Source organism: Panthera leo, chromosome B2 (genome assembly GCF_018350215.1).
Source record: "Panthera leo isolate Ple1 chromosome B2, P.leo_Ple1_pat1.1, whole genome shotgun sequence".
Taxonomy (NCBI): domain Eukaryota; kingdom Metazoa; phylum Chordata; class Mammalia; order Carnivora; family Felidae; genus Panthera; species Panthera leo.
Window position 1 is genome coordinate 71,444,734 of NC_056683.1, and position 53,598 is coordinate 71,498,331.

Here is a 53,598-nt window from a genome sequence, read left to right on the forward strand (position 1 = left end):
CTGGAAAATGCCACCCTGATGGAGATTGGGCATGAGAATTTGAGTTGAGAAAAGGGGGTTGGAAAGCCTATATATGGAATAGTTAAAACTCTCATTCCCTTCTAGCACTCTCATCCACAAAATGTATAGCATTACACTATCAATCTTCACTTCTTTCTCCCTCACAGGAAAAAAACACACCAAAGTTCTTGTCTTAAAAAATTATGGGGAGAACTAAGGCAGGTAGTACAGGCGTTGGTGATTTAAATTACAGTCCTCCTCATTTTGGCATTGAGAGGCCCCCAGTGTAAGGTTAGGTCCTTGCCAGCTCACAGTGAAGTATAGCCTGACAGACAACACACCCTGCCATGAGCACACAACTCTGAATCAGCCTTTGGGTCAGGCTCAAATACGAATGGCAAGCGTGGATTACATAGCTCTGAGATAGAAGACACACTGAAAATTTGCCCCTAGAAGAAACAGAGGTGATTCAAGGAACAAGGATAATTTTGAAAAATTCTTTATGAATGTTAGAAATCTTCAAGAATGTGCTGTGCCCAGGACTACTGGGGTGGCTCAGTTGGTTAAGCGTCCGACTCTTGATTTCAGCTTCAGTCATGTTCTCATGATTCATGGGTTCGAGACCCACCTTGGGCTCTGAGCTGACAGTGCAGAGCCTGCTTAAAATTCTCTGTCTCCCTCTCTCTCTGCCCCTCCATGACTCACTCTCTCTTGCTATCTCTCAAAAATAAATAAATAAATATCTTTTTTTAAAAAGAATATGGCTGTACCCATAAAACAAAAATAAATGCTATGGGGAAAATAAATAATGAGAGACTATGAATGTTTTTAGAAATTTTAAATGTGATTTATCAAACAATAGTGCAATAGAAGGATTGAAATATACAGTTAAGGAAGTCTCTCAGAATGGAGAAGAAATAAAAGACAAAAAATATTGGTGAAAACATAAGGCATTCAGAGGATCAGTTCAGGTGCTATAATACCCAAATAATAGTATTTTCAGAAGGACCAGAAAAAAGATGAAAGAGGAAGGAATTGTAGAAATAATGGAAGAAAATTTTCCTTTATTGGAAGAATATATATTTGCCAAATTAAAAGAGACATCCAAGTATGTAGCAGAATACATGAAAAAAAAAATGCACCTAGACAAATCACTGTGAAATTTCAGAAAATTAAGGGTAAAGAAATGCTGTGAGGCAAGGGAAAACATGTCACTAACAAAGGAATAAAATTCAGACTGGCATTCGATTTTTCCCAAACAATATTAGTCACATGAAGACAATGGATATATTCCCCCCAAATTTATGAGGAAAAGCTATTGGTATTCAACCTGAGAATTCTGCACCCAGATGAATTAGTAAGTATATAAATAGACAATTTGACAGATGTAAGCACTCAGAAAATATATCACCCACATAGCTTGTCTTAGGAAAGGATATAATCCAGAAAAATGAGAGAATAAACCAAGGTAGAGGAAGATAGTGGCCCAAGAAGCAGCAGTTTCAACACGTGTAAATAATGAAGGGAATTACTGGAATGATGGCTGTACAAAAGACCTACAGAAGACACATTCTGCATACCTCACAGTGTGAGATAGTCCGCTAGGAACAAAAGGAGATTCTATGAGACATTGGGAAATGAAGAGAAAATTCAAGAAAACAGAAAGGTAATGCAAAAGTCGAAGAAAAACATAAAGCTATATAAGAAAGGAAATGTGATCAGGACACAGTACTCGGTTCTGAAGATCACAGAATTTACATGGTCTAAATAATGTAAATGGATTTTATTGATTTTTCAACTTTTAGAATAATCTTGAAGACAAAACACATAATGAAGAGACTTAATTTTGATAATAGAACAGAATGTAAATATTATCACTATTGACAATATAAGCTAAAAAATACAGATGCAGAGTACAAATTGGGGAAGAGTGGAGAGAAAGGACCTAGGGGCATTTATACTTACATCTTACAAAATGTGAGATCAAGGACACTTTCTATAGCTCATGGGAAGAGAAGTAGAGGTGCAAGTGTATCATTTAGACTTAAACAAGGTGGGTAGGGGCTGTAACAGAGCTGAACCCTTGTCTATGATAGCAGAGCTCGGTATATAATCTCCTCAAGTTGGCAAGTCTAAGAATAGCAAGAAACACATGTTTATTATTTAGAAATATGAATATGAGACCACCAGAAGATAGGAGATGTTTAGAAACACAAATAAAACACCACCAGAAGAAATCAAACTGAAAAGTTAAAAAGCGTTGCTTCTGGGGAACAGAACTGAGGATGGAGAGGAATGAAGTGAGAAACTGTTGATTTAAAATTACATGACTGTGTATACTTTTTACTTTTTATATGTGTACACTTATATCTTAAAATTTTTTAAGCAGAGTTATACAAATTCTTTAAGTGATTAGCTAACCATCACACCACCTGTATGACTCTTAAAAAGCACTATGTGCTACGCAATGAATTTTGTGCCTAGACAAGATTGTAATAGACAATTTTGTAAACAACCATAGACAATATTGTAAACAACTGTACATATTAGAAATTATACTATAAACAGAGTGAGAGTAACCTTTAAAAAAAAGAAAAACTTATTAAGAGTCAAGTCAGATAGATGTAGAAGGAACATTTGTTTCTAGAACCACATTTCCTCAAATCTCTCTCTCATTTCAGTGCTATAATAGACAGTTCCATGAAAACGGGCAGTGTCCCATTTCAACCTCATTTTTGCTGCTATTCTTTGTTTTCTGCCTCAGGGCTGCTTAGGCTAACGGGTATATTCCAGAATTAAGGGGGAAGGTGCAGATACAGAGCATACTCCCCAGTGTAACCAATGAGAGACAGAAATGCAGAGTTAGATGCCTCAGTCTCCCATCCTCCAGATACAGAATTCTAAGATTTCTTTATGGTTTGTCAGAGAGTTACCAGCAGAGCTGTATCCCAGCTACCCACAGTGCTAACTAAGCTAACACATACCCTTTATTGGCTTTTCCTCTGTGCCGATCTTACTTTCTTTACACACTCACTCTAGCTTCCCAGAATCAACTCTCAAATTATCTGTATCAAAGACCTTGCCTTAGGCTCTTCAGGAAACCTTCTCAAAAAGACACAAGAGGTCTAGGAATCAAGGCTATGCTGAGACATGTGGGTGCCCAAGTTAGGCCAATTATTTGGTACCTCTTCAAATGTAGAAAAACATTTCAATGCTTATTTACCAGAAAGCCTGAGCACAGCAAGAGAAAAAGACATGCCAAAGATAAGAATGACCATTTTGGAATGCTAAAGCCATATGTAATTGTATTGCCATTGCATTCTTAAAATATTTCATTATCATATCATACTTAAAAATTTAAGTGCTGTGAGATTTCTTAACAATCATCTGTGCTATTTAGGGTTCTGTGCAGGAAGCAGAAACTCGTGTTTTCAAGCAAAAAGTATTTGTTTCTGTTTCTGTTTGTTTGTTTGTATGTTTGTTTGTTTTATAGAGAGAGAGAACATGAGCAGGGGAGGGGGGCAGAAGGAAAGAGAGAATCTTAAGCCGTGTGCATGCTCCATGATGTAGGCTCAATTCCACGACCCTGGGATCATGGCCTGAGCCAAAATCAAGAGTCAGACACTCAACTGACTGAGCCACCCAGGTGCCCCGAAGCAGAAAGGGTTTTAACAGAGGAAATTATGTGCTTACATAATGATGTGAATCCAGAGAAGAGAAATCAAGAGACCACCATTATATTTTGTAACCCAAGGAACCATTCCTTTGACTGGGATTCAGGGTCAGGAAACTGCTTCTGCCATTGCTACCACCACTGATGACTTCACAGCTCTTCCACACTAATGAAGCTGATGATAATGTTGGAACATGGGATCCAGCTGCTATCAATGTTAAGTCCATCTGAGCTGTTTGGACCGTCTTCTCTCTCCAAAAAATTCAGTCACTCAAGTGCATTTCATCAGCATATTATAAACTAGCTCCAGAGCTCTAACATCAGGGATGTTTGCAAATGTGGATTTTAGTGCTCCAGCCCTTGCAATGTATGATATGGGGGAAGGGAATGAATGCCATGTACCAACAGGCAGTATTGGGCACGATCCATTGTGTAGCTACCCAGCATCCACAATCTTTTACCCACGTTTAACTTCCAAACAAGCATAAGAGCAAAACCAACATCTTCCCAATCTTGCAAAGTACAATTGGCCTGCATATAAAACAAAAATTTGCTCACTGTCTCCTAAAAGAAAAGATCCAAAGGCTAGTCACTGTACCCAACAATGTAATCTTGTTCATTTCTCTTCTTGGTCAGTTATAAACCACGTTGATATTCTCTATTTTTTTTAAGTTTATTTACTTATTTTGAGAGAGAGAGAGAGAGAGAGAGAGAGAGAGAGATAGCAAAGGAGGGGCAGGAAGGGAGTGAGAGAGAGAAAATCCCAAGCAGGCTCTGCACTGCCAGCACGGACCCGGTCGTGGGGATCAAACCCATGAACCATGAGATCATGACCTGAACTGAAATCAAGAGTTGGACGCCTTAGCCACCAAGGTGCCCCTTGATATCCTTTATATTAAAGAGTAAATTGTAAACTTTATCACCATTAATATGCCTTATATCAAGTATGAAGAGAAAGAGAGAGAGGGGGAAATTTTTGGCTAAGATATACAAACATATACATAAAGCAAGAAAAATATGCAAAACTATCCGAGGTCGTGTTTCTGCAAGAACTGGTCATAAAACCATAAACAGTACAGTTAACTTAATTTTTCCATGGTTCATTCCAGTTATGTTTTGCCTCAGTCATAACTTGATTTGTACAGGGTTCTTCACATGGTAGAGTAACCTGTGCCTTTACAGCTGAAAAGTTGGAGCGCTTGATATTCCTGTCTCTTGGGATCACTAAAGGCATTCAGTCAATTTTGTCACTGGTCACATGAATACTTGGAAGCACCAAAGAAGGTCTGGGTTGCAAAAATATTCCTCCTTTCCTCCATTTTGCAGCAGCAATTACCCCAGCTGGTACTGTCTTCCCTTCTTTGCCTATTTGCCGAATGGCATAAGAATCCCTAAATTCCAGGTGGTGGTTTCAACTTCAGGTTAAGTGAAATCACAACTTAGTATCCCTTAGTAAAGACTTTCCTTCTTTAGAAACTCAGCTCTTTAAACTAACACAGCACGAAGTTGAAAAAGCAAAAAAAAACATTTAATGTTGCATGTAAGTGTAATAGTGAAAAGATCCATTTTCAAATGTATCCCTTGTTTCCCAAACCCAAGTATTCTGGCTAAGGGGGAAATAGTACCATACATTTGTGACCGGTTCAGAGCATATACTGGTAGGAAAGCACTCCAGCTTCTCAAACTCTTATCTTCACGCTATAGTCATAATAGTCTTCAATAGAACACTTTACTGTTTTAAAGGTCACATGCTCTGGGGAAATCGAGTCTGAGTATATGGTATGTTGGAGATAATGGGTAGAATCTCACAAACACAGTTCCTCCTGGAAACACATTTCGATGACATTTCTCGGTATCCCTTGCTCTTAAGTGCTGTAATTGAGTAAGCTGTTGCCAATGGAGTCTAAGTTGTATTTGATGACTGTCACCGCCAAACTTGGCCACTCCTTTCATAAAATCCTCTGAGCGATCTCGCTCTAACCCCATCTCTGTGACTGAATGAAGAAGGCCAGTTGAGAGAAGGAGGCTCGGGATCCCTGAATGACTGCACGGAGCAGAGCCTTCCACCTCTACTGCCCCGCTCTGATGAGTTCTACAGGCTTGTGAAATAGAATTTGTTTAATTATCAATTTATTGTATTTCTTTAATACCCCTTCATCGGAGTTTGCTTATTTCAGTAGTTAGCCTATCTTGAATAATAAATGGAAATATAATTGGAATCCCATGGGTTAAGCCCATTGTCATATTTCTTTTATTATAAAATGATTTTCCAGATAAGAAGCAATGTTATGTGGTATACCATTGTGTTGAATAAAGCATTCAATAAATCCACAGATGGATGGTGTTCCTGGAAAGTACATTTCAGAATGAGTGTTACTCTAGTAGGAATTAACTGATGCCATTTGCATAATGGGAAGCCACCAAGTGGCTGGCTATTCTAAGTACGGTTCCATATCCCAAGGGTTGCATTGGTCTCTGCTGTTGGCAGGTTGGGCACTCAGCAGTGGTCCTAGTCACATCAGCCTTGCTAAGAAGTCCATGCTGTTCAAGCTCTGATACAACCTCCTTCCCTGTATGCATTAGCTTCCTGTGGCTTCTGCAACAAATTACTGCATTACAATTGGTTAAGCAACAGAATTTTATTTTCTCACAGTTCTAGAGGACATAAGTCTGAAATCAAGGTGTCAGCAGGGCCATATCTCTTCTGGAGGCTCTAGAGGAGCAACTGTTCCTTGTCTCTTCCAGTTCCTAGTAGCTGCCAACATTCCTGACCTGTATCACTCCGATCTCTGCCTCCATCTTCACATCACTTCTCCGTTTTGTGTATCGTATCTATTATAAGAACACCGACAATGGCATTTAGGGACCACCTAGATAATCTAGGGTTATTGCCTCACCTCAAGATCTTCAACTTAATCACACCTAAAAAGACTTTTTTGCCCCAAACCTTTATAGATTTTAGGGATAGGCCTTGATATTTTGGGGGCCACCGTTCAGCCCATTACATTGCACCTTGCTCATTTTGTTTATGAACCCATTGAGCAAACGTGAGGTTGTTAGGAAAAGAGGCTAACAAATAACCATAGAACCAGTCACTCTGTCCCTCTGTTGAGAAACTCTTCTATGGTGGGTGCCTTTGGTAAGCATTTACATGAAACACAAATAATGTCATACCCAGAGCTTCTCAGAACTTCTTGTCACCAATCCTCAATTTTATCCCTTCCAAGCTTTTGAATGTCTGGCCAAACCATTATCAATTATCCAAAAGCCAATTTATGTTTATAACACTGGTTATTTTTCCTTCTAGGAAAAGTGGGCGACCAGATGTACTGCCCAAAGTCCTTTCATTAGTAATATTTTCCCTCAATATATCCCTCAGGGCCACTCCTAAGTAAAGCTGTAATGCTGCCATGGTCCATTTCCAGCTTGTGTTTGCATATTATATGGAATAGTTTGTAAACCAGGATCAATTACTTTCTTTTCCAGTGTCTCAATCAGGGTTTCAGCATAAATTAAAATTTATCCCATGTGGTTTAAATAAATATCCTTTAATAAAGAATTGCTTGCAGACGTATAGGCAAGGTTAAAGGAACAAAGGATAGTGAGGTACTTAGATGCTAGCAAGAGTGTGATGTTATTATCATCCTCAGAACTGAAGAAACAAGAGGAGAAACAATGATCCTGGAGCTCAACGAGAACTAAAACTATGGTAGGGGCTATGATTATGGAAGGAAGTAGCTAGAGCTAGAGATACAACACCTAAGTAGGGAGAGAGCACAGAATGGATGTCCTAGCCACTCTATACATCTACCTGTTGATCTTCTACTCATTGCACCCAACTGGAAGTCAGCTGGCAAGGAAGACAAGGTGATTCAGTGCCTATATGGATCAGTATCCTAGGACACAAAACAAGGCAAAATGAATCAGAGGTGTGAAAATACAATCAGCCAACATTTCATAGCAACTTTCAAGAGGTCAAACATGTGGGTTGAGGGAGAAGTGACAATGCTTCAGGAGTGATGCAATGGTAGTCTTAGGCACTGATCTTGCCATTTACCTGTGTCTTCATAACCTTCTACTTGATGAAAGAGTGCTGCTGTTCATGCCCTAGTTTATTACATGGTGGATCAGATAACACCCAATCCATGTAAGCAGCTTAGCTTACATGATAATTTGATATTCCATGGTCAGATACACAAACTTCTACTGTGGTCCAGAAGCAACCCAGGATATGTTTCTTAAAAGAATAGTTATATGGAGAATAGGCCATGGCTTTGCTCTAAACTGTAATTCTAAATCAAGTCTTGGCAGAGGCCCCTAGAGGATTGCTTTCTGCCAGGCACTTCAAGCACCATTTGATCTATTGGATCTTAAGGCTCAAATAGCAAAATAACTTGCACTGTAGTCCACAGTAGTAACAAAGCCTTCTCTTACTCTGGCCTTATTCAGATCTAGCAGCCTTATGGGTTACTTGATAAGAGAGTCAAAGCAGTACCCTGAAATGTGTATATGTTGTTTCCAAAGCCCAGTGAGATTTACGAGCCTAAGAAATTCACTTCTTTAACAGTGATGGATGTAGCAATTGTCTTTCCCTGAGGAGGAAACGTCTCAATCTGTTATAGACCACAGGACCACTGAAGACTTTACTGATGTCATGGCCCTTGAGTTTATGGTTATTTTCCCCTCCCACCCTCTGGCGTACATGTTCCTTACCAAAGAATCTATGCCACTTGCTACCTCCTACTCACCAAATGCGGTCACATGATGGGCCAAAGCAGTGTCTTATCACATGATGAGACAAACAAGGTTCCTAGATTATTAAAGAATACTGAATAGTTAATATTGCCCTGAGGCAGGACCATGAGGGAATACAGGTGAAAGAAGCTTCTTCTGTAATATCTTTATTGGAAAGGAGAAGAAAACATTTAATAGCTTGGTTGCAGAATATCAAATGCCAAAATTACATTGATTTGCTTCAGTTATTTGAGTATATCTAGAACAGCTATTGAACTTGGAATTACATGATTAAGTTGATGATAATCCACTGTTATTCTCCAAGACTCTCCGATTTCTACTCAAGTCAAACAGGAAAGTTAAATGGGTGTCTGATAAGTAATCATCACCCTTGAATCTTCCATGACTTTGATGTTGGCATGAACCTCTGACTTTCACCCAGAAATGTGACACTACTTTTGGTCCACTGTTTTAAGAAGGTGGTTACATTTTTTGAGCTTTGACTTGGGTCTTCATATCATACTAGCCCTATCTATGAGACAGGGAAATAATGTGGATATTTAGCTAGAAGCTAAGTATGTCTAATCTAAAAATACATTCAGGAACTGGAGAGAGTAAGTTTAGGGACCCACTGGGTCTATTGTGACAAGGACTCTGGCCCAAACTGCACTTATCACCTGGCCTCCATAAGCCTCCATTTTGATTGGTGACCACAGCAAAAATTTGGACACCTAATAATCAGCATCAGCTCAATGTACCAGTAATGCTCCCAAAGTCTGATTATTTCCCTTCCCTTTTGGTGAAAGCTAGGATGAGGATTTATAGTACATCCTTGTGACATCATCACAGAAAATTTCCTCAAAGGAACCCAACATTTCCTTCACTTAAGGACCTTTGGGTCTATGAAGTGACTAAGGAGGGGCTATGCTATTGTGTTGACTCAAACTGTGTTCAGTAACTTTAGAGTCAGGTATACAGATCAAGTAGGACTTTAGTAGGTTGCCTATTTCAGTCCTAAAGGCATCATAATAGATTAGCCACCATCATAGATACTCATGCTACTAAGCCATTCTAATAACCACTCTGACTTTTCTGCCCAGTACTGTAACCAAGTCCACTTCATCTCTGGCATTTAAGTACTGCCATTTGGCCTCTAGCAATGAATAATGCCTTCATTCCTACTGAAGTCAGGGAGCCCATTTCAGAGACAGCATCCCCCTTCCTTGTTATTCTGAAGGAGATCAGAATATGTCACTTGAAAATATACAACCGTGACATAAAGATTCTTTTGAACTGAAGGCAATTGAGAAAAAGCAAGCACCAGAACAGCTCTTTGTCCTCCCTCTACCTGCCTAACAGCAGGGCATAAATGTGTGAAACTGTATCAAGAGATAGAGAACAACCCTTATCACTGGAAACAGTGATGGCACTGAGATGAGTCTGCATAAACAATGTTTTTGGAATAACCCTTATCTACCATTAGTTTCCCCCATATGTTCCCTACTCACTTTCCCACAATTTATCAGACTCCCTTTCCTTGTCTAGTCACTTTTCCACAATTTACTGCCTTTTGTTAAAATGGTATACAAGTCTATAAGGCTAACTAACCACCTCTTTGCGTTTTTCACTTCTTTTCCATTAAGCTCCATTCACATAAAATTAAAAACACTAGTATCGGGGCACCTGGATGGCTCCATCGGTTAAGCTTCTGACTTCAGCTCAGGTCAAGATCTCATGGTTCGTGAGGTTCGAGCCCCGCATTGCACTCTGTGCTGACAGCTCAGAGCCTGGAGCCTGCTTCGGATTCTGTGTCTCCCCTTCTCTCTCTCTGTCCTTCCCCCACTCGTGCTCTGTCTCTATCTCTCTCAAGAATAAATAAATATTAAAAAAAATACTAGTATCAATAGAAGTTACAAACGTTCCCCCTATTAATTTGTCTTTTGTCAATAATTCACAAGCCTCAGTCACTAACCTAAGAAGGTGGGGGAAAAGTTTTCCTCTCTATAGTCCTCAGCTTATGGAAAACAGCCACTACAGGATTTTTTCAAAGACCTATTACCAATGTACATTTACCTACATATTTCTCAAACATAGTGGGGGGGGGGTGGTCAAGTGGGTTGCACATGATAAATCATCTGCAACATTCCTTATGCCTTAAGCCTTTGGATTCATTCCTTCACATTATTCCAGTGAATTTCTAACATATATCTCATTTTAGTGTAGGCCACCAGTGATTTCAGGCTTTAGTTAAAAGCTGCTTCTCACTGTTGAGCTATATCCTTAAATTAACAATGTCTGGTAAATGCACCTGTATGAATAATTTCAGTCCAATCTAAAGGTATGTTTCTTTCTACTTTACTTGGCACTCTTTCTATTCCTACACATTTCTGCAGGTGGAAATTAGCCAAATCCTATCATTCTAAACTACCTCCTCCCAGGGTAGATTTTGAACTTTCCCCCTGAGGCATCCTGTGTTAAAATTATCTTTACAGATCTGATGGCACTGAGAGAATAAGAGGCAGCCCTAAGGAAGATCAGCATCCTCTTGGAAGGTAACTACCTTGGTTCAAGTCATTACAGGATCTCAAGCAATGAAAAACTAAGGTCATCTGACAATGGAGGAGGGACTGCTTTTCTTGGCCAGGGATATTTAATAGGATTGAGAGATTCAGGTTTGCAGTTTCATCCAAATCTATCTATGTGTCCCCATTTCAATTCTTTGGGTCCCTCCCCCTCCTGGCCCTGTTTTCAATTAATGCCACAATTTTCACTTAGAAAACTATTGGGGCTGTGAACTGAAGTTGTAATTTTGCAACCCACTTTGGATCAACCTTTGGATCTTATTTTAAGATGTTTCAGATCTGTACCTATAAGATATAACAGGTCCTTAAAGGGCAGCCAAGAATTTAAGACACAAGCTAATTTTTTTTTTCCTATAAACTCTGCAGGGCAATCAGAGGCAACTATCTCACTTAAATCTTTATTTATATTTCTCGTTTCCATCACAATACTACAATGTAGCTACCATTTATTCGGCCAATATCTTGTCTTGCAATAACTATTTCATTGTAGGTGGCCATAGGTGAAAATTCAGCTATTCACTACATGGAAAACTGTATTGCATTTCCCAGTGGTCATTAAGTTATCACTGCCTGTAAACTCAAACAGGTCAGATAACCAATTTCATATTATTATCTTTGGCAGTCTATTTCCTGATCAAATTTTGGTGCTGAATACTAAATTAGGCAAGGTTCACTGCATGAAATAGATACCACTAGGTATTTCAAGCAGAGTGCTTTAATTCAAAGGATCAGATGCTTATAAGATTATTGGTAACTTGGAGGAATGAGTCAAGAGGCCACCCCTAGTCTTTAACTTCAAATTTGTAAGACCACATCTGCCATGATCATTATCACTATTACCACTGCCTGCATTTACAAAAATGGTGTCAAGATAGTGGAACATGTAATTCAGCTGTTGCCAACACTTGTATCTGTAAGGAGCCCATTTATATAATTATGTTCTCCAGAAGGATGACATCCACCTCCCTTCTACCTTCCAAAAATTTCACGAGTGCTGCATGTTGATAAAACCTAAATTTGTGAGGGAATCTGAGAAGTGTAATTTTTAGTTCTTTAGACCGGGGGAGGGAAGGAGGGAGATGTATTGAGGGGATAGAAATGGATTCATAGAACCAATAAATATCTAGCACACTAATCTAAAGATGGTTGCTGGATTTCTCAAGTAGTATTTAGGGTAGATTCTAAGATATAAACTCAAAATCTCAAATACAATTAGAAATTAGAAATGTGTTCCCATACTCCTTTTCTTTCTGAAAAAAAGACCAGACCCCACTTTCATAAGGGCTGACAGTAATAATTCAAACATAACGAAAACACTTAAATGTTGGTGAATAAATACAGCTTTGAAGCACAGCTATTTGTTCTTTTGTGACCATATGACATCTTTATTACATTTTCACTGTGAGGACTGACCTCAAAAAATATTTAAAATCTAACCGTATATGTACAACTGATATACCCTAACTATATAATATGCTTATAAAAATGTAAATGTTGTATTTGATTCCCAGATTTATTAAAAAATTAGAACACAAGCCACTTTCAAAGGTGAGGTATGAGTGTCACTAACATAATGCTACCTCCTGTGCAAGACTCGTAACCTACCACCCTCTCATTACCAAATAGCTAACTAATCATTATTCTTGAAAGACTGGTTCTTAGGATAGCTTCCTCACAGGGAGGAGAAACTCAGTTAAATATGATGCATCAGGGATGACAAAGAAGGAATTTCAATTGGATGCTTTTTCCCAAAGGCAAATTCAAAGAAAAATTTTAAAACTGAGGAAAGGAGTAACCTAACTGGCTTCTCAAAAATTGCAGGAAAGGGATCCAGGGGTTCCTGGAGACTGATAGAGTATACAGAATATGCATGAGGACTGACAAATTCTCTTTACAACTCATAGTCTTGTATTTAAATTGGGAAATACCCAATAATATCCAGACCCTATCTTTTTAGAAATGGCTAGATTATTTAAACCTTCCAAGATTTTTTAGTTTTAGAATGGCTTTTAATTTGGACATATTCTCTGTGTATGTCCTGTGTAGATGTTTGATTACAATGTGACCTTCTGATAGCTGCATGAGATTATTATAATTAGGTAGATAGTTATCAAGTGATGTGTTTCAGCATGTATTTATTCTCAAAGGAGATACTACTTTAAGGACACAATCCTTTGGAGAACCTCACCTATGAGAAGGAGAAAAAGAGAAAAAGGTTCTGTTGGATTTCTATTTAAGACCAGATGGATCTTGAAGGAATAAAAGTATGAAGGAAATTTGTTCACATGTGGACATGTAAACATGCTTTCATGTGGTAAAATGAAAAAGACAAAGAGAAAAGACCTAAGTTCTAGGCCTTTTTTTTTTTTTAAACAGGTAGAAAAAAAGCTTATTTTCTCAAAGGAAAACCTAGAGTTGTAAGTGCAAAAGAATACCAAGTTGTATCTCATATCATCCTTTACAAACCTAAAACTCCTATTAACGAATCGCCATCTAAAGACAGCTGTTGACCACCTTCTTCATAACTCACATACTCTTTTAGTGATATATTCCAGAATCTTAGAATCTTAGTCTTCATCTGGTAATAGTTCTATACGTCAATTATAATTTTTAACATATCCCTTTGAATCCCCTTCAGGAACATAGTTGTGTTATAGCCTCCTATTTTTAAACTTAACAGGTGTGCCTTCCCTCTATAATTTAGGAGGGAAATTAGGAAATTCCAGAGAGAATTAGGAAAACTAACTTCTTTTTTTTTTTAATTTTTTTTTAACGTTTATTTATTTTTGAGACAGAGAGAGACAGAGCATGAATGGGGGAGGGTCAGAGAGAGGGAGACACAGAACCTGAAACAGGCTCCAGGCTCTGAGCGGTCAGCACAGAGCCCGACGCGGGGCTCGAACTCACGGGCCGTGAGATCATGACCTGAGCCGAAGTCGGCCGCTTAACCGACTGAGCCACCCAGGTGCCCCAGGAAAACTAACTTCTAATACTTACATGATCTGTAGTGTTTTAAAACAATGAATTTGTTTACACTTCTCTGCCTTTTCATAACTATTTTTCTGGTTCAGATAGCATCAGCCTAAAATACCAAAGCTTAAGCATGGGTTCTAAAATACACTATTAAGAACTTGCTTTCCAAGGTGATTTGCCAAAACTGCTTGCATGCTGAGGGGCAGGTGAACCATCTATTAGGCGGGTGTTATGTTCCTGGGGGAGTAGCTCAGAACCTCAGCTCTGCAGCCTTAGCCACCATCCAGCAGGATCCCAGTCTATGTCACGCAGGTCTGTAGTAAGCACTTGCCCTCCTACACAGTCTGTAGCCGTCTTTTTCTCGATAAGGACAGTGCCAGGAATTCAGCTGGCTGAACTTCAGGCTACAACAAGGCAAGAGCTGAGACAGCGGGACAGTTCGGCATGCTGTCACATTCTCATCAAGGTGAGATTCAAAAGTCGGGTCCCAACTGTCAATATGTAATGCCTGGATTGTTGTATTATCAGATGGACCGGGCAGCAAAAATCACTTCCACCTCTATGTTCTCTTTCATTTCACATATGAATTGCATACATGGAATAAATCTGTAAGTTAAAATGTTCCTAATAAACTACAAACACTACATTCCATGTTCTAAAATGTGAATGTAAAAATCCATATGAAAATATTTTTGAATACCTAGGAAGCGTGTGGGGAGAAACAGAGAATGACTAAATTAATGGTGCTACAACTGAAACTAGTCATCAGTCAGTGTCCATCAGAAAAACAGAGTCAAGAGTATCACAGAAAAGAGAAAAAAGAAGAGATGCAGTCACTGATTATACTAGGAAAATGCACTGTCGCATGCCTAAGGTATTGCTAGCCACTGCAAACATTAAAAACTTCTGTTTTCTGCGTAAGAAAACATTTCTTTCGTTAGTGACAAAGTTTTACCCAGAAGAGGATGCAATCCTCCTCCCCTGATTTTAGGTATGAGGCATGCAACTCAGTGTGATGACTGAGAAATTAGGAAAGCTACCAGAACGGCTGCACATCACATCTTAAAGTCATCCTAGATAAGGAATCTTATAAAGTGTAGAAAGAGCTGAATGATCTAATGTAAGAACACAAGAGCTCCTCCACTTTATTTTTGGAACCAAAAAACCCCGCAGCATGAAAAAGTGTTAAGCTAACATTTGAAGCAACAAATGGAAGGATAATTTAGAAGAAAATGGTATGTTTTATGTCTGGATCCAAAAGCTCTTCCAAAGGCAACTAATTTTTACAGTAAAAAATGCCACAATAAAAAAAGAAGCTTTTCACCAGAAGTTTTAGGCACCCAAGTTCTAATTTCACTTCTTTTCTACATTAGTAATTGGCAGTGGAAGAGAATTCAGAATACTAACAACTGAATCAAATAAATATTTAGCAGATAATTTACGTAATAAACTGATTAACAGAAAAAAAATCATTTTTTCCCACAGCAGTAGTATATTTATTGTGCTGAAATCAGGTAGCGGGGAATGAATAGGTCTGGGGAAGCAGTACAGAATGTTCACAAAGATTTACAAGTCTCCAGTCATTCCACACCAAGCAGCAAAGACAAAGGTGTTGAATCCTCTCAGGCCAAACTATTAAAAGTTTTGCAAATATTCTGTATTTCTCATGACTGCATGCCTTTGGGGGAAAAAGTGGGTAACTTTAATGCACAATAAATATGTTATAGTTTACAAAATATTCTGAAATAGTTTGTCTGCACAAACAGCATACATCCTGCACCATGCAGTTTTGACATGTTGAGATAGTTAAAATATTCATGCTTTTTTTTTTTTTTTTGTCACATTTTCTCTTTCAATAATGATCCCTGGTCAACATCCCCTACCAATTCAACCTATGCAATAAGACAACGTACAAGTCTCTTTCCTAATCTATTTCCAGTTGCTCATTTATATTACATAAAACACTTTATTTGTCAACAGCAAATTTAATTTTCTGGTTCTGACTACTCTTACTTTTATTCATTTTGTGTCTTAACAATTAACACCTTATAACAATCACACACTAAATTTAATGATCTTTAGCACCAAGGAGTCAAGAATATTGCCCCAAGATGGGTATACACTTCATATCTAGTTAATAAATAAGATCTTGCAACTTTGTCACAAGGAAAATATCACTCCAAAATTAAACACATTGAAAGAGAAGGATCGTTTCACGAAAAATTGGGTGTATGCTATTTGTAAAAAACGCAAAAAAAATACTAGCGGATTCGAAAGTTATTAAAATTTACATTAGAGGACTCCTTGATTTTTTAATTAAAATTTATTTAATTTTAAATGTTCTTTCCAACATAAGAGGTAGGTATATTTCCACATATGAAAAATCGGTAACAGCCACAAATCAAAACAAGGAAAGCCTGATAAAAATCAACATACTCTCTTCTAACAGCACATAAGTGTAACTCTTTTGTGATGTTACTAATAAAGACATGAGTTGTTTCATGTTCCAATCAGACAATAATCTTAATTTTCATAATATATTTCTGATAGTAACAAGAGTATTAAAAGGCTGCCTTTTCATCACAAAAATTGTTTCCCACAGTGATTTGTGCCGCAAGTCGTGGTGACCTTTGGGTCGCTAGACAGGCTTTTACTGTAATTCTTTCTTATTTTCACCAACACCATCATCATCAAGCCTCTAAGAGTCTACAGAGATCATCAGATTTTTTTAATTTAATTACAACCAAAAGGGTATATTCAGACTAGAGGTGGAGAGATTCGACCATTCCAGTCAGCAAATGAATCCAAATGTGCAAATTTTAAAGTATCTACAGTTCCAGCTTTGGACCAGAAAATGTTAGATAACTGATTTTCATCAGTAGGCAATAATAATTTAGCCAAAAAATTCATACTGTGTTTCTGTGATCATCAGACTGAAGAATGACTGTATATAAGATACATGAAAAATCTCATGCATTAGACAACAGATGTGAACAGAGGGAGAACCTCCCAAGTCACATAATGATTGCTTTGGTCTGGACAACATCAAGGCTAATAAAAAAAATGTTTAAAATAAAACTTCATAAATAAAACATCCGGATATTGTATTTAACACTTTACTCTATCTAAAGGTTACTAATACATAGAGCACATTTGTCTTTTTCTCCCCACCCCAAACCCTCATTTGCTTCTTTTTCCCTGAAATTTTATATGAAATGGGAGCTTCCTCACTGTCAACAACAGTTAAGGCCCAGTTCAATTTACTCTCCTTTTGCTTTTCCATTTTTCTGCTTTTTTCCATTTTCTATTACTAGTTGTTTCCCTGATTTGCTCACACCATTTGCTGAAATACCATTCACAGCTGTTTTTCCAGCTTTTGCTTTCTTAGGCTCTTTGTATGTCCGAACATAGAAGTTAAGAAAGAGAAATATGAAGCTGATTGCGTAGGCGATGAGAGCCCAGTGCATCCATTTGGGGAAGGGGCAATCAGTGTACAGAGACAGTGCTGTGTGCCCGATGGTCACGTGGAACTGAACCTGAAAAACAAAACAAAACCACGATGCAGGATACATTTACTGCAAATAGTAAATAACTTTTAACAACACCAGGATCTTCTGCCTGGCTAAGATAGGGCCTAATCTTGCCACACTGTTCAAAGTTTAATAGCTCTCGGGCTCCCACACCCAACTCCAGCTCCCTCTCCTTCCCTCAGGAAGGGCTTCCTGCCTTTTTGTTTTTTTTCTTTTTCTTTTCCTGACTTTTTTTGTTGTTTTTCCTGCTGCTACAAAGTACCTCCATCCAGCTGGCCCTCTCTATCCCATTCATCAGGGTTTTTGTTTTGTGTGCACTTTCTTCTTTAAAACAATTAAACCTATCTGGAATTCTTAACTTCTTTGTTGTCCATCTTTTCCATAACTCCAGAGGGTAAGGCTATGTGTTGCTCCCTGAGGATTCCTGAGTCCTTGGCACAGGGTCTGGATTCAATGAGTATTTGTTGGATAATGCTGAATAATGTTGTTAATGAGAGGGAATATCAATGGCCTAAAAGAATAAAGTAAGTAGTACCGTATGCCCTTTTTGATATTTGTTTTCTTCTCACATTTTAACTAATTTCTTTCCACAAAACTGTAAGCTGGTACAAATCCTTTTAAAATTGAAACTACCAAAAGGGTTTTTTATTTCTTACAAAATAGCACACAGGTAAAACTGCATTTGAATTAACACTATCCTTTACAAACTAAGATTTTTAGTAAAATTTAGTAGATATTTGAGAATAAGTGCAAAAAGAGAGAATCACTTTCAACTTTAAAAGTTTTTAAATTTTTTTTTAATGTTTATTTATTTTTGAGAGACAGTGAGAGAGAGAAAGAGAGATAGAGTGTGAGTGGAGGAGGGGCAGATAGAGAGGGAAACACAGAATCCAAAGCAGGCTCCAGGTTCTGAGCTATTAGCACAGAGCCCGATGTGAGGCTCGAACATCACAAACCACGAAATCATGACCTGAGCTGATGTCAGACGCTCAACCGACTGAGCCACCCAGGCACCCCTAACTTTGAAAGTTTTTAAAAGAAGAAAAGCCAGGGGCGCCTGGGTGGCTCAGGTGGTTAAGCGTCCAACTTCGGCTCAGATCGTGGTCTTGCAGCTCGTGAGTTTGAGCCCCGTGTTGGGCTCTGTGCTGACAAACTGCTCAGAGCCTGGAGGCTGCTTTGGATTCTGTGTCACCCTCTCCCTCTGTCCCCCTCCCTTGCTCATGTTCTGTCTCTGTCTCTCAAAAATAAATGTTAAAAAAAAAAAAAAGAAATTTTTAAAATAAAATAAATGAATAAAAATAAAAGAAGAAAAGCCAAAAATTAAGAAGCTTTTTAATTCAGATAAGGCAAATCAGTTTAAATTCCAATATATCAATAAATGAATGACTCTCAGTAGAAGAATTATGAATTCCATAGTGTTAACAAGGGTTAGCTTTTTATAAGATTAACTGATATGATTGACTGTTATGAGAACTTCTGGTTTGAAAATACTGTGCTTTTCACAAAATTAACATCCTATCTGGAATGGGCAATTGTGGTTTCTCTTTTAAGCACAGCACTATCTAAGTTAATTATTATATAAATATTACTAAAATAATTTATTCCATGTAAGCCCTAAATTTATATCAGACTAAAGAACTTTAAATTCTCTAGGACAAAATCCAGATTTTAAGAAGTTTTGATTTCACACTGGTTCTTAGAACCTAAGTCACCAAAAGAGTATGTATGTGTATAGGTGTGATCAAGTGTGGCATTACTCAAGGAGACTGTGGTGAAGACTCCAACAAAATAGATACAAAGTTCAGATGACTTCTGTCATCTCTTCATTTTCTTGTGACCATTTACTGATGACTGAGAAAAATGAATTACACAAACTATATAAACAGCTTAAACATAAACTGGAGGAAGCCTCCTGCAGCATTTTAGTTACAAATGAATCTTTCACACCCAGCATTCCCCAAAAGTTGTGTTTCCTGTTCGGCCAGCCAACTGTTTAGCAACTTAAAGCAGAGATGAATAATATTTCCAAATGTGATTCCACTGATAAATTGTGTACATGCTATGATTACAGCAAATTATAATAAATTCCAAGGCTTGAAGAATAGCTATCAGGTTGGTGTTGGATTTCCAGTTTGATTACTGGGCTAGCGCCTCTCTCTGAATGTTTCACTGATATATCCAGATGCTGCAAGAAGTCCCACTAGGCATATGTGCTGAAAATTGTCGCCTCTAAAGGCTAGCATTTGAAAAAACCTAGCTTTGCTCTCTAAGGACTATGTGTTAGGGAATTAAGAGGAGTTCTCTTGTCCTTATTCCCTTCCTTTACCCCACCCCTTCCTTGGTTCTGTACCTTCTCCTCAACTTTCATTCTCTAAACGTATGGGCTCTGTTAAAAGGACTGAAAAATGGAACAGAAAACAAAATTCAAGCAAGGGCAGGATGAAGAGAGGTAATAGTAACATTTTAAATTAGAAAAAAATCACCTGAGAAAGAAGTTACACTATTTTTCTGGTCATATATGAGTTTATGTACTTTATGATGTACTTCGAACATTTCTCTTAGAGAGACCAGAGTTGTGTTTAGCCTTTTAAGAGTATCTTAAAAGTTAGTGGCAGTGACAACTAGGTCTATGAACAAGAAGCTCAGAGCTAAGCAGCCTCAACTCTCACATCTAGAGCACAGAGAAAGTCGACTTTGTAACAGAAAGTTGTCGAGGATAACTTAGCCCTTTAAAATTAGTAAATTCAGGGGTGCCTGGTGGCTCAGTCATTTAAGGTTCAACTTCAGCTCAGGTCATGATCTCGCAGTTCATGAGTTCAAGCCCTGTGTTGGACTCTGTGCTGACAGCTCAGAGCTTGGAGCCTGCTTCGGATTCTGTGTCTAACCTCTCTCTGCCCCTCCTCCACTCACACTCTCTAAAAATAAATAAACATTAAAAAAAACTGCATTTAAAATTAGTAAATTCAAACATTTTCAGTGTTTCACCACAAGAAACTTTAGAAGCATTTTACTCACCAGCTGCAACATGGTCAAGTATCTTTTCCACCAAAGATATTTCTGAATCCATGGGCCAAATGCAGTTAACCCATAGTATGAGTACATAATCACATGGATGAAGGAATTCAGCTGTGCTCCAAAAAATGCTTCAGAAAAACAGAATCACAAGATACAGAAAACTTTAGTAGGCAATAAACCATCTGAACATAAAATAAATGAATCCACATTATTTTTTAACATTTAATCTTGGGTATAGATTAGGAATAAAAAATTGTAAAGTAGTACTAACAGAAAACATTTCTCTTCAGATCATGCTAGGTATTTTTAAAGTTTAGACTCAGGCTTTTAGCATATTAAAAAAATGAGTGTTCTTCAAATGCAAAGGATTTTCAAAGTGGCAAGGTTCCAAATGGAGCACCCCAGTGGCTTCAGTATGCCCTAATATAGAACTACTACCTATATTATTTTTCATGCTTGGAGAAAAAAGTCATGGTACATGTAATTGTATAAGCAGATTTTTAAAGCCTCATTATTGCCTTTAGATGTGCCCATAAATATATCTATGAAAAAATCGTACTTATTTCTTACTTTCCTAACAGTTTTAAATGAAAATAGAAGGTGAACTGTACTACTGTAATGACCCGTACCCTGGGTCTCCAATACAGCAATAGTCTGTTTCCAGCTCAGTGATGTAAATCATTTTCAATCTGCATCTGAAAAGCTGAAGACAGATCTTGGACAAACTGTGAATTCAGATCCTCTTTAACAAGGCTACATATGATTTCCTTTGAGTAAAATCCAACAGGTTAATTTAAGGCCTGTTTTAGAGCAGGAATGGGCTCTGGGCTTGGACTGGAGACGGAACCTTCAAACTCAGGAGTTACAGCTTAGTACCCTTTGAATCAGAACAACTACAATTGCTTATCAAAATATCATTTGCCACATTTAAGATTAGTTTATGCTTATCTCTGAGACAAATCTTTAGGAATTTAAGTAGCCACAGATAAAAAGCTAAAGCTTCACTTTGTTCAAATTTCTTTAAAATGAAATTAACACAGAAATAATTAACCATGAAAGTAAGTTAAAGACCAAGTCAAATTTCCAGCTTATAATTACTTTTCCACACAACACATTTATATAACTTAATATATGCAGATATGTTCCTGAAAATGCTCACCTTGTCCCCCGGCGACCCACTTAATTCCAATCCACCACAGTGTAAACATTGTACAGTGATGATATACATGAAGGAAAGAGACTTGGTTGTTTTTCTTCCTCAGGATAAAAAATACGGTGTCCAAATACTCAACCCCTTTAGATACAAAGTACCACCACAGAGCAGCAGCTATCTGTAAAAAAAAAAAAAAAAAAAAAAAAGGGGGGGGGGGGGAGCATGTTATAAACACCAGAGTGACACTGTATTATATGGCTTTCTATTCATTCTTAGTCCTAAACAATCTTCATTGCACAAAATATATGAGGCATAGAATCATTTTTGCCTAAGTAGGTGTGAAACCTAGGCATCTCTCCGTTGGGGGGTGGGGGGGTAGGGGGGCGGGCGGGGGAGATGAGAAAGAAAGGGTCCAGGGCTGTATTTACACAGTGGCAACAGTTTAGAGAAAATTTCTAGTCTGCTACATAGTGAGATGACCTGAAGTACCAAACTGCTGAACACAGAGCCGTAAACACCTTCACACTACTGTTTTTCAATATGGTAGAGAAACAGAGATAGTTACTTTGTAAAGGTTATTTCAGATGTTCATGCTTAGCCTATACTAAACTTCAGATATTCTTGCAAGTATGTTTGGGTAGCTCCTGTCTCTGTTAGTGTCTGTCTGGCACTTTAACATGTGCAACAAAGTAAATACCTAATCATAGCATTTAGTATTAGGCAGTAAAATCTTTAAAGTAGTGAGTTGAAACAAACAAACGAACTAAAGTAACAAAAATATTTCCTAGGTCATAAATATAATCCTACTTACATGAATAAGTCTTTTCTTTTCCTGGGCTCTAATTAAGACACCAGATGGTGCAGAAAGATTATGTTACATGCTGAGATTAAGGATCCAAGGATCCAGTGAGAGGTGACCTCTGTAAATGTTTTAAAATATTTTGCAAGAACCCTACTATAATAGTAACCTAGACTCAACTTTTTTTATATTAGGTATTTTCTCTGATATGTATCCTATGTACCAACAACAAAGAAGACAGTACATAACTGAACTGTTTATAAATCTTTTGTGTGTCAGAGGTGACTGGAAAGTAAAATATGGTAACATTATATTATCAATGCTTTATTTTTCTGCAAATATAATAAAAACTGAGTTTATGCCTATACAGATTGTGCTATGCTTAATTTACTAAACATTACATAGTTTATAAAACATTTGTTTTCCCTCAGGCTCTTAACAAATGAATTAGACTCTCTTTATAAGTTTCTATTCTTGACTGGAACCAACAAAACTCCAAAATGTCATCTTTACACTAAACATGGAATTTTCTAAGTACTGCATTCTGGTAATCCAGAACAAATGCACTCTCCCACAGCCAAATGGGACATGAAAATATTTTCAGTTATATGCTTTTAAAGAAACACACAGCTTTACTGACATACCACAATCCTATCCACTTTTGCCACTCTACAAAAGTACATTTTCAGAGTGGAGATTATAAAATTAAACCCACTTCTACTGACGAATGGTATTTTTAATGTACTTACCCTAACTTCATGAACATTATCAGAATAATCCACACTCTGGCAAATATAGCTATATCCTGCATTATATGATCCCATGAATAACTGGAAAAAAAGGGGAATAATATTTAAAGTAAAGTTTTAGTAGATACAGAATTTTAAAAACTCTAAATACAATATGCAACCTTTCAAATTATTTTAAAAAGCCATATTGTCTAAAAAATTCAAATGCATTAAACATTTAATGTATTAGAATTTCTAAAATTTGCTGTGTGTCAAGTTACTCTCAAATTGAAATCTAAATTAAAAATCACCAGTAACTCATTGACTGAGGCTTCAAATCTATCTACTTTATAATATTAAGAGAATTTTTGATTAACTATGACTCAGATCTAAGCGTGACACTGATTTCTTGCTCCAGAGTGGTTTTTATCTAACAAATGAGGTCAAAGTATCTAACTAAGTTAAATAAAAATTGTTATGAAGTTGAGATTCTATAGGCTAAGTTTTCAAAGATTTCTTTAAAAGAGAGTACTGTTTATTTTCCTAACCTCACCACTCCCATTCTCTGGGTTCATACAGACTTTTAATAAGGAGTCTCTTTGGAAACAAAATCCTTCCACTCTTACAACTTAAAAAATGCCTGTGTCGATCTAGCCTTTAGGATTTCTTTCCAGAATGTCAGGGAGCATTTGCTGGTGACCAGAAAAGTATATGATGATTAACAGTGTGTAACAGTTAACTCATTTTAGTTGCAACCCAAAATATAATGACATAATGTAATAGGATTTCACTTGAAATCAGTATTTTACACCTGCATATTTTAATCTGTTACCAAATCTGAAACTGCTGAATAAGAATTATAAATAAACAACAGCAACTATTTACTGACTATTTAATATGTGGCAACACTATCAAAAATTATTTCACTTATTTCTGACCTAGAAGGCAGGTATTATTCCCATTTTACAGATGGAGAAAATGAGTCTCAGAAAAGTTAAATAACTTTTAGTGTCAGAACAGTTAATAAGGGTTATCTTGGAATCCAGTGTGTCTGCTTCAAAATTCCATTTTAAAACAACTGTTCTATACTTTCTGTATATTTCATATTTTTGTTATCCAAACATGAAAAATGTCAATAATACAAAATTTACCTTTTAGAGTAGCTAACGGTTATCTTGGGGTACAATATTACATGAGGGCTTTACACATTCTAATTTCTTAATTTCCAATAACCCTGGGGAATTACAAGCTGACTTTAGTAAACCTACCTCTCTGAAGATAAAAAGGTTAAGCAAAACCATCCCAAAATTATAGATAATGAGTACTAAGCGCATCTGGAAAGGTTCTCGGTCCTTCATCCATTTTGGACCCAGCCACACGAACAAGAGATAAAAAGTACTTATACAAAGTGTAGGCCATGGAGACTGCATCAGAGGCCAGTTCTCCACACGTTTATCTACAGAAAGAACAAAGTGATATTAAATTCATTAAACAATAAATTCTTTTGAAATGAATTTATCAGGAATTATAATATTTCAACTTAGCTTTTTTCCTAATTTGACCAAATGCAAGTCATTTTTCTCTGAGTCACAACAAAAATACATGGCATTAAAACCAAAGAAATGAGACCAATTCCTGTGAGTAGCTTTTGAAAATTATGTTTCATTCCTATGGCACACATTAAGTTTTACAGAGAACCTAGAGAACAAAGACAAGAAATCAACCTTGCTAAAAACACAGAACAAGCTGGGGGTGAAAAGTTAATGAAAGACTTCATAGACAGAAAATACATTTTTTTAAACGTTTATTTATTATTTTTGAGAGACAGAGTGCGAGTGGAGGAAGAACAGAGAAAGAGGGAGACACAGAATCTGAAGCAGGCTCCAGGCTCCGAGCTGTCAGCACAAAGCAACGATGCGGGGCTCGAACTCAAGAATCGTGGAATCATGACCTGAGCTAAATAAAGTCAGACGCCTAACAGACTGAGCCACCCAGGCGTCCCAGAAAATAAATATTTTAAGGAGAAACTTGTCATTCATATCAAACGTATGAGATTTATCAGAGCAGTTTGGAAGCTGCTCCCTCCCTACCTAAAGCAAAGCAGGAAAAAACAGCAAACTGAAGAGGTGGAGCAATGCAAGCAATTGCCGGCATATTTTTGGACACTAAGACAAGAGGATAGTTATGTTTGTGTGATTAAATTGGGGGGACTACAGTTCTCTAATTTATTTAAGTGGAAATCACCATACCCAAGACATTTCCATTATATTCAAGACATTGAATATAACCAACTTATGAGCTCTTCTCTAAAGCTATAAGCATTTACTTCCCATATGTGCAAGTATTTCACTTAAAATGAGTCAATTGTCCTTAATATTCAGATATGCAACCTTGAATCAATTTTACAATAGAGCTCTGCCACAAGTAACATTTCTAAGAGAAGCATGATAATGAAATACAGGGCTAACAAAGATTAATATTCTAATAAATTATAAAAAGATAGTGAAATTTATATTTCTAAAGGCTAACCAGTATTTTACAGGTTGTGAATCTAATGTCTAGTTTACGCTTGGTAATGCAAAACATTTCTTTGTTCCATGCTGAAGAATAGGATGTACTTTTAAAATAGCAACAATAAAAAAATCCTGTCTTTCAATCCATTCCTAAAATCTAGCCTGAATAAATTTAACTTAATTACTCATTACAATATCCCACCATTTAAAATGTCAGTTTTACTGAGACTATATATGCAGAAGAGTTCTGGATTAGATAATTAGGTTTCAAAATAACTTACTTAAAATTAGTCTGTTTCTATACACTATTGATAGAAAATAAGATAAAAGGAAGGAAATGGAAGTATAACAATGTTTAATAACATAGTCTCCCAAGTCAGGAAGTGACATAATAACTATGGTTTCTACGAAATAGGAGTTGTTAGAAAGATGGGCTAGTGACTTGAAAGAAAAACACATATGAAAACAAGAAAAAACAAAAACTGACTTTATTTCAGAGTTTACAGGAGAGGCTTACTATCTACTAATGGAAATTATGGTTCTGCCACTCAAATCAAAACATATTCCAGAGTTAAAAATAAACTAAAACACAAGACAGGAGAAAACAGTCCTCTTATAAAGAGGGTGTGGCTTAAAAGATGAGTGGCTGACTTTTGTTGAAGGCATCGTGCCACAATGGTCTTATCACTGATTGTCTGCTTTTCTTTAATATTGTCATATTACCCTGCTATGACCATATCTTTCTATGCCAAAGTCCCCCCTTAAAACATGGCACATTTATCCACTTAGATATTTATTTCCTATAGGAAAAAAACTTAATACAAATCCCTAAACCTTAGTAGCTTGTGGTGTCCTATTCCTTTCTAGAAACTAGAGGGCAGACATTGTTTTTCCAAGTGTTTGAAACAAAGAGCAAAAGGTGTCTGTTATGAGATAATCCACATAGCAAAGAAAGGAAGATAAATTCATCTGAAAGGAGATTCTAATTTCTAACATCACAGATTATATCACACTCTTATCACACACCGAATTCCTGCTGATTGCAAAGTTAAGTTCTGAACAAGTAGAAAGCAATTAGAGAAAAAGGTCCAAAAATTTTCCCCAAATCAAGAATGAATAAAAATGTTCATTCTTTTTGATATACAGTGTGGGTAGCCTGTACCATTCTCTTATTCAACAGAGAAGTTTAAAGAGAGAACTAAGAAAGACACCGAGAGGAAGGGACACAAGTAAGAAGCTGGAGATCTGACAATATGAAACAATAGAGGCCAACATAAGAGTAAAAAGGTGGAGGGGAGTAGGTAAGAAATAACAGAGATATTAGAAAAGGCATTTGAGACTCTATCAGTAAACAGATGGGCTGAGTTTTAATATCAGCTCTGCTACCATTTAAGGGCACCACCGGTCTTCATTCTGTTCATCTATAAAACCTATTGGAGAGAAAGGGAACTAGATTAGTATTTCCCCCAACTTTAATGAGAAAAACAATCACGGGGAGGGAAAGCATAGCTTAAATGCAGGTTCTGACTCAGTAGGTCTTGGATATAGTCCACTTATTAGGAAGATTCTGCATTTTCTAGGAAGCTCCAATGGATGCTATGTCAATATTCCATGGCCCATCCTCTGAGTAGCAAGAAGCTACATAATCTCTTAGGGTTTTTTTATTTTAATTTCTGAAAGTTGTTACTTTTAAAAAATGATAATTAGGAAGAAGAATGAAACTTAAGGTGAGGAAAACTGGGTCCAAAAAATGGGCAATTTTCACTGGTCAGGGAACACATTTTGCATGCCAAAGTACCCGACATTTCTATTCCACTGCGGCACTCATCACACTGTCCTGTACCTTCTTTTAAAATGCAATGTCCCTGAGGGCAGGGGCTGTGTTTTTCATTCGTGTACTGCAATGCTCACGAGGGTGCCTAAACAACATTTATTTGATACATAAATTATGAGTGGTTGATTTGTTTTTCCATTTTAGTCCTTTATTCTTGATACCTTCAAATGAAATCCAACAGTGCATTTACTGATATTCCAGGTTTCTTCAGTGCCCAGCAACCCTTTCTACAGTTCCTCCCAGATCCTCCTCTATGGGACATATAACTTGAACCCAAGTCAGCACTTCAATCCGGTATTTAGGGGTAAATGTGTGCTCTCTCTCTCTGCCTCAGTGTCTTTACTTCATTGCTTTCTCCAGGGAAAAAAGGCAATGCCTCCCATTTCTATATCCAACATTGCAAGTCATGTGTTCATTTAGCAACCACTTAACAAAACCATCTTCAGACTATAAAAGTCCATAGTTCACACCATATCTTTCTCAAAATAGCCCACCAGTTCACCAGGGTCAGAAAGCCCTCAAGAATTCCATCTGCAATAAGCATTATGGAAGTTGTGGTAACTGTCAGCAATCTGAACACAGCATCACAACCCCCATCCTATGGTGATATTTGCATATCTCTCCATGTCTCTGCAATTACTTGTGTCTTTCTAAATTTATTTGCATAAATATTTCCTTTAGTACTTCTGACAAGATGCATATATCCAATACTTCTTTTACTTGTTCCCTTTTCCACTAAAAAGGATGAAGTGAGTCACAATAGTGTCATACAATAATATGAAAATTCACTATTACTAACAGGTCCCCCACACAAGTCTTGAGCCAAAAAAAAAAAAAGAAAGAAAGAAAGAAAGAAAGAAAGAAAGAAAGAAAGAAAGAAACAAAAAGAAAAGAAAGAAAAAAGATGTGGAGTTAGAACAATAAAAGAAGATCGTGAATACTAAAGCTTTTATTTTATATAATCTTAAAATAATGAATTATCCAGCCTGTCATTAACTCAAATGTTTCAATAACATTTTTACATGTTGCCTTTCTTCTAAGAAAGATGTGCACATCTGCTTAGATTCTTTGTTTTTTCTAGTTCTATTGAGACATAATTGACATACTTCACTATGTAAGTATAAGGCATACAGCATGATGGTCTGATTTACATATATTGTTAAATGATTACCACAATAGGTTCAGCTAACATCTATCTTTTCATAGATAAAACAGAAAGAAAACAATAAAGGGAAAAAATGGTTTCCTTGTGATGAAAACTCCTAGGATTTACTCTCATAACAACTTCCATGTGTATCATACAGCAGTGTTTGCTACAGTCATCATGTTGTACATTACACCCCTAGTGCTTATTTATTTTATAACTGGAAGTTTGTGCCTTTTGACCACCTTCTTCTAACACCCCCTTCCCCCTTCCCTTGGTAAGGACAAATCTGATCCTTTTTTCTGAGTTTTATTTGTTTATTTGTTGTAAACAGCATATTTTAAGGATAAATTAAATCTTCTATTCATTTGAGTTACACTGAATCTAAATGTAGATTACACACATTAGAGTAAATGATGACATATCTCCAATATGCTGTCAATATCCTAATTCTATACAGTTGTGGACAGGAATTCACACCATGAATTTATTAGGAAAAAAACAAGAGAGAAAACAATTCAACTGAAATCCTATTCCTCCTGCCACCACTGAAGTCAAACTGTCATCAAGGAATACCCAAGATTCAAATGGGTTTTATATAACATTCTTAGAAATTCTCTATTTGTACAGTTTGGGGGGAGGGGATCAATATGGCACAAATATAAACTGACTCTAGTTGACTTATTTTTATAAATTGTCTTATTTTTATATTTTATATCTATATTGTCTTATTTTTATATTTTATATCTGTTTATTAACATGTTTATGCCTCCATGTCTTAGTGATTTTGCTCTTATTTTGAGCTTATCAACAATTTTAAGCCATTTGTGTTACATGTAAACCTTTACCTAAAGAAGGGCTGTACAATTTTAGATTTAGATATGATCTCTTTATATTAAAATGAAATTCAGAGAAGTCAAGAGCCTCATGTAGCCTAGCAGGTATTCCAATACCACTCAGTTTTCATGTCCATTAATTTTAAGAGAGATGATTTCCATCAATTTCTTCCATCAATTTGATACCAATACCAAATTTTGGGTACAAATGGTATGTTAAGATAGAATTGTGACTATCAATCATGTTTCTTTAAGGGAAAGAAAATAAGAGAGACCTACAAAAGTTCCCTTAGTAGAAAGAAGGACAAGAGATATTCACACTAAGTTTCATACTTTTTTAGGTGCTACATCTAACACACCTGGTCTAGGATCATGAATGCTTTGGAAGCCATAACACAAAGAAAGGTGGGAAAAAACTAAGGATGTCCAGCCTGGAGAAAAGAAAGAGGACTCATCAAATACTAAAAGACCTAAAGAGAGCTCAGATTTATTCTCTAATTCCATAGAAGTAGAACCAATGAAAAGAAGTTTTAGGAAGCTGAATTACACCTATATTCAGAAAATTTCTAAGAACTTGGTCTTTCTTTTTGTAAGAAGAAAGAGCTGTCTTCTTTGGCAATGAGTTCCTTATCCTAGTTTTAAATTAAATTTAAGCAAACCTAGAGCTAAACATTGTAGCACATCAAGTTCAGGAGCAAGAGACTATTTTAACAATAAGAATTACTAAGATACATTATCTTAACTCTTTCAGACCCTTAAGAGTTAATTTTTTTCCTCAAGAAATAGTTTCCATTTAGAACATTTTGATTGTTTCATAAAGCTCATACCAAGTGAGAATGATTTATTTACAAACATTCGTTCAGTCAGTAATCATAAAATTTTATTTGTATTAAAAGGTCATGTAATAGTTACACAACTGTATGTGTCAAAACTCACTGCTAAATAAAAAGAGTTAGTTTTATTATGTGTAGATTATGCCTTTACAAATGGGAGGTAAAATGGTCTATCTGAAGTGGAGCTTCCTTCAAACATGCTACACCAACAGGTTTTTATTCTTAACCTGATCTGTATCTTAAAATCACACAGCATGATGGATACATAGAATAGATTTTGAAGTGAGACTCTCCACCCCTTCTGAGCTAAGTGATTTGGGGCAGGTAGTCTAGTTCCTGACCTGTAAAAACTCATTTACTAGAAAAGGAGACAGACATAAAAAATCTATTGCTTTGCAGGACAATGAGCACAATATAAGAGAAGACAGTTAAGAACAGTGGTAGGACAGGGGACAAGATGGACTGCAGGGATAGACATCTGAATTGTTTCTTGAAGGAAAGAAGAGGAATTTGCCAAACAGAGAGAACGAAGGCCTTCTTACAGACAGAAACATATGTATAAAAAGCCCCAAATCAAGAAAATAACACATTTATTCTGAAAACTAAGCAGGCCTGAGGTAGAGGGTATTTACAAAGGAAGATGGCAGGAAATGACTGGAGACTTATGGGTCAGATCAGACCTAGGAGAGTCTTACAAGATATGCTAAAGAGGCTAGAATCTGTCTGGTAGATAATGGAGAGATGCTTAATTGGTTAAAAATAGGGGATCACATTTAGCTTATAAAAAATAATGGCAGAAGCAGTGGGAGATGGACTGAAGGGGAAGAAGATACATCAAGAGGCAAGGAAACCAGTTGGATCGGTGGTTCTCAAACATCTCTGTTGCCAGGCCACCCACATAAGAACCATCTGCTTGTTAAAAGTATAGATTGTTGGGCCCCACCCTAGATCTACTGAATCAAAATCTCCATGGATAGGGCCAGGACTGTGATCTCAAAGTTCCTCTGGTGATTCTGGTGGGCAGTAAGACTTGGACACCACTATAATGCAAGAAATGACGGAAACCTGAATTAAGAGGGCTGCACTGGTGATGAACATAGGCAGACATGAAAGTAATCTCTACAGACGTGGTGACTGATGCAGATGTAAGAGCTAAGGGTGAAAGAAAATTCAAAAGTACTCCCAGATTTCTGGCATGGCTGGTGGCAGAAGTGGTGAAACCATGATCCTGGCCAGAGCATAAAAGGAGAGGAACAGATCTGGAAGGAGATCCAGGACAGAACATAAAGGAAGAGAAATGAATCTGGAAGGAAATGACCAGGTGACTTTTTAAACATCCTGTGTCTGAAGTACTTGTGTGTGTCTGAAGTACCTGGGTGGACGTATTCAGTAGGCCTTGTGGCTGCAGAGAACTACCAGGGTTGCAGACACATGGAAGAGTCACTGGCAATGTGACTCACTCACATGGAGTTTGAGGTCACAAGGGAAAGAGCATGTGGAATGAGAGAATAAAATGAACAAGGAATGAAGCCTGGGGAACACTTAAGGGAAGAGCGGGAGAAATGGAAGTGAAGCAACCAGAGAAAAAGGAAAGGAGAGTAAGATGTTTCCAAAAGGATGGGGTAAGCAACAGACACCTACAGATGGAGAATCAACTGTTCTTTTCTTTTCAATCAGGAGATAGTAACTACTTCACAGGTTGATGTGTGATGATTAAATGTAAAAGCTGTAGCACACATGAATACCACAATTGTTGTTCCTTCTGCTGTATCCTATTCCCTATCCATGCCACATCTTCACACAGGTGTGTCTTATTTCAGGAATAAGCTGAGTCCCTCCCATTAAAAGTCAAGTCCTGAGGTGCCTGGGTGGCTCAGTCAGTTAAGTTTCTCACTTCAGTTCAGGTCATGATCTCACAGTTTGTGAGTTTGAGTCCCGCGTCGGACTCTGTGCTGACAGCTCAGAGCCTGGAGCCTGCATTGGGTTCTGTGTCATCCTCTCTTTCTGCCCCTCCCACACCTGCACTCTGTCTCTCTCTCAAAAATAAACATTTAAAAAAAAGGTTTTTTTTTTTTTAAAGTCAAGTCTTGCGATGTCTTCTATGCCTTTTCTTCCTGCTCTAAAGTTCTCTAGATTGCAAATATTGACTCTCAAGTCAGCCTACCAACATTGGAATCCTAGCTCTCTAATTTACTAGGTAAATACATTGAGCAAGTCACTTAAGTCTCTCTGGCTTTATGGATGATAACAGCGTTGTTGGGAGGAATAAGATATTGCTGTATGTATGGTGCCTGACACAGAATAAGAGTTCAATAAGTGTGGGCACTGTCATTATTATTGATAATAATTAAACCACTAAATCCTCTTTTCCAAGAGAAGAGCTTAACCAAATGAAGAGAAAATACCATCAATAATAAATTGTATAAGAGTTTAAACTGAGAAAACAGAACATTTTTATAACTTATATACTGAGAAGACAGCACATTCTATAATTTATTCAGGAGAACAAATACATAACAAGTCTAACTTTGCATTTTGAATTATTTAGAGGCTACTTAAAAGAACAAAACCTCTTTTTTAATGAAGTGTAAACCAGAGGTGCGTGGGTGGCTCAGTTGGCTAAGCCTCTGACTTCGGCTCAGGTCATGATCTCACAGTTCATGGGCTGGAGCCCCGCATCAGGATCTGTGCTTATAGCTCAGAGCCTGGAGCCTGCTTCCGATTCTGTGTCTCCCTCTCTCTCTGCCCCGCCCCCGCTCGTACTTTGTCTCTCTTTGCCTCTCAAAAATGAATAAATGTTAAAAATATTAAAAATGAAAGAAAGAAAAAAAAAGAAAATGTAAATAAATAATATGGATTTAGTTTTCATAACAAAATATTCATAATCCAATAGTTTTGAAGTAATCCAAGTCCTTTATAAACCTCTACTTATACACAAACAACTGTAATTAATTCTTGTAATTGATTTTTCTTAAAGCTTTTTAGAATTCAGGTTTCTACCAATCAAAATTAACTTTATTTCCCAAGTAGTCTAAGCTAGTTATCATCTTCCAAAATAAAAAGCAGTAAAATTTTTAATTTTTAGGACATACAAATTTCTAGAATTAACAAGAGTGAGCACAAGACTAGGAAATAATTCTAGTCAGGTGATGACTTAGGAACACACATGGAACAGAGGGAGTGTGGTACAGGGACAAGGGACAGGACTTGAATTAAGAACACCTGGATCCCAGGTCTATCTATGTGCTAGCCCCATGACTTAACACCTAAAACTGTTGGAGCACACTTTCCTCTTATGTAAAATGGGGGTAATAATAAAATTACCCAAATCACAGAGTTGCTTTGAGGCTCAAATTGATAACCCTCTGTAAGAAGCCCCTCCAACATTAACTCGTTTTTTATTTTAAAAGTATTAAATATGTATTTCTTTTGAAACCTTTAAAGCACACTATGATTACCTCTATTATACCATGCAACTGTCCGTTTAGTCTGTTTAAGCACATCCCACACAGACTGGGCAGGGGCAGTATTGTTATTTCTACAGCCATAAAGGCTTGTTAACAGTGGATGTACCCAGCAAATGGCTGAAGACTAGTGGACTGGATGAAGGCCGCAAAGTGTCTGGAAAATAAATATTATTATTATGGCTACTGCTATTGTGAGAATAGACATTCAAGACATTTCTCAACTGCCCTTTTGATTCAGTTAAAATGAGCAAGAGTTATTGATCTAAAAGGTATACAAAGTTCTAAAAGGTATACAAAGTCCCTGCTGGGGTAAAAAAAACAACTAAATATTCTATAAAAATCCATGCCATTGTTTGTTTTTCTTAAATATATTTTTAAAGCAATCGCTTAGGAACATTTGTAAATCTTCTTTTTCAATATTAGTACAAAGTAGCAGATTATCAAAGAAATTAAGAATCCTCCATTCCCTTGCTATTCCAAGTGTGGTACACCAGCAGAAAATATCTCCTGGGAGCTAATAGAAATGCAGCATTTCAGGGGCGCCTGAGTGGTTCAGTCGGTTAAGTGTCCAACTTCAGCTCAGGTCATGATCTCACTGTTGGTGGGTTCAAGCCCCGTGTCGGGCTCTGTGCTGACAGCTCAGAGCCTGGAGCCTGCTTCGGATTCTGTGTCTCCCTCTCTCTCTGCCCCTCCCACACTCGCACTCTGTCTCTCTGTGTCTCTTGAAAATAAATACATGTTAAAAAAAAATTTTTAAAGAAATACAGCATTTCAGGCCTCATTCCAGGACTACTAAGCCAGAATGTGTATTTTAATAAGATTCGCAGGTGATTTACACACTAAAATCTAAGAAGAACTGCTCTAGTTTACTCATAAACGTGGGCCTATTTTATATTAAAATCCAGTCATAAAAGCTTGGTTTATTTATTTGTTCCTAGAGTCTACCTGAATCACTTTATTTTCCTTTTAACAACATCTACATCTATTTAACCTGCCATAAACAAAAACACACGCCTAACAACCAACTAGAGATACTGAGTAGCTTTGGGAGTATATTCAAGACATTGAGAAGTATGTACTATATATTTTCCAAAACTATTCATCCTTCTTTAATAAGTTAGAACCAATAGCTGCGAATCAATACCATTTTTTACACCTGTATACTAACCACTACTATACAAGTCATATTGTTAAAAATCCATTTGCCTTTACTGACTACACAAAAATAATAGTCAATGTCACACCGTACACTAGAGGAACCCCAGAGGGAAACCGCAGACTTTTTCTTAATGAGGTAGTCAATGTCTTCCTCCATTAATTATAAAGGTCATAAGGGCCAGGGCCACAGTCTTTATTCCTTGATGTATCCATATAACAATGCCTAGGATACAAGCGCCCTCAAACATTTGTTGAAAAGAAAATTTTTAATGAAAAATGTAGGTAACTGTTGTCAAGAAGAGTTTAAGAAGGATTTTATCTCTATGATAGGGGTAAACCAAATAACAGCACAAGGCCTTTTCTGGATTCTAGTCTAACATGTGATGCTTAATATATTCTCCAAGCCAAGTAAGATTTTGGGTATCAGTGAGATGAAGAAGGCAGAACTAGAGGAGAAAGGGTCTTTATACAGCTGGATACAATGGATAGGTAACAATCCAAGATATACTCTGGAAGTAAAACACAGATTCTGAAGGCACTGCATGAAGGAAAGTGTGGTACGTTCCCATTGAGTCAGAGTGATGAGCAGGGAAAATTTCTGCTTTAGCCTCCCCTTACATCCTCAGGAAAAAGGGTGATGGTTTGAGTTAGGAAGAGTGCCTGGATGAATGTAAGGAAAGGGCAGACCTTGCAGAATATAGAGGTGGTGCAGGCAGAGGTTCAGCTAAAAAACGACGAAGAGGTCAGCGTGTGATGGGCAGACAGGAGGGAATGGAGGTCTCCACCAGCAAGGCAAGGATAAGCTGCAGCATCTGAGGGGACGAGGGGGCAAATGGCCTGAAAGTAGTTACAACAGGAGGGCAAACATGTTTTCTGTAACTGAGTTGTAGAACAGTCACCAAAGAGCCTGAAAGCATGGATAAAGGAGTTAAAAAATAGAGAAAAAAGGAAAGAAGAAATTTGGTTCTGTCTGCCTGAGCAGAGATCATGAAAAAGGTAGAGAGTGAGACAAATGATAAAATCTCCCACAGAGAGCAGATGCACAGAGGGGGATTCAGACACTGCAAAGGAGAAAAGACAATAACACAGATGAGGTGAGTGAATCATTGTGTGTTGCAAGCTGGAAGACTGATTCCTTTGAGGTTTAACTTGAAAGGATTAGTACTAGAAGGAGAAGATCCAAGGAAAGTCAGTTCACTCACTTGGGAAAAGGGAATAATAATAATTTATTCTTTTCAATAAATACAGCCCAAAGGAATATGAGGATTAAATGTGATAATACATATAAAGCATTAGACATAGTGCCTGGAACTTAGTAAGCATCCAATAAATGTTTGCTATTATTAGTAGACAGTAAAACAGTACTTGTTGGATGAATAGGAAGCTTATACTGCCTTAGGAAAAAGTCGCTCTTGTAGGAAGGTGAAAGGTCCCAGCTTGATTAGGTCCCAGCTCCATTACTTTCCAGCTGTTTTGCTGGTGTTGTTTTAAGAATTTAGCTTTTCAAAAAAAAATGTTAATTGAGTTTTGAGAAAGAGAGAGAGAGCAGAAGCGGGAGAGGAGGACAGAGGATCAAAGTGGGCTCTGCACTGACATCAGTGAGCCCAATGTGGGGCTCAAACTCACAAACCACAAGATCATGACCTGAGTCAAAGTCATATGTTTAACTGCTGAGCCACCCAGGTGACCCCAAGCTGTGTAGTTTTAAGTCTGTTTCTTCATCATATAATGATTAAATAATACCTACCTTATAGGGATGCTATGAACATTAAATAAGGTGTATAAAACACATACTACAGCATTTTACAAGTCCATAAGGGTCTTATTCTAGAAGCTCAATAAATAGCAGTAAGTTTCACTATGTGCAGATGACATCTAAATCCATGGTTGAAATATATATATATATATATATATACACACACATATATATACATATACACACATGTGTGTGTATATATATATACATATATATATATATATATATATACACACACACATATTTATATATACTTATGTATATATTTGACCCTCAAACATCATGGGTTTAAACCACGAGTCCACTTCAATTCGCAAGTTATTTTCAATAAATACAGTACAGAACTGTAAATGTATTTTCCTTATGATCTTCTTAATATGATCTTCTTAATAACATTTCTTTTCTCTAACTTTCTTTATAATTAAGAATACAATATGTAATACATATAACACAAAGTACATTAATCAACTATTTATGTTATGGTGAGGTTTCTGGTCAATAGTAGGCTATAGGAAGTTAAGTTTTTGGGGAATCAAAGGTTATACATGGATTTTTGACTGTGCAGGGGGCAGCATTTCTTAACCCCTGAATTATTTAAGAGTCAGTTGTGTATTTTTCCCCCAGACCTCTTAATTGCCTCAAATCCCCCCACCTTTTGGCATTGTTTCCCTTTCCCTACAAACTGGCTCTTATGAATATGTCTTCATATATATGTATTTGATATGAAAGAATGACACCTCACATCCTGGAAGCCAAGATAAAATGCAGCTAAGTGGTTTCCTTCTTGCTGCATTTTCACATTTTGCTTGACTTCTCAGAAAAGTAGTCATAAAACTTCCTCCCTGTGCTAATCTGGAAGTTCAAAGTCCAAACATCCCCCTTAGTGCCACTAATGATCTTAAGGATTTAAGGAAACTGAAATGGTATTTCCTTTTAGCAAAAAAACAAAACAAAACAAACAAAAACACTGAAAATACCATTGAAGTGTGTGTATGTTTTAATGGGAACTGTGACCATAATCTTCTCTTGCTAACAGTTCTATATGCTGAATATCCAATGGGTAATTTACTGTTGGTCCTGAATTTATTTCTTTTCACTAATTACCAATAGTTTCACATTCTTAGACTGTGAAATTTAGCAAACATTTTCATAATTCACTTTGAATATATTTTTTTATTTTTAAAGAGAGCACGTGTGGTAGAGGAAGAGAGAATCCCAAGCAGGCTCCATGCCTGGACCCGCCTCCTGCCTCCTGCCTGCCCCCCCACCCCCGCCATCCCACCATGACATCACAAGCTGAGCCGAAACCAAGAGTTGGATGCTCAACCAACTGAGCCACCCAGAAGCCCCTGAATATACTTTTTTATAGTTCTAGCCACTCCACCATATAGAAGTCAACTTTATCTTCTCAGGCTAAATACTTATGTTGTTTATATTTTACATATATATAATTTAAATATATAAATCTATATAAATATCAGTTTTTAGTTTAATCTCATACAACAGCCTTACAGTACTTTTGAGTATTTCAGATGTTTTTCTTTAGATTGCCTCTGGCGGTATTACAACTTTGTTCAGATTTAGTATTCTAAGTAGTGACAGTACATAGATAAGATAGATAGCAGTATAAGATCAAGTAAAGTAGGTCAGAGGTTTGATTATTGCTTTCCTGCTTGGCTAGTGTGATGGGAGACAAGAGCACTAGGCTAAGAGACAAAACATCCTATTAATACCCATTTTTGCTACAGCGTTCATCCACAAGTGATTTAACTTCTATGACTCTCAGAGACTTCTAAACATATGAAAATAATAATGCCTACCAGTCCCATCTTCCAAGGTTGTAAAGTTCTTGCTAAAATTGTAAAATAAAATACAAAGGCAAGGTTGTCTTTCTCGTTATTTGCTACTTTCTAGCCATTTGGGTACTGCTCTTTAGGCAACACCTATGCATTCCCTTTTTAAAGCCATTTTATTGTAAGCTGAAAAAATAAAACAATAAAAACTTAAAGAATAAAATAGATATTTATTTATTTAAAAAAAAATTTTTTTTTTTACGTTTATTTTTGAGACAGAGAGCATGAACGGGGGAGGGTCAGAGAGAGAGGGAGACACAGAATCTGAAACAGGCTCCAGGCTCTGAGCTGTCAGCACGGAGCTCGATGCGGGGCTCGAACTCACGGACTGCGAGATCATGACCTGAGCCGAAGTCGGTCGCCCAACCGACTGAGCCACCCAGGCGCCCCGAATAAAATAGATATTTAGTTTAACAACAAAATGAATTTATGTGAGGAGAGCAGAGAAATTACAATTTTGAACATGCAAACCATGGTGAACCACAGGAAAGTCCTAAGAACAAAGGAGGAGAGCATCCTTTTTTTTTTTTGTAATTTGTTTTTTCTAACGTTTATTTATTATCGAGAGACAGAGAGACACAGAGCATGAGCAAGGGAGGGGCCAAGAGATGGAGAGACACAGAATCCAAAGCAGGCTCCAGGCTCCAAGCTGTCAGCACAGAGCCCGACGCGGGGCTCGAACTCACAAACTGCAAGCTCATGACCTGAGCCGAAATCGGACTGAGCCATCCAGGTGCCCCGAGAGGATCCTTTTAATAGAGGGGAAAAAACAAGTTGGTAGAGGTTGTTAAGAATGGTCCATGGGAAGAGGGTGAGAGTTCAGGGCTGTGGCAACTTCTCATTGGCTGGGTTGCTGCTGGCCAAGGAGAAAATCTTCCTCCTGCTAGGGTATTAAAGTAAGCCTCTTCTTGTCTGTGGGAGTATATAAAGTAGGCTGTGACAAATGGTACATGCCTGAGAGTTCTCCCTTCACGACTTCCCAATTCCATTTTTAATGAGGTTTTCCTTTATACATTTTCACAGAATCAACTGTTGTACCACTGAACACTGAAGAAAGATCATTTCTACAGGTGCTATATTAATTTTATAATATATGAATTTTTTAAATTGTGGTGAAAATACATAACAAAATTGACTTAATCGTTTTTAAGTGTACAGTTTAATGATATTAAGTATATTCACAGTGTTGTACAACCAATCTCCAGAACTTTCTCACCTTGCAAAACTGAAACTCTCTACCTATTAAACAACTCCCCATCTTTCCCTCCTCTTAGGCCATGGCAATCAACACTGTACTTTCTGTTTCTTTGAATTAGACCACTTCAGAGAGCTTATATAAGTGGAATCATCAATATTTGTTTTTGTGACTGGTTTTTTTCACTTAGCATAATGTCTTCAGGGCTCACCCTTTTATTGCATACATCGGATTTCCTTCTCTTTTAAGGCTAAATAACATTCCCTTGTATGTACACACTACATTTTGTTTATCCATTCATTCACCAATGGACATCTTCCACCTCTTGGCTATTGTGAATAATGCTGCCATGAACATAGGTGTGCAAAACTATATGAACTTGTTTAACAATACATAATTGTGCCTTAGTTTTTATTTAATAAATAAAAATGAAAAGAAAGCTTATTCCTTTGAATGCTCCAGTTCAAAATCACAATGCCTATCTGTGATTACACCTAACAGTGAGTAACTGATTCCTTCAGTGGATTAATGCATTTGCCTTTCAAATTCCAAGATTTGTAGTCTAATTTAAATGTAATCAAAATATATTGACAGGTATTTAAAAATGACAATATTCTATGGGAAAAAATAACAAAATTAAGAGTTTTTAAAATTCACATTTGGTTAAGGACATATTTACAACAAAATTATTTAATTTTTTTGTTTACCCCATATACTAAGACCTACATATTTGTAGCAATTTTACAAAAATTTTAAGCCATACCTTCAAATTTTAGAAATGCTCATAAAGTGCCTATAACTGAAAATCTTTTGTAACGACATATGATAAAATTTTGCATTTTCTGTAGGAAAGAATGTAAAGTAAGATTAAGTTTAGACTATTTAAGCCATCACTTTAGGAGTTATTATGAGAATTCAATAAAGTGGCCTTAAGAGATGATACTGTTTCAACCATCTCATGGTACAGGTAGAAATATGAAACACAAAGAATCATGAACTTGCCCCAAACCACATAACAAGCCATCCTCAGAAGTCATATATTACATAATAAATGTAACACATAATTGTATATATTGTATATAATGTACAATAAACTAATTATTTAATCTTATTGCTATTAGCTTTGACAATATAGGCAACTCTTGATATTCAAGAAATATCTAGATGATTAAATAGGTACAGTAAAATGGCAACAAACAGTGCTATGTCAAAGCAGGTACTTAAATATCTGTATCCCTTTGTTTTTCTATTCCTTTACCTACTTCTTATGGAGCAGATAAGAAAGTAAAAAAGATTAAATATGAATCTATTGTTATTTTTACTATCTTAGCAACACTAATAACAGGTTTGTTGGAAAAGATTAAAATTATTGCATAGAGTGAGGTTTTTAAATTACCGATCAATGTATGTTTATAGGAAATTGCTTGACCTATTTAAATAATTTTTTTTAATTGCATATATATCCAGAATTTAAGAGCTGGGTGAGACCTTAGAGATGACCTGATTCAACTCTCTCAATTTACCGATGAAAAAAGTTGAGATTGGAAAGAGGGACCTGTCCAAAGTCTCCCAACTAATTAGTAAGACTAAAGCATTGGTCATCTAAATCCCAGTCCAGTCCACGCTGCCCTCCTCACTTCCACATTCATCATGATACTTCCACATAGATAGGAAGAAAGAATTACATCTGATTTCAGATCTCTCAAAAGTAACAGTTTTGTGCTAATAAATGATTTAATGGTTTGATTCCTTCACTAAATTTAGTCAACATCAATTGAATATGGCTAATTTATGATAAAGGTCATTAAAAAAACTTTATATAATTTACTGTGGCACCAAACATTATTAGTATTTAGCAACAGAATGTATCACTATTTGAAAATACGCTAGATTAAGGGGGTCATCTCTTGACACGTATCAAATCAACAAATACAAGGATACTCCCTAGTGTTGGGGAGAAAAATACAAAGAGGTGAAAGGGTAAATAATAATGAAGGTTAAGACGGTTCAAGAAAATAGAGTTACAGAAGGAATGGCACAAGGAAATGCATGAGCAATTGCTAACAGGAATGGGATCAGATGAAGGAATGAACTGCTCCAAGGGTACCAAGGCCAAGAAAGGCTTTGTGAAAGAGGGCAATTGAGCTGGGTTCTACTGCAGTGCTCCTGGAGAGGTAGAGAGGAGAAAGGGCAGCAAAGGCAAAGGGAACAGTGTACTGAGAAACAAAGACAGACATGGGCATGATTTACTCAAGAGGGAGTTATCCAAGTTGGCTAGAGCTACAGGTCTGTGGGTGAGGAAATACTACAGGCTGACGAGACTGAAAAGGAAACTTGGAAATCTGGTTTCGAAAGTCCATTGTATTTCCTCCCTTCTCTTTTCTAAAAGTCAAAACTCTGGTGAGTTTTAAAAATATATTAGAATTCATTCTCATTCTAAGGGAAAATAAAACAATAGCGCCTTGGTTTTTTTTATTTTTTTATTTTTTTATTTAAAAAAAATTTTTTTTAACATTTATTTGTTTTTGAGACAGAGAGAGACAGAGCATGAACGGGGGAGGGGCAGAGAGAGAGGGAGACACAGAATCGGAAGCAGGCTCCAGGCTCCGAGCCATTAGCCCAGAGCCCGACGCAGGCTCAAACTCACAGACCGTGAGATCATGACCTGAGTTGAAGTCGAAAGCTTAACTGACTGAGCCACCTAGGTGCCCTAGTGCCTTAATTTTTAAAAGGAAAAATGTCCAAATCATGAAAAGGAAAAAAGAGCCATCTAAAGTGAGAAAAGAGTCTGCTCTGTTATAGAATCCTTCTCTATGTGCTTATATGTCTAATTTGAAATAATAAATGACTCAATAAATCCAAAATAATACTTAGGTTAGTAATATTAAATCACTCACTAATGACATTATCATACGACTTGAGAAAAAAAAAATCTAACAAATTCAATTTTAAAAGGATAACCAACTTTTTTGTGGCTCACAAAAGCACTGTCTGACATAATTACCTATGTAATTCGTAAAACCTCATCTTCCTAAGCCAAAATATCTAACTGTATAAAACTGTCCCGACACCAGTTTTAGAATTTGCATTGTTTTACCCTCCTGTAATTTCATCTGTGATTGGATGTTCTGCTATGAGGCTGTTGCGGAATGGACAAGAGTAGCAGACATTAAAGTCTAAGAGTCTACCACCAAAACAAGAACAAAAACAAAAAAATCCTAAAATGGTGTGGACCTTTTAGAAGCTTCAGGGAGGTTATGAGAGAGAAGGATAGCTCTAGGACCTCACTGAAAACACTAGCTAAGGGAGATCTCATGTTAGGAGCTGGTGATGTCCCACATATTTATCTTTAATTAGCTGCCTGGAATTTAGAATGCCTTTTCTCAAAGAAACATCAAAAATGGTAACTAGGCTTGCAGGCTAGGCCAAACAAACAAACAAAACATACTTTAGACAATAACAAAGATTAAAGACTATACATTAACTGTGACAAATAATAAAACTAATATAAATATATTGTAACATGTTTAAAACACATGCTAGCATGTGGGCCTAGCACTCCCAGGGACAGACCTTTTACCCCAGCTTATATGAGCTGAGTTAAATGTCCCCTCTCACACACCCCCAGTTTTAGCAAATCAGGATGACTCACTGACCCTAAAACACATTCTCAGTTCCATGAATTTTTAGTCTTTGAAGCCCTTCTCCTTAGTCTACCTATACAAATACTCTCTGACAATATTCACATCAACTCCACATGGTGACAGCTGAAATATTCTAAAAATAGGGCTTGTATATTCTTCTTACAACTCAAGACCGTACTGCAGGTAAAAGAAGTAAAGATAAGAATAGTAAAGAAGGACTTTTCTGACTTTCCTAGGCACCAGCTAGGCCTAAATCTGACAGATCACAGAATCACAGATCATGCCTTCAAAGGACCCTTTGGATTCCCAAGGTGGAATAGCCATGACTTCATAAGCTGCATGGGTGCAGTGACCAAGTGTCCTCATTCTTTCTCCAGAGCCCAGAACTATGCCTACACATGGTAAGGAGAAAAGAATAAATCATTATACAAGCCTTGCTTCCAAATTTCATCATCATCCTACAAGAGTCTTCCTTCCTCCTGTACCACTCATCCTCCTCTCCCTTCTGCCCCTCCAAAAATAAGCAGGCCCTTTATGCTCTAAGTTTAACTCCCAAGTAAACACAAATTTTGCATCAAAATATGGGCTACTATTATCTGTAAACAGAGAGGAATGCCAACCACCTCCACTCCCCGCCCCCCTCCCCACCACTACCAATACGTACTCCATGAACAATGGCTGTTTAAAAACATGCTGCCAAAAAGAAATATGGCAGTTCAGGAGACAGCTGGCCTTATTGCAGGCATGCTGGCTACTAACTCTGTAGGATATTTCTATGCTATATTCAGTTACACAAAAGGCTACTAATAAGCATTTATTTTAATAAACAAATACAATAGATATTGTAGATAATTTGGGTATTTATAAGTTGGAGAATACTAAGATTCACCAGGTTTAAAATTTTACATACAACTTTGATTTTATATACTTTGAGCCTAGTATCCCAGTCCTAATAATTTTAATGTACTCATAAAGTAAAAGAACATTAGGAAAAAAAGTTCAATAACATCAGAATACCTACTCCCCTGCCACCAACTAGTATAAAGTTCTACAGCAGTCTATACTTTCCTGTGTAATATGCACCGAGATTAACTCATTGTTCAAAATCTCTAAAAATATAATATAGGGAAGTAGAGAATTATTTTTGTTGTTTTTCCTAAAGTACAGCTTTTTCAAAGTTTCAATACTAATGTATAAAGTGTTAACAGCTGGGGCTCCTGGGTGGCTCAGTTGGTTGAGCATCAGACTTCAGCTTAGGTCATGATCTCACAGCTCATGAGTTTGAGCCCCGCATCGGGCTCCCTCTCTGTCCCTAACCCACTCACATTCTGTCTCTGTCTCTCTCAAAAATAAACAAACATTAAAAAAAATCTTCAGTGCTAACAATTATAGTAAAAGTAACATTATCTGTGTTAATACTCTATGGGTCATATTCTATATTTGCTAGACATGTGCCTTTGAAAAGCCCAGTTTTTATACATTGCTTTGAGCATCACCGTATGTTTTATTAAATAGTACCATTTGATATAATAGCACAAAATGATATTTTTCCAGAAACCGTTTGCCCTAGGGCAAAAGATCTCTTGCATCACCAAATATACTCTACAAATCTGTAACTATTCTTGTTATGACAGTCCAAAGCAGATACACTCAATTACACTTAGGTAGAAACTTCAGTGGAGAGAAATATTTAATGGACTAATAAAACGGAGATAGAAGCATGTAACTACAGTCTGGGAATGAAAGCACTCAAGGGCACAGAGCCTAGTTCGTATCTTGCTCTCTGAATAATCTGTGTCCTTTCATCACTCACCTCTATTTCTCAAGACCATCTTTTCTCTCCACCCATTTTTATTTCTCCCTCTTTCCAAACATCTGACTCATCAACTTTTATTCAGCTTCATCTAATAAGCTACTCTTCTACTTTGAAACTCCTTCACTCAGATTTTCATGAAATTATAGCAAGAGGAAATCCTTGTGGAGAGCAGTGTGAAGTTGTGAAAGAAAGGTAGCACGGAGAGCATAGGATAGGGGGTGAAAGGAAATGGGACACCATGGGGTTCAGGTCTGTCCTGCCTGCATCTAAAAAAATATTTCTCCTCACAGCAGAAAGGCAGAACAAACTATATCCCACTAAGCCTCTAAGTTGGTTTAAGAAATACCATCTACCTACAGCAGGTAGCTCATTACAGAAAGCAAGGAAGCAGTCTCAGGTTTCGTAAGTGGATAGCCAGGGCATGGGTGAATACCTTCCCTCTAACTTGCTAGTGAGAGGTCACTTGTGTTCCAGTGGCTACTCTCACTTCTCAGACTTGGTCTACAATATTATCTTATATGCCCTTCACAGGCTAGTAGCAAGTTTTCACATGAAGCAACTGCACAAAATTTCCTATCTTTTTCATATTTTTTACAGCAGCATCATTAGGAAGGAATTAACCAACACAGAAAGGTGTATTCTACCTTTGCACTCAGTTTTTGTTTCTGAGACTCGAGAAGTAAGAAAGCTCTGAGATAGGAAGGGAATAATAGACAGGAATGAGAACTTCTGGGTGTGGCTCTGGCTGAATTGAGATTGGAGGACCTTGACGATGTCTGTACTCTAAAGTATGCAAAGTACAATTATCTGCCAAAGCTGATGTTCAGCTCTGCACAATTGTGTAATGGGAAACCCTGATGCAATGCTTAAATAACCAAAATCAGAGATGAAGGGATGGGTACATCTTTCCCAGCTCTCGTAGGTACAGGGTAACCTCAGTGTAACAGCACATAGAAGATTTAAAGAAAGACTCCATTAAAAACTGCCTTTTAACCATTTCCAACTGCAAGGGCTAATTAAAACAGCTTATTTACCAGTGCCAAACATGAGATTCCTAGCTGAAGAAGTTAAAGCCACATCAATGTTGAAGAATCATTTTGTCTCACACAGAAATAGTTCCAGCACACATTTTTCTTTACAAAATGTATCCCACATATTGTACTGTAATCACGCTGTAACCACGGTTCCATTTACTCTGACAACAAATACAAAACTACAGGAATATATTTTCATTTCTAGGGAAAGGAGGCAGAGTCATAATGTGTAAGGTTACTCTCCTCCACTGCTGGAGATGCAGTGCCACACTGCAAAAGGACTAGAAAATTATAAATCATAAGATCATTTCTAAAATCCTGTTAGGCTAATTTTTTTGTAATTTCAAAAACTTTTAAATGCTTTAAAACCAAAAGCAACTGAAGCAAATTAAGAAAATCAATGGCAAAATGTAAAAATAACATAATAGCCCAACTGCTCCCACTAGAAGAGCTGCATAAATCCACCAATAGACGATCCCTGTCAAACTACAACCGCTAAGGGGAAAAAGTTTGCTAATTTAAGAAAATTGTATACATGCAGGCTGCTGGGACGACCTCTAGGTGCTGCTGTAGAGAGACCCCCTTCCTAAAGACTTATTTCTTTCCGGGTATTTTAGCCTCCCCCACCCCCTAACTGCACTGCACTGCGCAAAGCCATTATAGACAATCACTTCAAACATATTTGCTGCTGAAAAAGCCTCAGAAACTAACATCCTGCAAGGTTCAAGAGGACAAACAATGGCTTTTTACTTTTTGTTCCAAATTATGGTATAGATGGATGAGTTAGACTAAACACTAGAAGGTTTAGCAGATTGTGTCAATGCAACCAGGAGGCCGAAGAGACGCAAAAAAAAGACAGCTACCACTGAAGCTCTCCTCCTTCCCCCAGCCATCTCTACAAAAGGACTATTATTAGTAAATGTTAAAACCAATCCTGTGCATAAGTTAAAACTTCCAGACGAGACTGGGAGATGTGGGAGTACAGGGTGGAGTGGTTCCTGCGACGAGCTCTTAGCAGCCCAGGCTCCATCTGATATGTCAGCCCCAGCATCCGAGAAGCTGACGAGAGATGGAAGCTCAGAGGAAAACCCTGCGAGCGTCGCGGGGGGAGGGGGAGGCCTTAACGTTCGGATCAGATTAACCAGTGCCAGACCGCGGTCCCCGCGCCCCGCATCTCCTCTGATCCGCAGCATCCCAAAAGCCGCAGGGAGCGAGGGACTGCAGGGCCGGACGAAGACGGGGCAGCCAGCCGCTTTACCTGTGATGGACCAGGTCCAGCGGTAGAACTCCACGGTGTCGTTCAACGCCGTGGACACCACGTTGAGGACACTGCCCGGCTCCGAGTCCAAGAGCCCCATCGCGGCTGTAAGCGGGCGCCGGCGGCAGCGGGAGGAGAAAGCGGAGACACCGCGGGCGGGTTGACCCCGGAGGCGACGGCCGACGGAGTGAGAGGCAGCCGGGGACCCCTCTAACGGCGGCGGCCCAGCTGCGTCTTCTCCTCCTCCTCGGGGCGCCGCGGAGGTAGGGTTGCGGCGGCTGCGCCGACTAGCCGGGCGGAGGAGAAGGTACCGTCCAGGTTCCCAGGAGAAAGAGGAGGAGGAGATCCCGCCGTGAGCTCCAGGCGCAGCACCAGTCTGCCGCCTCGCTCCGCCGCCGCTCCAATCCCCTCGGCCCGAGTCACGTGGCCGCGCGCGGGGCGGAGGGGCCGCCGCCCCTCCTCCCGCCCGCGCTGCTGGGACTCTTGCGCAGGGATGCTGCGGTCGTGGGGTGGTGAGAGCCAGGTCCGCGCAGGCGCGCGCCGCCCCGCACCTCTCGCCGTGCGGGAGCAAGACACCTGGGCCCTTTTGAGCTGTCTGTCTTCCCACCGCCCACCCCGCGAGTCTCCTTAAGGCTCCTTCTCGGTCTCGGTCGTCAGGAGGAGGGTACGCCGCCTTCCCACGGGTGACCTCGCTTCCTCCCCGATACATCTTAGGAAACAAGACAGGGAAGAATGGGCGTTTTGTGAGCAAGGATGAGGTAGGCGAGGTGCTTTGGTCCTTACCTGTCATTCACTTCTATTTCCTTTAGGTTCGGTTTTTTCACCCCTACTAGCACATGCCTGTCCTGACAAGAGAAATGCACAAGTTATCCCTCTAAGTTAGTGAAGTGATATTTGTCTTCCAAGCTACACTGATGGAGATTGGACTTTGGGGTCTACTCACTAACCAATTTACAAATAATTTGAATGAATGCTTGCATGTGTTTTGTAGACTCTTTTATTATACCTGGAATAATCAAAGCAATATAATTGTGTTAAATAAGGTCATTATGGCTTCAGACAAGAGGGAGGACGGAGAGAGCCCTTACTGTTAGAGAAGTCCTCTTGGACCTGAAGAAGTTGAGGTGAATGTAAAAGGATAATTGCTCAGGAGACAAAGGACAATCTAGGGGAAAGAGGAAAATATTAATTTTTTATTTTAAAAGTTGTTTAGATGGTAAGGTGGGAGCCAACGGTATAATATACCCCTGAAAAGTAGCAAGTATAATCTACATACAGTTCTTAATTTGATAGTTTCTGACGTCAGCAAGACCTTTGAGAATAAACTTCTCACCTACTTGTTACTTAAACATGTCACCTACTCTTTGTTTAACCTTTTCTCCAGTTGTTGGTTTAGGATGCTCCATTTAAACCACTGAGTCAAGTGTGTGATTGCTTCTGCTCTTTGGCACTGTTAAAATAAAAGGAATGCTGTTTTTTAGCATATTTGGATAATTTATTTGTTTTCCAGTTGATTTGGTTATATATTCTTTGACTTTATTTTATCTTGGCAACATCCTAGAGGATAAGAATTATTTTTAGTTCCTCATTGAGGACCTAACCCAGTGCTATAAATAATAACTAATGAATGTTTATGATGATGTCAACATTATAACATACTTATTTCAGAACATAAAGACTATTATAAGTGGCAGGAGATTTAGGGAGAGAAGAGGTAATTAAATGTAATTGATTTATTATATCAAGCAACCACAGTCTTAATGGTGTATTCTTGAAATTAACCAAATAAAATGTAATTTATCAAATATATTTACCAGATTAAAGTTTTTGGATTGAAATTATGGTTTCTCAAGTCTTAACCCCAAAGTTATGTGTATCATACAGAATTTAGTAGATATCTATATACACACAGTCAAGCTGTAATACCTGAAGAGTAGATAAGGATCAGTGATCTACTCTATGTACTTTGATGATCTAGTGAAGTTCAGATTAGTTTGACCTTCACCTAGAAAATTGATTACTACTTCTATATAGTGAAATCCTGGATACTTTTTATGGAGAACAGATCCCCATCCTCACCCACATTCACACACACAAAACTTCATTCAGCATCTTAGTTGTTTAATGCAGTGTGAACTTGTTATAACAGCTTCAAGTATTTTTCTAGCCTCTCTGTAGTAGAGGCCAATTTAAGCCCCTCTATTCACTAGGGGGCGCCTGTCACATACAAGAAAATCCTAGACAAGTGATGACAAAAAGTCAGGAGTGGCACTTACACTTCCTTCACAGTACCGAGAAGAGTAGTATGTTTATTTGCATTTATGAGCTGTCTAATCATACAGCAAGAAAAGTACCCTAGAACTTACCCACTCTGGAGCTCCATTACCCAGTATAGAGACTAATAGTCCAGTACATACTCAATTTGCAAAGGGAAGGAGACCTGCATGTTCATTCACCTAGAGTGACAACCATCTAACCAAGATCTTGGTGGCATCGTGACAGAACAAAATCAAATATATGCATCCACAGTATCTGCAAAATTTTGAGGCCTAGAGTTATTTGTTGTGGATTGAATACAAATAAGATGTAGTTATCTACAAAAAATTGAGAGGGGATATGATTATCATAAAAATTGATTTTATATAAAATAGTAAAATATTTTAACATTTCTTACAGCCCATGCAGAGTTAACAACATAAATCAAGCTGTCCATTTTTTCCCTAGTGTTTCTGCCTTTCCACATTGTCAATATCATTAGCAACGTGTGCTTTCAAAAAAAAAAAGTGAACCTAGGAATCTGTCGAATCAGGAGTGAAAGCATGTAGTTTGATGAAGAATCATAGAAAGGCCTTAAATGTTACATAAGTAAATTGTAGATAATACTTACAGAAAATGGAGAAACTCATTGGTAATAAAGTTGACCCTTGAACAACACAGGTTTGAACTATGTGGGTCTACTTATACATGGATTTTTTCTCATAAGAATCTAGGAAAAACTTTTGGAGATTTGCAACAATATGAAAAACTCACAGATGAACCACATAATCTAGAAATATCAAAAAAATAAAATTAGGTGTGTCATGAATGTGTACAATATATGTAGATACTAATCTATTTTATCATTTGCTATCATAAAATATAGCATATCTATTATAAAAAGTTAAAACTTATCAAAACTTACCCACACAAACATTTATAGACCATACAAGGCATGATTCACAGTTGAGAGAAATGTAAACAAGTGTAAAGATACAATACTAAGTCATAACTGCATGAAATTAACTGTAGTACATACTGTACTATTGTGATAATTTCATAGCCCCTTCCTGTTATTGTGGTGAGCTCAAGTGTTGCCAGTATCCACTTAAAACACTGTGTGAGGGGCACCTGTGTGGCTCAGTCAGTTGAGCATCCAACCCTTGATTTCAGCTCAGGTCATGATCCCAGCTCAGGTTGTGGGATAGAGCTCTGCATCAGGACTAAGCATGGAGCCTGCTTAAGATTCTCTCCCTCTCCCCCTCTGCTTCTCTCTCTCTCTCTCTCAAATAAAATTTTTTAAATACACACTGTATGATACTGATCCTCTCTGTATGAATGATATGTCTCTCCAGTAAACTGGGAACCACAGTGATAAGTGATCTCTCCTGGATCTCACATATTTTTCATCATGTTTAGTGCAAGCCTTGAATGAGACCTATACAAAGTGTCACTAGTGATGCTGGGAGTGCTCCCAAGAAGCAGAGAAAAGTCACGACATTACAAGAAAAAGGTGAATTGCTTGATATGTACCATAGATTGAGATCTGCAGCTGCAGATGCCTGCTGTTTCAAGACAAATGAATCTAGTGTAAGGACCGTTGTCAAAAAAAAAAAAAAAAATAAATAAATAAAAGGACAAGTCATGAAGCTGTTGCTACAGTTCTGCCAGCAGGTGCAGAAACCTTGAACTTTTTGCAAACTGCCTTTTTATCTCATACTGAAAATGCAGCTTTTATGTGGGTTCTGGATTGCTATAAAAAAGGCATAATTATAGACTCTAATATTTGAAAAAAAAGTGAAGTTATTATATGACAACTTAAAGCAAAAGGAAGGTGAAGCGTGTGATGCTAGAGAATTTAATGCCAGTGAAGGATGGTTTGATAATTTTAAAAAAGAAGTTTGGCTACTAATGTCAAGTTAACAGGAGAAGCAACTTCTGCCAATCAAGAGGCAGCATATGAGTTCCCAGACACCATTAAGAAATCATTGAGGAGAAAGGATATCTGCCTAAACCGGTTTTTAATGCAGATAGAAGTGCCCTATTCTGTAATAAAATGCCACAAAAGACATTTATTAGAAAGAAAGAGAAGTGAGCACCAGGTTGAAGGCAAGAAGGGAAAGTCACCTGTACTGTTTTATGCAAATACGGTCAGGTTTATGATCAGGACTGCTCTTATCTATAAAGCTGCTAATCCCTTAGCCTTGAAGGGAAAAGATAAACACCAGCTGCCAGGTTTTTGTTTGTACAACAAGACGGCCTGGACAACAAGAACACTTTTTCTGGATTGGTCCCCTCAATAGTTTGTCCCTGAAGTCAGGAAGGATCTTGCCTTTGGGGATTGCCTTTTAAAGTTCTTTTGATATTGGACAATGCCTCTGGCCACCCAGAACCCAGTGATTTCAACACCAAAAGTGTTAAAATGGTCTACTTGCCCCCAAACACAATGTCTCTAATTCAGCCTCTAGATTAGGGGGTCATAAGGACCTTTAAGGCTCATTACACATGGTACTCTGTGGAAAGGGTTGTTAATGCACGATGAAAGTAAGGAAGGATGCCATCATGGTTATAGAAAAAACTGGAAACCATCAAGCCTGAATTTATGCTCCTCACTGAATTTATGCCTTGTAATCATTACCAATCTGATAGGCAAATATTATTTCATTGTTGCTTAATGTTTTATCATGTTAATTGTCATTTTAGCTTATTTTGAGAACCATCTATTTGCATTCTCTGGCTATTTTTTGTCTATTAGTTGTGTCTATTTTTTTATGGATATATATAAGATTTTATGTAACAAAATTAATAAGTTTATCTGCTATACATGTTGCCAGTATATTTTCCCAGTTTATTTGTCTTTTACTGGATTTGTTGTAATAATTTTTAACTGGGCATATTGGAGACTGGAAATAAGTTAGGTGTACCTACCAACACCTCCCCCAGAATTATGTATCAGAGGGGTGCCTGTCTGGCTCAGTTGCCAGAGTATGTGACTCTTAATCTTGAGGTCATGGGTTCAAGCCCTATGCCAGGTGTAGAAATTACTTAAATAAATAAACTTAAAACAAAGAATTATGTGACAGAACGTCTTGTGATCATTTTCAAACTGTATAACCCCTGGAAGTTCTGATTCACACTTTTAGGAGCATATGCTGCTCCCTTCCCAAGAATCTCAACTATAAATAGCTTGCACTGGATAATCATCATTTTTGGGTCATCTAGTATGTACAACCAGTCTTTCCTTTTTATGGTTAATGCCACTGATTCAATCTTCCTTCACATAGCCATCCGTTAAAGCCATGTAGCCACACTTCAAGGCAGCACTCAAGGATGTAGTGATAAATCTGCCAAACCATGCCAGCTCTTCCAGGCTTGATTACACTGAGAAAAGTTCTGTCACTCTCACTTGAATATTGTCTGGGTTCCCAGTTCCTTCATTTACTATATCCTAGAACACCTCCATCTTCACCAGTGATACAAACCTTGACCAAGAAATCTGATAGTAAATGGAAAGTGTTAAGGATAGTTCCTCTTCACCATGCTTTTGTCTTGCCATTACTAACAGTCAGTCTGGTTTCATTGTAAGAAAAGACCAGGGGGTTCCTAAGAGGAAATTAATTAATCATTATAAAGGAAAGAAACTGTATTTCAAGGACTTAGTATAAAAATCTGACCCTTGGTTCCAGGCCAATGTTTAGCTAATTCCAGAAGCCATCTTTCATGAGCCATTCTGATATTCTGTGAATGCCTTAAGGAAAATGACTGTGTATGAATTTAAAGACATTTTCTAGTAATTAGCTGCAATGTTTTGGGC

General features: G+C 37.6%; 1 protein-coding gene across 1 annotated transcript; it reads right to left on the reverse strand.

The window, feature by feature from the left end:
* Positions 1–15,462: 15,462 nt before the first annotated feature.
* Positions 15,463–47,893, reverse strand: ELOVL4 (ELOVL fatty acid elongase 4). The gene is made up of 6 exons (XM_042939219.1): positions 47,529–47,893; positions 24,456–24,643; positions 23,209–23,289; positions 21,667–21,838; positions 20,508–20,635; positions 15,463–17,498 (listed from the first exon to the last, which is right to left on the reverse strand). Exons 1-6 carry the CDS (start codon positions 47,626–47,628, stop codon positions 17,223–17,225), a joined length of 945 nt encoding a protein of 314 aa, XP_042795153.1. The 5' UTR covers positions 47,629–47,893; the 3' UTR covers positions 15,463–17,222.
* Positions 47,894–53,598: the final 5,705 nt, after the last annotated feature.

What these genes read in the sequence shown, in the direction of transcription:
- ELOVL4 (XM_042939219.1), bottom strand. Translation starts at nt 47,628, where the DNA reads ATGGGGCTCTTGGACTCGGAGCCGGGCAGTGTCCTCAACGTGGTGTCC. An exon ending in CTGGACCTGGTCCATCACAG is followed by an intron (nt 24,644 to 47,528) that starts GTAAAGCGGCTG and finishes TTCTTTCTGTAG; the next exon opens with ATAAACGTGTGGAGAACTGG. An exon ending in ACCTTTTTATCTTCAGAGAG is followed by an intron (nt 23,290 to 24,455) that starts GTAGGTTTACTA and finishes CTTTTTTTCCAG; the next exon opens with TTATTCATGGGATCATATAA.